This window comes from Podarcis vaucheri (assembly GCF_965113315.1).
Source record: "Podarcis vaucheri genome assembly, chromosome: 9".
Taxonomy (NCBI): Eukaryota; Metazoa; Chordata; class Lepidosauria; order Squamata; family Lacertidae; genus Podarcis; species Podarcis vaucheri.
Genome location: NC_138767.1, coordinates 41,666,663 through 41,719,743, shown reverse-complemented (window position 1 = coordinate 41,719,743; position 53,081 = coordinate 41,666,663). Strand labels below are relative to the sequence as shown.

General features: G+C 41.3%; 3 protein-coding genes and 3 long non-coding RNA genes across 6 annotated transcripts; 4 read left to right on the top strand and 2 right to left on the bottom strand.

Moving 5' to 3' along the window:
- The first annotated feature begins 5,050 nt into the window (after positions 1-5,050).
- On the top strand, positions 5,051-12,515 carry FGA (fibrinogen alpha chain). The gene is made up of 6 exons (XM_082237639.1): positions 5,051-5,204; positions 6,977-7,105; positions 7,788-7,971; positions 9,623-9,768; positions 10,270-11,266; positions 11,665-12,515. The coding sequence occupies exons 1-6, from the start codon at positions 5,154-5,156 to the stop codon at positions 12,366-12,368; spliced, it is 2,211 nt and encodes a 736-aa protein (XP_082093765.1). The 5' UTR covers positions 5,051-5,153; the 3' UTR covers positions 12,369-12,515.
- A 1,279-nt stretch (positions 12,516-13,794) lies between these two features.
- LOC309540732 lies at positions 13,795-17,112 on the top strand. Its single transcript, XR_014223439.1, has 2 exons — positions 13,795-13,896; positions 15,914-17,112. It is a non-coding gene; the product is annotated as an uncharacterized lncRNA (long non-coding RNA).
- Positions 16,874-25,989, bottom strand: FGB (fibrinogen beta chain). Its single transcript, XM_082237699.1, has 9 exons — positions 25,834-25,989; positions 25,593-25,613; positions 23,975-24,181; positions 22,680-22,863; positions 21,224-21,451; positions 20,312-20,425; positions 19,241-19,363; positions 18,108-18,393; positions 16,874-17,268 (listed from the first exon to the last, which is right to left on the bottom strand). The coding sequence occupies exons 1-9, from the start codon at positions 25,936-25,938 to the stop codon at positions 17,040-17,042; spliced, it is 1,497 nt and encodes a 498-aa protein (XP_082093825.1). The 5' UTR covers positions 25,939-25,989; the 3' UTR covers positions 16,874-17,039.
- LOC309540716 lies at positions 24,188-25,453 on the top strand. Its single transcript, XR_014223422.1, has 2 exons — positions 24,188-24,511; positions 25,308-25,453. It is a non-coding gene; the product is annotated as an uncharacterized lncRNA (long non-coding RNA).
- A 5,086-nt stretch (positions 25,990-31,075) lies between the features above and the next one.
- Positions 31,076-46,858, top strand: PLRG1 (pleiotropic regulator 1). The gene is made up of 15 exons (XM_082237693.1): positions 31,076-31,222; positions 35,927-36,033; positions 37,044-37,186; positions 38,162-38,215; positions 39,407-39,500; positions 40,322-40,412; positions 40,606-40,707; positions 41,068-41,160; positions 41,469-41,618; positions 41,710-41,811; positions 42,703-42,805; positions 43,381-43,489; positions 43,679-43,818; positions 44,890-45,083; positions 46,330-46,858. Exons 1-15 carry the CDS (start codon positions 31,214-31,216, stop codon positions 46,387-46,389), a joined length of 1,551 nt encoding a protein of 516 aa, XP_082093819.1. The 5' UTR covers positions 31,076-31,213; the 3' UTR covers positions 46,390-46,858.
- Positions 46,630-52,575, bottom strand: LOC309540727. The gene is made up of 2 exons (XR_014223434.1): positions 49,202-52,575; positions 46,630-48,376 (listed from the first exon to the last, which is right to left on the bottom strand). It is a non-coding gene; the product is annotated as an uncharacterized lncRNA (long non-coding RNA).
- Positions 52,576-53,081: the final 506 nt, after the last annotated feature.

Here is a 53,081-nt window from a genome sequence, read left to right as displayed (position 1 = left end):
TCGCGGGGATTCGAACCACCAACCTGATTGGCAAGCCCTAGGCTCTGTGGTTTAATCCACAGAGCCACCCGCATCCCTTCATCAGCACCCCATATTGTTCAATAAGAAACAGTACCATACAAAGCCCAATCTATTACATATAGATGACTGCCCTTTATTTAATGTCACCTATGTTTTATTTGAGATGGACCACGGATGCAAATTGATTTTGCGAATAAAAGCACCAAATTACCAGATTTGGCAATTTCATAATCAAACTCATTTCATTGAATCCCTTATTGTTAGGTAAAGGTGTTTGTGTAGTAAATGATACCCCATCCATTCACATTTAAAACAAATTATTCTTCCTTTGTTATTTATTCATATTCCAGAAATTACTTCAGTTTATTTTAAGGGAATAGGAACAGTGCTTTACGAACCACACTGTTTTAATTAGGAATAAAATAGACTTGCACCAAACACTTTGTGGCTGAAATTAACCACTAGTATAACAACAACAGCAACAATTTATTATTTATACCCCGCCCATCTGGCTGAGTTTCCCAGCCACTCTGGGCAGCTCCCAATCAAGTGTTAAAAACAATACAGCATTAAATATTAAAAACTTCCCTAGATCTGACAGATATACAGAACTGGCTCACTAAAGCTCATTCTTCAAGAAGCATCAACATAATAAGGCTAAGACTCAAGCTGCCACTATTTAAGGCAAAATTAAATTGAGATAGTCAGCTATGATACCTTGATACCAGTTGCATCCGTGTTACTTCTAGTTTGCTTTGGCACAAACATCACACTACCTTCCCAGATATGTTGCTAAATCTATTATATGGAAATATGGTGTTAAAATAAGAAGAGTTTGCATTGCTCTGAATATAGCGTGGACAGGCGGAGTCCCCCAAACCTTGGGCAGCCCCCGTGTGGAATAACGACTCAAGACAATGTGCTATGGGATTAAAATTGGCCACAACTTGATTATGTTTCAGATGTGGGTAGACCTTGGCTCAGGCATTGGACGTTTATCCCTCCCAGTCCCCCACCAGGGATCTGGGGAACATCAGGGTTATCCAGTGGGGGGGGTGATGGGCTGGTTCTGGAGAACACATGTTCAAGCAGAGAGCGCCCACACCCATTACGCCGCTGTCGCAGGGGAGAGCAATAACAACCTCTAGACGTACGGCCAAAGCCTCCCCTCAAACAACCCCTTTAACGGGGAACCCTGGTATCACCGCTGCAAGGAGGAGGGGGCGTGGGTCACCGCTGCACGCCCTCCCCCATTTAGGGAAGATAGACTAGAGGATTCTGCCCAAGGCCTGATACTGCCAAAGTTGTGACGTTTTGCTACGGGAAAGGCAAACCTGCCAATGCAGGAGAATTCCTTTCCGGCCCTTCAACAGCGACCTTGATGTAGCAGCCCCCGCGTTCCTGTAGAGAAAAGGTTAACCTGCAAAAGAAGTCTTAACTGAGGGTGGGTAGGGTGGGAGAAGTTCTGGAGCCAACTGATGATTCCCAGGTAAGATCCCCCCTATTGTGTGGGCAGGTGTTCCCTCCCCCTACCTGGCCTGATCACCTGGGCAACGCCTCTCCAGGCGGGATTGGGCAACTGGCTGAGGTAGGCGGAGACCTCCAGGTATCCCACCTGGGGAAGGCCAAGCCAAGCCTGTGGTAATGGTGCTGCATAGGGTCCAGGGGGCTGCACACGGCCATACAAAGAGCGCCCCTCATTTAATGTGGGAGGCAGTCATTGTGATATAAAATTAACTATACATCAGGTATCACACCAGATAAGGATAGTTGGAATTAATGGGTTGGATCCATATCTGCCATTCTGCAAATAGAAGGGGTGTTGAGAGACAGCACTGAGATCTAGAAGAGGCTCTTGCTGGAGGAAGAAGGTGATGTTGGGTGATTTTGCCAGTTCCTCCTCCTCCTAGCAGTGCTACTTCCCACACTATTCTGGAGGGTCCCACAACTTTATACATCTGTTGTGCTGATTTGAACAAATCCAACTCAATCCTCGACAGACGTAGAAAAGCGGAAAACTGATGATAGCCCATGAACGGGATATAGTCAAGAAAGGTTACACAGAAATATCAGGTATTAGTTGCAACACAAATGTTATGCAAATTGTTATGTACTGAGTTGAATAGGATATTTCACAAATCTCTATCCACTTTTTGGGTAATGCATTTCCTTTTTGTATGTAATGTATAACAGGCAGCCTTAGATCAGGCAGGCCTTTCGTCTTATATTCATAAGAATTCTGTTGGAGTAGATGGGGTGACAGAGGTAACTACTGCCAAATGTGGTGGATGTGCCTGAAAAGTGTAATCATTTCGGGACCCGGTGGTTTGTGAAATATGCAAGATTTTACCCACTAACACATTACAAGATCCCGGAAGCTGCCTTATTGAACTTATATATGAACAAAAACAGGATTTGACTGATAAACCTTTACTTTGATACTGACTCTTTACAGCAGACCTGGTTATTGCCATCATGTTCTTTCTGCTTGTAGGCTTCTCGGAGCAATCAGGTGACTCCACTGTGGGAAATAAGATGCTACTTTAGATGGATTTTTGGTCTGTTCTATCATGCTCCTAAGATCCTTCCAAGGACATGCAAAACCTGTTAAAACATTTTGAATAGCTTGTCTACCATGTATATTTAAATATGCATTGCCTTCCTAACATGATAAATTGAAACTAGAAGATTGAACCAATAGAGCAGAGCTTCCTAAACTGCTCCATGACCATCAGTTTCATTCCAGAGACCTGTAAGGTCTCAGTGGACTTGTGGTTAACCATGGGAGATGGCACATCCAACACACTTAATATTCATTATGACATTTAATTATACAGTGGCACCTCTGGTTACGTACTTAATTCGTTCTGGAGGTCCGTTCTTAACCTGAAACTGTTCTTAACCTGAAGCACCACTTTAGCTAATGGGGCCTCCCGCTGCTGCTGCGCTGCCACCGCGCAATTTATGTTCTCATCCTGCAGCAAAGTTCTTAACCCAATGTAATATTTCTGGGTTAGCAGAGTCTGTAACCTGAAGTGTATGTAACCTGAAGCGTATGTAACCCAAGGTACCACTGTATGTTTATTGCTACTGTATTTTACTGTATTACAATTTGAATTCTACAGATTTACAATTGCTACAGTAAGAGGGCCCTCAGCAATTTTCAGGTGGAAATGACTGCAATAGACCATTAAAACATTGGAAAGATTGGCAGTTGCATGATAAAATTGTTTTATGAAATAAAAGAAACAGACCATAGCCACTCTTTTAAAGGAAGCCACTTTCCAGAAGCGTGTCACTTCTATCAATAAAAAGTTAGAAATTGGAATCTTGTACAAAAAATACCAAAGCCCTTGAAAAATAATCTTCCTGATTCATAGTAATCTTTTCTTTTTTCTTTTTTGCACCAAGCACATTGACAAAAATATCATTGGGAAAGACTGAAGTCCCACTGATGTTACGACCACCATGACACTTGAATGTGTGGCTCATTCAAATAGCCATCTGTCCATAGTCTTGTAACTCTGCAACTCTCCCATTATCATGCTTTATCTTTGGACTGAGCCTATCATTCATTTACTGATAGCGTTTTCAAAATGTGTCCCATATCAAAAGCATGCAGCCTCGGTCCTACACAGATTGGGCATAATTGAGCAAATGTTAGTCACAACTAAGAGCAGCAGTTTGATGCAAATTCTTACTGTGTAATTGGTGGGGTACACCTCTCTCAGAAGGGGCATGATCTGTCCTTGGGGGGATCTACTGCAAGGCCTGCAGTCCACATTTTGGAGTCATAGTTAAGCTGAGAAATGACAAGTTAGGCTGGCTCTGTCTTGCAGCAGGCACAACGTGGGTGGGGAAAAGAAGGTAAAGACAGCGCATGTTCCCAGTGGTGAGCACTCTGAGGCATCACCCTGGTGAAGGGACGTTTACCCAAGACAGTTCCGCAAAGCTTCCCAACTTGAAAGAAACAGGGATAGGAGCCAACCTTGGGCAACTGGAGATTAACTGATCCTAAAATCTGATGGTTTGGGACTCATAATAAATCAACAACCTCCTCAGCACCAGCCATAAAGATAGCTAATGCTCTGGCCTAGGGTGAGGTCACCTGATGGAGGCAGATAGCAGAATGAGGAATCCTCATTCTAGCCTCAGAGGCAAGTACGCCACCCCATCCTCTTTGGAAAGTAGGAGATTAGGTTATTCCATTAACTGTTTCATCAGCCTCTGTTTTGTGGGAGGAATTTAAGTGCATTCTCTAAATTTAGTTTTGCACAATTAAAGCAAGTTATAGTTTCTAGTACAAAAAATCAACTTTAAAAATAATCAGACTTTTTGCAGTTTGGAAAGTGATGGGGAAATTCATAGAAAAGTGTGGGGTGAACAAAGGAAGACATATAAAAGCCTCACAAGCAAATCAGGATGAAATCAGCACAAATTATACTTATCATATAACTGCCCCACAAACAAAACAAATGCTCAGTAAAGACCAGATATAATCTATTTGTGTGTCTGTAAGCTTTGTACAAGCAAATGAGGATGAATGCTCAATGAACAGGTAATCTGGAGGAGCCAATTGCTTAAAGGAAGTTGCAGCCCTTTATTTAAATCCATCCATGTTTTCATTCCTAGTGTTGGAAATGAGGCATTTCCCCCACTGCTGGCTCTTTCTTCTGGATCCAAACAATAATAGCACAGCACAAAATGGCCATTGTAACCATGTGTTTCCTGTAATGTACTAAGCAGTGACACTCCATCAATGTTAGAAAATGCCAGCTCTAGATCGTTGACATTTGTCAGCGCTTTGTTCTCCCCTATGTGTTCTATCTATCAATGATTCATTTCAAACTTTAGGTCCTCCTTTCCTGGAATAGGGTTGGATTATCCACCCATGTCTGTGTTCCGTGTTTGCTGGAATTGTGCAAACGGACTTCTAGCAAACAAACCAAGGAATTTGTGCAACAGACCCCTGGGTCAGCAAACTCAGATGTTGCACTGTGACTCTGCAAACAAAAGGGAAACTAATCATTAATTGTGGGGGGAGATGGATAGTTTAAATTCAAGGTTTAAATTCAACCAAAAATACCTAAGTGGAACACATCCCTTTCTGTCAGATCCACAGCTTTCTGAAGATGTTGCAGTTGAGAGTCTTCTGTGCCCTGCTGTGCTTCAGCATCACTTGGGTATGAGTTCATTTTATCTGATTCTCCTGTTAGCTTACCAGCTATGTTGCTTTTTGTTCTATTGGTCACTTGCTTGCTTAGAAAGTAATATATTTCAGCCCAAATAAACCTCTTACTACCAGATGAACAGTGAAATGGAAGTGAAATCTGGGGGTTTCTCCTTTCAAATGCTTGAATTCGGGAGGGGCAATTCTTGGGTGCATCATCTGGCTGCATCTCCATCTATACAATCTGTACTTGTTTCTATATGTATATATACAAGAAAAAAAGTAACGTGTAACTGGTTGCATATAAAAGTGGCCCCAGATAAGGGAATATGCTTTCTCAACCAGCTCCAGAGATTGCATTTCAGTGGGACCCTGATGAGGGTTTTGATGTGGATGCACATCCAGCTAGGTCTCTGCATTGTCATCTGTATGTGTTAGCCTATCTCTGTGCATGCATCTTCCTTGCTGGACTGGGGCAAATGAGTGCTTTATAGGCATGTGTTCATAATAGGAGCCTTTTTAATATATATTATCTTTGAATTCTTCGTATGAAACCTAGTCAATGAAAGTTGTCATTGTATACAACAACAAAACTTAACTGAGCTCTCAGTTATATTACAAAAAAGACCCCAAAATTAATTAAATTATGGTGTGATAACTCCCCAAACCAAAGCAAACCCAAGGATAAATGCATTACCTTCATATGAACTCTAGCAGCGTTTCAGCATTTCATGAAATTTGTAACTGTATAAAGCAGAAATCATTCTGACAATCTATACTGCTGAGTTGCTGTTTTTAAGATTGAGTCTACAATTAAGTCACAATAAAACTGAATGAATCACACGAGGGCATGGCAGCTCTCAAAACTGAAACAGAATGCTTCAAGCAAAGATTATTGTGATGTATGAGCCTAACCAAACCAAACGTTTCCTATGGAACAGATTCAGAAAAGCCTCTCTCTAGCTTCTAAGCTAAGAACCCAAGTCAACGGAACACCCATATACAGTATAGCCTATTAAATTATGATTGATCCAATCCATTTGCTATTTTAGCCAGCTGTATTGATGAAAGAGGCATACAAAACTTTGTGTCAAAACATACTGGTTTTAACTGAGGAGGACTGCAGCCTACATGAGTGATAAATTCCTCTTTAGTTACTATACCTTTCATATACCTCAATTGTAACAGCAGTTACTTACTAATATTTGCTTGGTGATTTACTTGGCTTATTACTTTCCAGTTGCTTGGTACTTGACAGCGTATCAATTGCATGAAGTTGTCCTTTGCGCCAGAAACACACTTCCAGCAAATTCACTCATGACTCACAGCAGTTTTGCTTGCCATTATATTCCACCTATATAGCAACATTTACTTTTAAAGACAGAGCTTGAAAATAAACGACATTGTTTCTCTTCTGTGATGCTAGTGAAACAAGTGCAAGAGTTTCTAGCTACTAGACTTCATTATTAGGGACATCTGGGTATATTTTGGGTTGTTTTGGTAACTCAGTGAATTATTATTAAAGAGAGAGTGTGGTGTAGTGGTTAGAATGTCAGACTAGGACCTGGGAGACCAGGGTTCAAATTTCCATTCCGCCATGAAGGGTGACCTTGGGCCAGTTGCCAATTCTCAGCCTAACCTATCTCAGGGTTGTTGTGATGATAATATGGAGAGGGTGAGAACCATGTATGCCACTTTGGGAAGGAAACAGAAAGAGATGCATAACAATAAATTAGATTAAACAAGTTATAATATTGTTTTGATGTTTTTCCTCTCCTGTGACAGGCAGCAGAAGGTGATGCCTCCTTTACAGAGCTCGGAGGAGGAGTACGGGGCCCAAGAATAGTGGAGCATAAAGCCCAGTCTGACTGCAAATCTGAAAAGAATTGGCCAGTATGCTCTGATGACGAATGGGTAAGAGCGAACAAGCCTGAAGCACATTCATCACACTTTTTGCTGTGTACAAAATCACGGTCATGGCACAATAGACCCTAATGACATAGATGTACAATGATACAACAGCATGCCTGCAATTCAGAAATTGCTACAAAGGGTTTCTTCAAATTTCTACATTAACTGAAAATCAAGGATGAAAAACTATGTATTGTTTAGTAATTAAAAAGCTTTCATTGATTATTAATAAAGTCAATTCAGACTATACATATAACCCACTGAATTCAGACAGACATCACAGCAGGAGCAAACATGTACAGAATCTAGCTGTTGAGCACCCTGTGTGCTAGATTTTAGGCACACAAATCTTAGAAAAAATACACAGCACTGGGTTTCCTAAAAATATATTCACATGTGACAAAGTTGCTATTAATACAGAACAATGTTATTATTGCTAGGAAGTCAAATTAAACCAGCTTCTCCATGTAGCATTTCTGCATAAACAATATGGCATGACAAGCAAACATGGTTGAAACTGGGCATGTGATTATAATTAAATCTCATGTGATAATTAAATTACATGTGATTATAATTAAATCTCTATTAGCAGTAATAATAAAATAATGAACCTTGAGGACCAAATAAGTGACATGGCAGATGTTTCATCTGTAATTTTATTTTATTTGCTATTTCCTCATTTCAGGGCACTAAATGTCCTTCAGGATGCCGGATGCAGGGACTGATAGACGAAACAGACCAGGATTTTGCTGACAGGATAAACAAAATTAAGAAACTGCTTGCGGATAATCAAAACAGCTACAAGACATCAAACATTATTAAACAGGAAATCAATGGCTATCTGGATAGAAATTTGGCCAGTGAGCAACGTGAGTATCATCCACACAAGTGTATGGTCATCTGACTTCTCTAACAATTGCCAAATACAAACAATTGCTTGTTGCATCCTTATTATATAAGATCAAGTGGACTCAAGTAACAGTCACAGAATCATAGAAGGGATCTCAAGGGTCATTTACTCCAGCCCCTGCAGTGCAAGAATCTCAACTAGCTCATACATGACAGACTAGAATTGTAGGTGTTATAATTACCCATCAAGAGCAACAAAAACTTTCACAACACACTTGCTTTGTATGATTCCACTGTCAAAATAATCTCCTTTCACAAGGCTACTTCCATGCATAATCATACAAAGAGGGGAGCAGGATCACACCAGCTGGCGGCACCCCTGTGCCCCTGCACTCAGAGCCAAAGCTCTGTAGAAGGGCACCCACTTCTAGGTGCATGTGCCTACTGGGTCTATATCATGAGAAAGGCTGAAGGCATAGGATTCTTGAACACACGGTGTCAACCTGCATATCCACTGTGACATCAGTTACAGCAGGCCTTTAACAACTGTCTGAGACAATTGGGAGAGAAGCACCCTTAGCCAAAGCCTAATCAGCAGCCTCCCAATTTACAATTATCACATCATCTTCATTAATTACTTTGCTTTTAACCAGGCATGGCTATCTGTTTTGGCGTCAAGAACCACATGGACCCATGGCCAATCCTCCAAGTTGAAACATTATGGCAAATGTGGGCTTGGTCCAGATCTCCCTTCTGAAAGCAGACCATGTGATATACTTTCAAATAATGTTCTAAAATAATTCTGAGGATTTATCAGAGACCGTTTCAACAGTGAAAGCTTCAAGGATGAATATGCACTTATTGTCTTAGTATCTACAGTGTAACGACAACAAAAAATGCTTTATTCCTAGATGTGTTGTTGAAGCTGAACTTAACTAGAGATGTTGTGGGTTGAACTGGGGCCTTTTGCATGTAAAGGATGTGCCCTCCCAGTAAGTTGGGCCCCCGATATTCTTCCTGAATATTTATGGCCTAGATATGAGCAGAATTCATGGCTCATTATTACTTTCTTCCAACATTTCTTTAACAAATTCAGATCTAACATGAATGGAATACACAGAAAGGGGGAAATAAAAAAAGCTAGGATTCAAATGGCTACAAAAGAGAGTGCCAGTTCATGCAGCGAGGTTTTTCAGCACCTCTCTCTAAGAGGTGAATTTTGTGGGTTCCAGTGCAGAACTGAAGGTTGGAAGATTAAGTAATAGGGATGCATAATTCAGGCATACATGGATGCATGCGTCCTTGAGCCTAGCAAAAGAGTTGACAGTACCCAAGTGCTTTTATCTATAAATGGCACCCACAGGGCACCTTGATCTATGCTGGGATCATGACAGGGGTGGGTGTGTCTTCAGGAGTGTTTTTCAATGGGAAAGCAGCATGAGGAGGGAAGGTAAACCCTCCCTCACAGATACTGCTGTCCCGATCTAGAGAAAAAGACAGTATCATCAAGGGTCATTAAGGTTTGGCCCTACAAGAGCCATTTGCTAATTTCCTCCTACCTAGTGTCCTTATACAGTATAATGTGTTGTTATTATCATTGTAATTCAATTTGTACCTTGAAATAGCTATTGCGGGGGAAAGACTAAGCTATTGCGGCTTCTTTTGCTTCAGAAATTGATGATAACTATGGCCAAATATCTGACGATCTGAGAAGGAGACTTGTGACGCTGAAGCAGAGAGTCGCTGACCAAGTTAGCCGGATTAAAGTGCTGCAGAACACCATCCGGAACCAAGTTGTAGAGATGAAGCGCTTAGAGGTAGGCTGCAACCATTTTTAAACAAAAATAAAATAAATTCTTGTTCTGGGCTGAATTCCACCCACTCGCCCTTTCTCAAGGGCATCCATCTTCTGTGAAAGTACAGTACAAGAGGCATTCTTCTCAACTTCTGGTGGAATTGGACAAATTCTAATTCTTTTCTGTTGAGCAATGCCCTACTGGTATAGATGGGGGTTTGGCTTCTTTATTTTACAACAAAACCTTTTGGGGTCACTTCAAGCAGTGATGAAACTGCCATCAGCAATAGCCCAGAGGCATTCCTCCTTTACAAACAAAATAGCCCAATAAATACTTAAGGATACAACAGCTTCGGCAGACTTAGGAATCAAAGCATGCACATTCATACTGAGGTTGTGGTTTTGTATTTTATACATTGCATTTTGTCTTAATACTTAATACCATAACACTCTAAACATTTGCCAGACTGACACACTTCTCTTCTTCTCCCATTTGTATTTTCACCTTTCCATCTCTGCCTAGGTGGACATTGATATTAAGGTGCGTTCCTGCAAAGGGTCCTGCTCTCGAGCTGTCAGCTACAATGTGGACACCGATAGCTATGACAAGATACAGAAGCTGCTTTTACAGGCCAGTTCCATCAACTTGCAGCCGGCATATCAAGCTGCTCCCTTGAGGGTACTGAAAATGAGACCCCTGAAGGATTCCACTGTCCCTAGCCATTTTAAAACGGCTCCTCTGTCGGAACAAGAAGCAGGCATCATTAATCGTATCAAACTGGTTGAAGTCGTATTGGAAGATTCAGAGGCTGCTGGACAACCACATACTAGCAAGTCAGTCACTCCTGGTTTTGGAGGGGATACCTCTGGCAGAGGCGATACCTCTAGTAGTTTGAAAATAGTCGGGCCTTCTGAGTCTCGTCTCTCCCGTACATGCGTCAAAACCATCACTAGAAAAGTGATCAGAGGTCCTGAAGGTCCCAGAGAAGAGGTTGTGGAAGAGTATAAAACATCTGATGGTTTAGACTGTTTCCATTCTAAAGATTTAGCCAGAGAAGCAGGAGGCACCACCCACACGAGAGTGACCACTGGGACTGGTGGAAGTGGCTCATCTGACTTTTCTACCCTGCCTCTGAATGCAAAAGAGTTTTTCACCTCAGGTTCTGGTGGCAGAATCCATAGCACAGGGACTGGCAGCCACACATCAACCTTTGAAGGACACGACGTATTCTCTGACCTTGGCGAGGGAGAAACCGACGACTTCTCCATCTTTGACCAGCCCTCCCCCGACTTCCATTCTCATACAAGTCGCAGCACATCCCATTCCAGGTCGGTTGTGTCCAGCAGCAGCAGCAGTTCTAGCGGCTTCAACAAAGGGGGCTCCACTTTTGAAACCAAGTCAATAAAAATCCCATCAGTTGAGCTGCAACATGACGAGAGTGGAGAAGACAGACCTGATTTTCATGCACGCAGCTTGAGTGCAGGAGGAGTGAAGCAGGGAGAAAGCTACACCGGGACAGGTACCCACCCACTGCATGGAAAATAATTATTGAGGGAGCAGCAGTGAAGTGTGCAACCAAACTGACACACAGGTTAAGCGAGTGCAATCCATGCCATTGTTTAAATAATAAGAGCAATGTGTCTGTTGGTTGCCATTTTGGAAAGGTGGGGGACATGGTTTCTCGCCATGAGTAATTGGAGAACAAGGCAGTTGTGTACCTAACGTCATGGGTAATGAAAATGTGCATGTAAGCAATCAGTTTGGGGTGGGGGGGGAGAGTACAAGGATTCGTTCCACTGCAGCCCCAAATTAAGTGTAGCCAGTTGACTTGAGCATGATTACTGTTTGGATTCCTGTGACCTTGTAATAAAGCTTAACCGAAAACTTCTGTCAACCAGATCAACTTTGTTTTTTTAGACTGTGAGGATATCCACCAGAAACACACTTCTGGTGCCCAAAGTGGCATTTTCAGAATCAAGCCAGCAGGAACCACTAAGGTTTTTTCAGTTTATTGCGACCAAGAGACTACTTTGGGAGGATGGCTTCTGATCCAACAGAGATTGGATGGGGCGCTGAATTTTAACCGGACCTGGGAAGACTACAAGAATGGTTTTGGCAGCGTGGATGGGAAAAGAGAGTTCTGGTTGGGCAATGAAAATCTCCATCTCCTGACCCAGAGGGACACTGTCCTTCGAGTCGAAGTAGAGGACTGGGAGGGCAATAAAGGTTATGCAGAATATAACATACACATAAGCTCTGAAGAAGAAGGCTATAGGCTCAGTGTCTCTGATTATGAGGGGACAGCAGGTGATGCTCTTATCAGGGGTTCAGAGGAAGATGGGGTTGAATACACCACTCACAATAACATGAAATTTAGTACTTTTGATAGAGACAACGACCAATGGGAGGAGAACTGTGCTGAGATATATGGAGGTGGCTGGTGGTACAATAATTGCCAAGCTGCTAATCTCAATGGAATTTACTACTCAGGAGGTCAGTATGACCCAAGGAACAACGCTCCCTATGAGATTGAAAATGGGGTGGTCTGGGTGCCCTTCAAGCCCTCTGATTACTCTCTCAAAGTTGTTAGATTGAAAATTCGGCCTATAGAGACACTCTAGATATCAAAGCAGCAACAACAAGAACTTCCAAAATTATATATACCTCAACATTATGTAGTGTATGTCTGATTGTGTGTGCGTTTTTTTTTATTATCCAAAACAACTGAATGCAACTGCCTATAAAATAAATGGGTTCACTCAAAAATACATTTCTGGTGTGTTTAAGTTATTTACAAACAACAGCACAAATAAATATTATAAAATGTCTGTTGGGGATGTCTTCCTCAGTTAAGCCATTTGTATCTTTAAAGTTCTATAACAAATGTAGTATTAAACAACGCACATTACACACTGAGATCAAATTCAGAACCATTCCTTTGAAAAACCAGTGCTGGCTGAGCAAAGAAAGATAATCTCCAGTATTTAAGTCAGAAATGGAGAACCTTTTTTCAGCCTGAGGATTTCATTCCCTCATTGCCAACTTTCCAAGGTCCTCGCATGCCAGTGGTGGGTGGGCCCAAAACAAAAGTGGGCATGGTCAAAGCAAGCAAGGACAAAGTAGGCACACATATTGGGGTGACCCTATTATTCAAGAGACTGAGGCAGCAGCCTCAGTCAGCAGATGCTCATGAGTGCACTCTGCACCCGCTTAGCTAGCCTGCTTCCCTCAGGTGTTGTTGAAGATGCTGTCCCATCATCAGTATTGAAGGATGCCAGTCTGGTTGGCTTTTGAAAATGGAATGGGGTGGAGGGGCACCATCTTGTCCTTTGCCTCAAGCAGCAAAGTGTCTTCATCAATACAACAATCAATAAAACCAGTGTGTGCACAGGCATATCTGTAAATTCCCCCTTTCTCACACAGCTTTTTTCAAGCTTAGTTGCTGGAGAGGTGGTGGTCTTAATGGAGATCACAGCTGAGGAGGGGAGGGTTAACCATCTCCATAAATATTGCCCCCACTCCACTCTCCATGCAACAACAACAACAATAAATTTATTATTTATACCCCACCCATCTGGCTGAGTTTCCCCAACCACTCTGGGCGGCTCCCAATCAAGTGTTTAAAACAGTACAGCGTTAAATATTAAAAACTTCCCTGAACAGGGCTGCCTTAAGATGTCTTCTGAATGTCAGGTAGTTGTTTATCTCTTTGACATCTGATGGGAGGGTGTTCCACAGGGCGGGCACCACTACTGAGAAGGCCCTCTGTCTGGTTCCCTGTAGCCTCACTTCTCACAATGAGGGAACCACCAGAAGGCCCTTGGCGCTGGATCTCAGTGTCCGGGCTGAACAATGGGGGTGGAGACGCTCCTTCAGGTATACAGGACCGAGGCCATTTAGGGCTTTAAAGGTCAGCACCAACACTTTGAATCATGCTCAGAAACATACTGGGAGCTAATGCAGATCTCTCAGAACCGGTGTTATGTGGTCTCGGCAGCCACTCCCAGTCACCAGTCTAGCTGCCACATTCTGGATTAATTGCAGTTTCCGGGTCTCCTTCAAAGGTAGCCCCACATAGAGCACGTTGCAGTAGTTCAAGCGGGAGATAACTAGAGCATGCACCACTCTGGCAAGACAGTCCGCGGGCAGGTAGGGTCTTAGCCTGCATACCAGGTGGAGCTGGTAGACAGCTGCCCTGGACACAGAGTTAACATGCGCCTCCATGGACAGCTGTGAGTGCAGAATGACTCCCAGGCTGCGCACCTGGTCCTTCAGTGGCACAGTTACCCCATTCAGGACCAGGGAATCCCCCACACCCACCCGCTCCCTGTCCCCCCAAAACAGTACTTCTATCTTGTCAGGATTCAACCTCAATCTGTTAGCCGCCATCCATCCTCCAACCGCCTGAAAACAACAATTTGCCATTTGCCATGCATTGCCCTGTCAGTTATTTTACTAATAACAGAATAACTTTCAAAGGTGGATTTGTTTTGGACTATATAAATTATAAATTAGTTCGGTGAAAGCAAGGCTGAGGCGATCAAAACAGAATTAAAAGCAGCTGTAGAACAAATGGGGTTGATCCCTGGTCTCTAAATGTTGGAAGAGAAGCCTTTTAAGGAACAAACTAGATGTTACTTTAATTGCTCCGTCACCAGCCATGTCTGGTTTTTATTATTTACCACCAGCCATGGAGGCCCCTGGTTTTTATTGGGACTGCAGCATGTGGGGATGCATAACCCTCCCCTGAAAAATTCACCCAATGCACTGCAAATAGCATTAGTAAAAAGGCTCCCATTAGTGATATCCCATGCTTGCTAGCCAGACAATTATAGGAGCATCTATGTTGATCCACCAATACACTTAAATAGAAAAAACTTCTCCGGGATCTCTTATCAGTTAAAAATGAAGGTGGGAGAATCAAATAGCTCAATACTCCCCGACATCAGAAACTCTCTGTATTTAGAAAGTTAACATGTGAGGGGAAATATGCAGGGTGTGTGAGAGAGAGAATGGGGAGGTCTCTGCATGTGTATGATCTCTGTGAGAGAGGTGCACTTGAGCAGAGAGAGCGAGGAAAAATGCTTATGTGAAGTGGGTGTCTGGTCTGTGTGTGGCGAGTGCTTTTGCATACTGTGTGTGTAAGCGAGGAAGTGTGGCGTGGTCACCTTGCATATTTTTTCTGGTACTGGGGAATGATCCTTGATGTTGTTAAATGGCAACAGCATCTGGGTATATATGGATGTGAAATCAATATTGTGTGATCCCCCTGTTCACACAGGGCAGCAGGAGGATGTGGCTGACTTCTCAAGATAAGCATGAGGCTTCCGGGATGGCATGGTGGGAACAACAATGATGACTCTTTCTCTCTAATTTTGTGTTATGCCATCCTCCGATGGCAGCCATTTTGTATTCTGCCATGCCTTCCATGGCAGCCATTTTGTGTTATGCCACACCCCATGGCAGTTATTTTGTGATTGACATCCATAGCACTTGCTCAATATTCAAAATGTGCCGCTGTACCAAAAAAGCTGGTGACCTCTCTCTTAGTACAACTACCGGTGACAAGGATAAACACGTCTGCAAGTTCTTAGCCTGGGGTAGCCAATGTGGCACCCTTCAGGTGTTGTTTGACTACAATTCCCAACATCCCTGACCATTGGCTATTTGGAGGGCCCCACATAGCTAGAGGGCAAGGACATACTGAACCGGGGGCTATGAACTAAAAAGACTCTTGTTCTGTAGTCAACAAGAGAAAGCAATGATATCCCAGTATCAATTGTTTCTTGTTAGTTGCATTGCATAATTATAGCCACAGCCCTGTTTTGTCAGGAAAGGCAGACTTCTGCAGGGAAATGTATAACCGGACAAATGTTAACTGTTTGGTGACAATACACTTCAGCGAGGTCACATTCAAAATGTCCTGATGTGCATTAGACATTTTTAGTGCAAACTATGCAAGAGTGGTTCTGGTCTCAGGTGACTGGAAGGAAGTTGGGTAAAAAGAAGCTTGAAGAAAAAAGAATAAAATTATAGAAAAGCCACTTATTGGAATTATTTTTATTACTATCATTTATTAAATTTATATACTGCCCTTCATCAAGAGACCACAGGGCAGTTTACACACCCGTGTTCAGAGACAGCATACCTCTGTCGCCAAACACAGAAACATAATAGGATCTCTGCTGGATCAGGCCAGTGGCCCATCTAGCCCCGTATCCTGTTATCAGAGTGGTCATCAGATGCCTATGAGACGTCTGCAAGCAGGGAGACCCAGCTGAAGAAGCATCAAGGTGAGTTAAGCACCCATTTATTTAATTAATTAACACAGCAGCTCAGTTTGCTTCCCAGAAGCCTCTGGCTGGCCACTTCTGGGGAAAGAATGCTGGACTCAAGGGAACACTGAACAAATCCAGAAGGACCTCTTACGTTGTGAAGCTTTTCCCACAGAATTTGAGACAAGAACTCATTTCCTCACTCTGAATCTACTTTTGAATGGGCAGGTTGTGGAATTCCCTCCACACAAAGATGCGGCTGGCTTCTTTACGGTACAGCTTTTGTCGCAGCTCATTACCCTGGCCTTTGACAGCTGTGAGGTGTGATTTAAATTGTATAATACTTAAAATTGTATTAGATTTTTCATGTAAATTCTTTTATCTGATTTTAAACCGTGTGACGGTATTGCAACTTGCCCTGGGACCTTAAGGTCAAGGGTGTGTGTAAGAAATCCTGTAATAAAGAAATGAAGTTAGTGGAGCAGAAAATGTCAATACTATAGAGGAAGTATGAGGTATTCAAAAGGTTTTTGTGTTGCCTATCTGTCATAAATGTATCACATAATGTTTTCAAACTATTTCAGTGAGGTTAATCCAAGCCAGGAGCCCCTGGAACTACCACCCCTGCAAGGTGGAGGGTTTCTTACTTGGCTTAGGGAAGCTTATTCAAAGGTTCTGGCAGTGTCCCCGAGCTCTCCTGCAAATTCCCAAAGCTCGGCACCTTGCTCACCTTCAGGGAAGGGAAATAAATGGAGAGTGGGTTTTCTTCCCCTCTCCCTTTATTTATTTCCCTCCCATCCCCATCTGCACAAAGCTGTGATCACATAAGTAAAATAAGTGTAAGATGCGACTTGCCTGTATAACACTTCTGCTTTTATTCACAGTGCATTTAACCAACATAAACATGGCAGAGTGTGTGTATTTGCCGGTTAATGTTTTAATGCAGTTAGGCTCAAATATATAATGAAACAGATATGAGCACAAAAAAATTGCCACTGTTTATTTAAATAACAATCACTATTCTTGGATGATTGGTCTAATCTTCATGCTGGCTTTCTTCAGTGAATGCCAGGACCCTTTCCAATTCATCCATACCATGCCATCATCTGTTCCGTGTTTTGCCATTTCTGAGGTATAATGCCCACCCCAGTAGTATCTGCCATTTGGATTGGCGGAATGGCAACGATTGTACCACCAACCACCACCGTCTTCTTTGGAACACTGTTTCTTTGGGTCTGGATTTGGCCTGCGGGGTGAAATATACAAAGGGTGTATTTTACATGCACCAATAAAAAAACAAATGCATAATCTTCAAAACCAACATATATTAATTTATGTTATTAACTGTTTTCAGTTCTGAATTTTAAAGTGCCCTGGTGAAGGGTGGGTAATACATTTAAATTAATAATAGTAATGATAATTACAACCATAATAAATGTACTTGTGCACCCAGTAATAGCTGTACTTTCCTTGGACAAAGTAATCTCTATTAATCAACCAGGAGATCATCCCATAGTTCTCCGAATGATGACTTATATAAATTACAGTGGTACCTTGGGTTAAGAACTTAATTCATTCTGGAGGTCTGTTCTTAACCTGAAACTGTTCTTAACCTGAAGCACCACTTTAGCTAATGGGGCCTCCTGCTGCCGCTGTGCTGCCGGAGCATGATTTCTGTTCTCATCCTGAAGCAAAGTTCTTAACCCGAGGGACTATTTCTGGGTTAGCGGAGTCTGTAACCTGAAGCGTATGTAACCTGAAGCGTATGTAACCCAAGGTAGCACTGTATATAGCTTATAACTCTTAACACTAGGGTACTTTTTATAATCTGTTCCAGCCTGACAGCATGATCCTATACATGTCTAATCAAAAGTAGCTCTCCCTGAATTAGAAACACCCCCCCCCCAAAAAAAAGCCTGACAGGTGTATCTGTGTGCCCATCAGCCATGGTAATAAACTATGCCAGCCTAACAGGTTGCAGCCGTTCAACATTAGGAGTTGCAAAGGAAGCAAGTCATCTCTGGTCATACCCAAATGTGTGTGCCAGAGTACAGTAGCAAACCAAGTGCAAATGCATACACATACCAGCCATCATTGTCTCTGTCGAAAGTGCTGAAGAACATGCTATTGTGGATTGTCATTGTTCGGTTTTCGCCATACAGCTGTGACGCTCCTTCTAACAAGGCGTTTCCAGCTGTGCCCCTGTAGTTACTAACTGAGAGCTGATACTTGTTTGCTTCCCCCTGAATGCTGAATCCTCCATAGTGTGCTTTAACCTTATCACCATTCCAGTCTTCCAGTTCGATTAAAAGCTCAGTGGGTCCCATTTTGGTAAGCTGGCTGATTTTGTCATTTCCGAGCCAATATTCACCTGTGGTATAATGAAAACACATTGGCTAAAGCAATCTTCAGAAGGGGTTTTAAGGAATTTATTCTTTGTCCTAAATCTGTAAAACCTGAACCAAACCAGGCAGTTCCAAGAATTATGAGAACACCTAGCTGGACAGTGAGTTAAAACCATATCATTTTTTTTTAACAACAGAAACAACGAAATCTTGCTTATCCCTGCTCTTCTAATCTCCCCAATGCAACCAACAGTCTTTTATTGATTTATGTAAGAGGAAAGTTCAGAGACTGTTAAGACAACTACAGAAAACACTTCTTGACACTGTTTTGCTGTGCAAACTTTATGCATCGATACAAAAAGGAAGCAAAGGTAGTCAAAAGTGGCAGGCATTAAGGCGGCAGTGTTTATCAAACCTGGGTCTCCAGTTGTTGTTGGACTACAACTCCCATCATCCCTGACCACTGGTCCTGCTAGCTAGGGATGATGGAAGTTGTAGTCCAATAACAGCTGGAGACTCAACTTTGAGAAATGTTGTAATGATGAAGGCATTCATTAACACAGCCACTTGATCCATGTGGCTGCAAGTACAGAGGAAGATGCATTATATCGAGTGGAACTATTGACCCACTTTGCTCAGTGCTGTCTACACTGACTGGCAGCATCTGTCCAGGGTTTTTGGCAGGGGACTCCCCCAACCCTACCCAGAGAAGCTGGAGAATGAACTTGAAACCTTCCACATACAAAGCAGATGGTCTACCACTAAGAAATGATGCAACTCCCAAGTTGCAGTATGTCCTCTCACATTCTTCACCAGCCAAAGCAGCTGATAATAGTTCATTAATAAGAAGCTGCTCAGAGTCAAGATTCTTACCAGGGGTGTCACAATAGTTCTTTCCACCACTGGATGCAACATTTCCAAACCCTTTTTTATAGGAATCCCATGTTCTTCCAAAGTTAACACTGCCATCTTGGCGGTTTTGAATAAGAAGCCAGCCTGGAAAATGTAAAAGGATGCAAAAATCACCAGTCATTAACCAAAACAAAGGAAAGAAGAAGAAGAAATATGCTGGCACAGGTCATTTTTGTGTATCATCAATATGGCCTCAGTAATTTCTGTCTCAGTGTGTCTGAATGTACTCATATATAGAGGACTTCAGTAAAATAAATAGCTGCACATTTGTCTAAAGAACATGCACAGTCTATTTGGACATTCTCATATCATTTCAATAGCAGAACTTGTCAGTGGATCCTTGCTTGTGTAACAGAACGATACCTGCTAGAAATAATGAGATTTTAGCAACTGATTTCTCATGGGGTCAGATGCCCACTCTCTGGATTATAACCTGAGATTTTTACCTTGCCCATCTCGAGATGGGCAGGATATTTAATACCAAAATATGCAACTATGCTCTAAAAATATATCATCACATCAAGGGTGGCACATGAGATTTCAAAGTGCTAAACTTTGATGTGATAGTATCCATAACACATAGGCTACTGGGGGTGGGACAGGGAATCTTCTCAGAATTGAATTCCGGCCGTAGTTTGAGAGAATGTGCATCATGCTTAACTACCAAATACTTAATTTCAAAGTTAAGTTGACAGGCTGTAACTGTTTTCTTGTTAACGCAAAAGCTGCAGGTGCAATACAGTTGGTGCAAATTTCTTTGCCACTCTTTCGGTTCGCTTTACTTAACACAGTAGCAGCTTCAAATGGGCAGCTTCAGTGAGTCTTCTCCCTGAATAGCCTCCCCTCTCTCCTTGCCACTGTCACTTGGATTTGTTCTCTTCCTCTGGGACCAATCCACACCACTGCCTCCTTCACCTTGCTCTTATCTCTGTTTGCATCCTGGAAGGGGCAGATGATCAGGCAGGAACAGCACAGGTGGGGAGGGGCAAGGGGTCCTGTGAGGAACTCCTGTGAGGCACTGGCCCAACTCACCTCCATTGTCTGTTTTCATGTCGCAATAAACTCTGTATGGTTTGAAAAAAGGATCCGGTTGGACGAGATACATCTCAGATGTTTCACCTCCTTTTCGAATTATGTCTTCGCACTCTGTAATCAGAAAGCCATGATATATATTGCTGAGCAAGCTACAAAAATCTTTCCCTCCCCCAATAGCTTGGTATTAGTAGAACCAATTACATACAGGCATAAAATTGTTTACTGCCTCCCACTTACTTTCTAAAGGATGAATTAAATCGAGAGGATGAAAGGAAGGAAAGAATACTGTACTTGTACTATCCCACTCACATCCCTTTGTGTTTAGGGTCCACACCCAATACTTTTGGGGATCCTACTGATGTGAAAAGTCTTTCCTCCACCCGTTTTGTTAAAATACAAGGTTCCCTCAGTAGAATGAGGTAATAAGAGATTTTCATTAGCTTAAGCCAGCATGTCAGTGAACCAATTACCACAAGGGCCATCAACCATTTGGGAAGAAAGGAGAGGAGAACAGCAGGCAAGTTGGCCTTAGGCCAAGAATGTGGAACCTGATGCTCTCCAGACATTGCTGGACTACAACTTCCATCATCCCTGACCATGCTGGTCAGGGATGGTGGGATCTGAGAATCCAACAACAACTGGAGGACCACACATTCCCTGTCACTGTCATAGATCTTGGGATGAAGTTACAGAGCTGCTGTAGCCAGACCATCACCAGCCACAATGGACACAGAAGCTGTAGCTGGGGGTCAGATTGCCCTGCTCATTATTTGGTGGTCACAAGAGATGCCTCATTGGAGATGACAGTGTGGTGTATGGGTCTCTGTGAATGTGCCGGTGGCACCCTCAAGGCTGCCTGTGCATCTGTCAAACTGCGGAGCAAGACAAGTCAGGGAAGAGAGAGATTACCTTTGCCCGACACCACAGGTATATTGCATGAAACTGTACAGGGAGCGCGACAGTCTTGCAACTGAGAAGTGACAGTTTTTTGCAGCTCTTGTATTTTCTTTTGCAAACTATCCACAACTGAACGAAGAAGTCGCAGGTTAGTTGGGATGTTGTTGTCTAGGTTATCTTTGATGAAAGTGTAGTGTTCCTCAACCTCCTTGTTGTATTGAGAAATTACATTCTGGTTATCTGAAAAAAACCAAATTCATGTATACGTTTTTTAAAAAAACTGCTAACAGAATAAAAGAGCATTTATTGTGTCAGTACATAGACCATAGTAGACTTTTTTCACCCAATAGGCTAGTAATCCGACACTGACTCCCACTGCCCTCGCATTCCTCTGCTGCATCCTTTGTGTATTTCTTTAGATTGGAAGCACCTTGAGGCAGAGCACTGACCTCTCATTCTTTGTAAAACAGCATCAGTGTTAATAACAAATCCTACTCAAAGTAGACCCACTGAAGTTAATGGACATGACTAATTTAGGTTCATTAATTTCAATGGATCTACTCTGAGTGGGACTTAAAGGTAAAAGGACCCCTGACAGTTAAGTCCAGTCACAGATGACTCTGGGGTTGCGGCGCTCATCTTGCTTTATTGGCCAAGGGAGCCGGCGGACAGCTTCCGGGTCATGTGGCCAGCATGACTAAGCCGCTTCTGGTGAACCAGAGCAGTACATGGAAACGCTGTTTACCTTCCCGACGGAGCGGTACCTATTTATCTGCTTGCACTTTGACGTGCTTTCGAACTGCTAGGTAGGTAGGTAGGAGTAGGACTTAGCCGCATATATATGGAGGGTACAATAGAAATAATAAATACTAATATGTTATAAGCCATGATCAAGATTTGACTTCTGCTTTATCTCCCGGACAAGCACTTCAGATGTTTGTAGATGACATCTGCCTATCTGGTCCAGCATGCAAGTCAGGAATTATTACCCTGATTGGAGATTAATGGCTGGCTGATATGATCAAAATGCCATACTGCTAAATGTGTCATTTTCACACATGGCTCGTACATTCCAATCCCAAAACAAGTCTATTCAAAATAGACAGCAGTGTTTACGTTTAAGAGGGAAGCTTTTAATGTTTAATAGGTTATTGTATTTTAGTGTTCTGTTGGAAGCTGCCCAGAGTGGCATTATTATTATTATTAGCTATTTTTATGTCTGATTTTAATGTCTCTGCTTTTTTCTATTTTTGTTGTGTAAGTCACCTTGAGACACCCAATTACAAAAATACAACTAATACACAAAGGTAGGAACTAAAAGATTTTTAAGTGTGGTCACGAATGTGCCCTCTGGTGGTCTTTATTATCATTCATCCTTCTCAAGAAGCCTTTCAGGATACCCAGAGCGAGGCAGTTTTGCCTATGTATTTATTTGCAGCACGTGATAAATGACAATAGCAGGGTTTACCTAGTACTTGTTTCTGTTTCTTTGCTAGCCTCTCATCCAGCAGATGGGTATAAGAATATATAGTTGAAGTGGACTGCTCTAGCTTCTGTACTTTGTCTGTTAGATCCTGCACAGTTGGCTTCACTGTCCTTTCCTGTTTCAGCAGCGCAGTCCGCAGCTCACATCCAGTTGGGCATAAGACTCCCTTTAAAAAGTGCACACACACAAACACAATGCAGCTGAAGGCAGTAGGTTAGAGTTAACATGACATTAAGTACTTTTTTTTTAATTCAATGTGCATGCTTTTTAAAAAATTTATGCAAGTAGCGATGCCATCCCATAGTGCTTGGGTGTGCATGGAGTTCTGAATGGGTAAAAAAGAGAGAGAGACATAATTGGCCCTGTCTATCTGATTGCTTAATTCATGCATGACCATGAGTGATATGGAATTGAATCACAAGAAGGGTAAAGGTAAAGTTAAAGGTAAAGGGACCCCTGACCATTAGGTCCAGTCGTGGCCGACTCTGAGGTTGCAGCACTCATTTCGCTTTATTGGCTGAGGGAGCCGACGTACAGCTTCTAGGTCATGTGGCCAGCATAAATAAGCCGCTTCTGGCGAACCACAGCAGCGCACAGAAACGCCATTTACCTTCCCACCGGAGCGGTACCTATTTATCTACTTGCACTTTGACATGCTTTTGAACTGCTAGGTTGGCAGGAGCAGGGACTGAGCAACGGGAGCTCACCCTGTTGCGGGGATTCGAACCGCCGACCTACTGATCGGCTAGTCCTAGGCTCTGTGGTTTAACCCACAGCACCACCCGCGTCCCTTCAAGAAGGTTACCTCCACAGAATTTCAAGCATATACGGATTGTGCATACATAGTAGGTGCTAACAAATCAATTAATTGGCTAGCCACACATTTGTAGCTGGCTTTGTCATAACAGATGGCTGGTAATTGGGAGAGATAAAGAATAGTATGTCTGTGTTATGATGTGTAAACAAGATGAGTTCTTAAACCATTAAAATAGCTATTGTTTAAAAGCAGCTGCCATATAAATACCTGATGGCCACACAGATGTTTCACTACAGACCCGGCAAAGTGGCTCTGATGCAAGCTCCCCAGCAGTGCATGTTTGTAATTTTTGAAATATCAGGATTACAGCCCAAAGCAAACCAACAAGAAATGGACTGATAAGCACATATACTTTCCCACCAAAGTGCTTCCAAGAGGTAGCCTTATCAAACAGGATGAAACCTACTACTTGCTCTTAAGAATTATTGTCCCACCACAGTAGTAATGCACATAAGCCTACCAGCTCTTCCGACATATGTTTGCAGCCTCCATGGTCAGGGAATGCAACCTGCTCTCTTTTTCGGCCAGCCGCAGGTGGTTTGGTTGGACGAGCCCGATATCTAAAGCCACTACTGGGAGGAAGAGGAGCTGGACGGAGAGTTGGATATGGCTCCCGTTTTTTGTTCAGTGGCCTGTGACCTCGTGCATCTACTCCCTCGCCGTCAACCTGTTCACCGACAGCAGTGGGAGGATAAATAATCCTGTTACTGTTATAATCTGCTAACAATTTACATTATAAAAAGAATACATCATGCATCTACCAAAGTATTTATTCCTCCACAGTTTTGTTCATTTTCCAGCTGCTCTCTCCTGTATAGTTTGGGGTGGGGCCGGGGCTGCGTATTTTTAAGGTTTTTACAGATGTTCTTAATGGCTTAAAATGTTTTCATCTATTTTACTTATTTTTCTTTAACCTGTACTGTTTTGCTGCTTGGTCGTGTTCCATCTGGGCTCCTTTGGCAGGAATGGCAGGATGGAAATTGAATAAATAAAGCTGGTAGGTTCACATGTAACGCTAAGTCATAGTTAAAACAAACTAAGGTTTGTAAGCCAACAACAAGCCATGGTTTTAGATTGTGGTTTGTTGGCAGTGAATAAAGCACAGTTAAGCACTGGGCAGGGTTTATGTGTAATACTAAGTCCTGGTTTAATAAACCATGGGTTGGTATTATGAACAAACCAGGCCTACTCTAGTATTTTGGACTGGAGCAGGGGGCACAGGGGTCATCAAGGAAGCTCAGAATAAAACTGTATGCAGAAATCTGTGGTTGGAGGCAAGTAAATTCTTCAATATATTTGACATTCTTTTGAAACCCATTAGGGGATGGGGAAATCACTTAGCATGTGATCTGGAGAATAACAGCAGATAGAGAAATGCCTGCCTATTTATTCTTTGCTTGCAAATGCATCCTTCCCTGCATATTTTTAAACTAAAAAAAACTGCATTGAAATGTGCAGTTTGGTCCTAACAATTATGAGTTTTTGTGCTTAAAAATACATAAATATGCATAAGGAATAGGGCTAATGTTCCTTAGATATTCCTAACCTAACATCCCAATGAAATGAACAAAACCTGAGAAAGAATAAATCCAAAAGCAATGGAAGGCAAAAATCAATTTTAAGATAAAATGAGATAATATATTACAATACAAATAATTACCCATTGAACTTCATTCAAAAGATTAACTGAATTCACAAAAGGTGACAGTGTTCCCATAGACAAAGTTCATGTGCTATTGAATTGTCATGTTAGAGAAATTTTCTTCCCCCTGATGGTATCATGTCCTTTTCAGTATCTTACGTGGAAACAGTCAAACTATACCTGAATAATCCCATGAGGACCAGCAGGCTTTCCTCACCCCACCTGCCAGCTTTATTTCAAGAAATGAATGATAAATGCCTCTGGAATGGCAATATTAAATAAATTCTTAAATTGGAGGTAAGTGCATTTTTTTCACACACACACAATTATTTGACAGCAAATTATAAGCAAATATATAAGTTTCTGGAACGGAATCCATAATTGTAACCATTATGTGGTTTGTTTTTCTTTAATTAAGAAGAAAACTCGGTCTTACCGGAGCTGCGGTTGTGGTTACCTATATAAAGGAAAAGGGAAGAAAGAAGGGAAAAGGATCAGCATTAATTACACATAACTCAAGAATTCAACCCTTCTTTCTTACATGTTTAATTTGCAAATTATTATTTCCTTAATGCAAATAAAATGGTATTCGGTTTTGCCTCTATTTTCTGAAATCTAAACCAAAAATGCGAACACATGATTATTATTATTTTTTAAAAAAACCTTTATATTCTAACCTCCTCTTCGTCATCATAGTCAACAGCAGCCTGGGATTTAACGACGACGACAACAGAAAGGAGAAACAGCAACAGTAGTTTCATGATTTTGGATTGTGTGAGCATCTTAGCAGCTTTCCTCCCCTCTGTAAAATCAGAGAAAGCAAGTCAGTGATCATATATAAATGAATCAACCTGAAGTATCTTAGCCGGTTAATGATAGGTCTGCCGTCCCACACACTGTTAATATTTAACCTAAATGTTCAGTTTGTGCCTGGACAAAGTCTCCAGTTGAGCAACATCTTCTGCTATGTACCATCTTCAATGGAGGACAAATAGGTGTCATTTAAATATAGCCCTGTTCATTCGCGGAAATTAAAAATGTTGTAGTCGTAAGAAATTGGGTAAAGAAAACAGACTAGCAATGTTTGCAACTGTAATCAGGGTCTTGATAGTCTTGTTCCTTCGTCTCCTTTTCGCTCTTCAGGTCTCAGCAACCCTGACCCAAAGCTATGTATAACTACATTGTCTCAGATCTAAAGAAAGTTAAATGTCATCCTTTAAGTCCCGTTGAAATCAATAGGGAGAGTTATTTGTTGTGACTATGCCCAATTAATTCCTATGTAGTTGGTCTTTCCTTTACTCACGTGTAGTTTCAAGTCTGTTACTGTAATTTTACATACCCTGTGGTTTTTCATACTTTGAAATGCTAACCTGGTCTTCAAATGGCATTGCATGCTGCCCATCCTAAGCCACATCTCCATTTTAAAAAGTGCAATTTATCCTTCAACCTTAAGTCTCACTGTGCAACAGATCAGCAGCTTTGAATGCTTACACAATGAGAAGAGCTTGTGCAAATCTTTAAGCCAACACAAATCTTTAATCTCCAGCCAACACAGGAGATACGTGTGTGACTTATTTCCTTTTTTCCTGACACGGCTCTACTTGGAGAATGGCCATAGCTCAATGGTATAGCATCGGCCTTGCATGGTGAAGATCCTAGTATCTCCAGGAAAGGGTGGGAAATACTCCTGCCTTAAACCTTGGAGAGCCATTGCCAGGCAGCGCAGATGAGCCAGATGTACTGATGGTCTGACTCTGTATGTGGTAGCTTCTATGTAAGTTATGCCAGCTTCAGGAAGTCTGATCCTGGGGGCCAACAAACATACAGAGATGGTCTCTGTCCTACCAGTGGACATACTTTGGGGCCTAATATTGACTACTATTAGTGAAAGAACTGCCAGCGGTAACTCTAAGCCCACAGAAATATCCATGAGCATAGTCGTACCTTGGAAGTCGAACGGAATCCGTTCCGAAGCCCGTTCAATTTCCAAAGCATTCGGAAACCAAGGCGCGGCTTCTGATTGGCTGCAGAAAGCCCCTGCAGCCAACCAGAAGCTGTGTCGGACATTCAGGTTCCAAAGAACAAACTGGAATACTCACTTCTTGGTTTGTGGCGTTCTGGAGCCAAAACGTTTGACTCACAAGGCGTTCAGGATCCAAGGTACAACTGTAGTTGCTAGAATACCAGTTGATAGAATAACAGCTGTGGGGAACTTCAGAAGAGTGCTCTTGAGCTCAAATCCTGTTTGCAAGCTTCCCAAAGGCATCTAGTTGGCCTGTGTGAGAACAAAATGCTGGACTAGATGGGTCATTGGTCTGATCCAGCAAGCTCTTCTTATGTCATAATGTCATGTAAATACCGCTTCCCAGAACAGCAGTTGGAGCACACAGGATAAAAACAGAAGTGTGTATATAGCCAAAAACTTGACTATCTGGAGATATTTAACACTATTTAGCAAATGTATAGACATACAAAATTGTGCTATTCTTGGAACTCTCACTGAGAGTTCAGTGGGACTTACTCCCAGGACCAGAGTTGTTGAAGCTCAGACTTTGGGACACCCATTCCTGAACATATTTATCTATTATTTATTGGCTTGTCTCAGCCTAGGAGTATGTGGAAATGGAGCAGTGAATACAAATGTCCCACAAATCCACCTAACCCAGCTCCCACTAAGGCAAATAAAAACCACCACCATTAACTCTGGCTATAGCCATTAAAAGCCATAACAAATAAAGATGTCTCCCAGCACTTCTTGAAAATGATTATGTTCAAGCCTTGAATATCCATGGGATGGAAATTACACCATTTTAGGGCAACACCAAGAACCTCTCTTTGCATGTCCTTGTTGTTCAAATATGGCAAATAGGTGACACAGTATGTTCATTTCCTTGAATTGTTATGAAGTACGTTGCTTTTTCTTTTTTTGATGAGGCAGAAAACAACCATCTTAGCAATTACTGGAAGGTACAGTAATTCATTCTACTGAGAGAGAATGTGTAGCAGATTCTTCTAGCTCAAGAGGTGGAGGTAAAGAGTTTTTCTTAAAACAAGAAAATGTTGGCTGACATTTTCCTTTTCCTAGGCTTTCCTCTTATTTACCTATATATTTGGACAGTGGAGAACAGAGACCCTAAACTGCATCGTTTGCCTTGTTGGTTTGTTCAGTCATGGTGCAATGCCCTGCTTTGACTGATAAGCCAAGGCCACTAGTTAGTGACTCTCAGATCAAATGATATGTCTGTGTGCAGCTCTGCAGAATTCTATGAGTAGGCCACAGATAAGCCACTGTGTTTGTGCAAGAGGGGGCTCTTTACTGGTTGTTAACTTATTTAGAAATGTCCTTTCCCCCCAAGCAGGGTTGCAAACCTACTCTGTCTTTTAAAACAGCAGTGCAAACATGAAATCTCTCTCTGACCCTCTCAAATTGTAGTCTGAAGGCAACAAATATTTGTAGTAGTTTCTCGTAAGTGAGAATACATCATGACAATATGCTGGAAGCAAGCAAGCACACACACACACACACACACACACACACATAAAGATTAATGTGTGGGATGCTTCCTGTTTATTTTCATCAGCTGAGTTAACCCGGTTGTGAAATTTAGCATGGAACTTGAACGAAACAATTAAAAAAAGCTCTGAAAGCTCTCCAGAAAAGTGGGACTCATCAAACAAATAAACAAACAATTTAAAAGACTTCTGTCCATATCCAAAATAGTTAGCTTTAAAAATATTTGGAAGAAACTATAATCTGATACGATCTGGGATTTGTTTGTTTTTTGAAACTTCTTGGAAGGAATTTGAATCTTGGCTATCTCTAGCTCTAAGGACAAGCAAGGATCTTTTTTAGAAACAGTGCAGCTGCATTTCTACACATACTGGTACATGCCTGGCAGCATGCATGTTTGCTCAGAAGTAAACCACATTGAGTACATTGTGGCTTACTCACAGATAAGTATGTATAATATCAGAGCCAAGCAAATCTTGCCAGATTTCTAATGTTAAGAATCTTTTTCTTGAGGTCAATGAAAAGCTAACTCATGCACTCTTCTGTTCAGAATCTGTAACTACACTTAGTGCCCTCTGAGGTACAAAACATAACTGAAGCCATCCGATTAAACTTGTCCACAGATGTAGTGGAACTCAGCTTTACAATAATTATTACACAATGCTGTACACAGGCACACACAAACATTCCAAAGCCACTTTTGAAATTCATTATATTCAGTGTATCTTGGCGGTATGGGTGCTGCCTTGAGCACAATATTCCCATTTTTATTTTCACAAATTTGCTTTAAGCATTATTCAGTAGCAGCGTCAGAAAAAACTTGGTGGGAAAGAATAGAGTTGCCACCATTTCTGCAGAGCAAGCAGCAATGCTAACAAGGTATGACCTCTCAGAACTTAATTTATTTACTACACAAAGGTAGAAACAAATGATTTAAAAAAGCAAAAATAAGTAAAAATCCACAAACAATAAATTACTGCAGTGACCCAGGGAAAATTAAAATATGTTACTATACCAGAAGTGAATGCAGCCCTCAATATGAAAAAGGTTCCTCACCCATGATATAAATAATGGTGGCATTTGAACTGCTGTAGTGCATTACGGTAGTTTCAGCACAGGGATAGTCATACCTCGGATTATATACGCTTCAGGTTACATACGCTTCAGGCTACAGACTCCGCTAACCCAGAAATAGTGCTTCAGGTTAAGAACTTTGCTTCAGGATGGGAACAGAAATTGTGCTCTGGCGGCACAGCGGCAGCAGGAGGCCCCATTAGCTAAAATGGTGCTTCAGGTTAAGAACAGTTTCAGGTTAAGAATGGACCTCCAGAACGAATTAAGTTCTTAACCTGAGGTACCACTGTATAGCATTCATAGGAAGCTGTGTTATGCCACGTCAGACCATTGGTTCACCTGGGTCAGTACCATCTGCACTGACTGGCAACTGCTTTCCACGGGTTTTATCCATCTATCCAATGAGTACCTTTTGCATGCTAAGGATGTGATAACTGCTGAACCACAGCTCTTCCTGGTTACTTCCCAACACCGCCACAGTTTAATGCCTTTGGAAAACTATCCAGCATCACTGATGTACATGGTTTGGAGCAGCCTTATTCCCACTAAGTTTAAAGGGATTATTCCAAAGGACTGAAGCTTCAGTTCATCAGGTAACACAGGAAAATCCAATCTGATACCTTACCCTGGCACTCCAGTCATGTTCTGCAGCCTTACTCAAACGGAATTGATTCCAAAATATGTTTCAGATGAGTAAATAATAACGATAAAATGTGTGTTTGAGTGGGAGGGGGGGTGTTATTCTTGTTTTTATTACGTATTTTGTCTTTTTCATTTTGTCTTTTTATTTTACTCTGTATTTTACTTTGTATTTTACTCTGAAATCTATGGATAAAGGGCGATATACAAATTTAATTAAATAATAATAATAATAATAATAATAATAATAATAATAATAATAATGTTAGCAATGGTCCTATGGCTCTGTGGCTTCAGTTTCAGAGCATTTTTGTTCACAAACCTCCGAGCTCCTGATTATAAAATCACTGAAAGGCGTGACGTCCCGTAGGTGTTTCTATGAGAATGGCTAATGGGAAGAGAAACAGAAACATGGGGGTTTGAAGCGCATCCTTCTCACGCGCTTCCCTGCAAGTCCTACGGGGACTCGCTCTCTAGCCAGGCGCATATGGCATACGGCAAGGGCATGAGGCTGCCGCCACACCGACTTGAGCCATCAATTCATCTCTCTCCGGTTCTCAGCCCCCTTTGCCACGTGCGGGGTTCCCGTTTCGAGCGGGCAGCCCTCCAGTGACGCCATCAAGCGAGCGCCCGGCACTGGGTGGAACCGAAGAGGTTCCGCCCTAAACGCTACCCCGCGCAGGCGCGGCAGAGGGAACAGCGCGTCAGTTCCGGCGCGGCGAAGGCAAAGCACCGGAAGTGGCGCCTTCTTGCTAACGGGCCTGCGTCCGGCGTCGGTTTTGCCGCGGTTTTCGCTGAATGACCAGGTGGTTGTAACTGAGGAGGCTGGCACCATGGTGGAGGTAAGAGGGCGGGGGGGGGGGACTGCCGAGGCTCGTGGCGCGACGAGTTGAGGGCCGTTTCGCTCCTTCGCGCCGCTTTTTTTTTGGGGGGGGGGGCTCAGCTGCGCGAAAATTAGACCCTTTGGAATCAGCTGGATGAGGCAGTTGCTTGTCTTCGGTTTGGGTCTGCCTTCCTCCAACGCCGGCTGTGCCTTAGAAAGGGTCGAACCGGAGCTTGTGTGTGCCGGCGAGAGTGAGGAGCTTGGAGAGTTGCGTTCAAAAGCCTTCCCGATGTTGGCTTGGAGGAGGGTTTTCACACATTCAGGGTGTCTTGCAGGCAGTCATATAGTAAGCGTGAAACGTGAAGGTAGTCATGGAAAAGATCGATAACGAGTGTTGACTTGCGGAAATGGCCAAAATTTAACTGGGAAGGTCAGAAATCGAGACGACAAGAATGGGAAAAGTTTATAGTTTATTTACAAGACCCCTGTAAGCAGGTTAAAACACTGGCAAAACTGTAATCACACTTGTCAAGTAACAGAAAGTGTGGATAATTTAGAAGGACAAAAATTTGGGTAGATATTGATACACAGTTGTAAATATAATCATTAGGACCCATGGAAGGGATGGGGGAAGTCAGGAGATTCAGAGTAATCTCAGTACTGTATTTGGATTTGGAATTGTTTTTTGTTACATGTTGTACCTTTTAAAAATCAAATATATATTTTTAATAAAAAAATGAGTGTTGAGTAGACTTAATCACACTTCAGAAATAACACTTCATGGATTCCATCAGTACACGAAGTAGCCCCTCATTCTGGCATTTGAACATGTCTTCTGAGTAAGAAAAAATTGTTCATTTGAAGAGTGTATGCCTTGTATGCAGAAGGCCTCCCAGTCAGTCACAGACCTAAAAAGCATCTTTGGTAACAGGACTAGGAAACCAGAAATGTCTGAGACCATGGAGAGTTACATCCATAATAAGCAGTGCTGACAGTACAGGCTATATGCATAGTGTTAGTGTTTTTCCATTTCCTCGGATACTGAGTTTCTTTCCCCCCCTCAAAGGTGTTTTTTTACACCCAAAAATAAATAACACTTGGTGAACTTTTGTTTGCTTACTCGTGAAAAGTGACAGGAAAACTGCATTTTCTTTTTAAAACTAGGGCAGTAACGTTGGGAAATCCTTGTGCCTGGTCTGAGCTTTATTGATGTGCTGTGCTTACAGGCTCATAATCTTTTTTAAAAAGCTGCAATTATTCCCAGATCTACAGTGGTGCCCCGCAAGACGAATGCCTCGCAAGACGGAAAACTCGCTAGACGAAAGAGTTTTCCGTTTTGGAGGTGCGTCACAAAACGAATCTCCTATGGGCTTGCTTCGCAAGATGAAAATGTCTTGCGAGTTCCTGCGGGTTTTTTTTCCTCCCCCCCTTTTTCTAAGCGCCAAGCCGCTTATCAGCTGATCCAATAATCCGCTAATCCGTCAATGGGCTTGCTTCGCAAGACGAAAAAACCGCTAGACGAAGAGAATCTTTTCGTCTTGCGAGGCACCACTGTATTTCCTTGTAAAATAAGCTGTCTGTAAGGCACACACATACTGCCCAAGTGCTGTTCTTTTTTTATTCCTCAAATACCTGACTGAAAACACAGGTAAGGCAATAAGAAGTGGAACACTGTTGTATCCATCTTGCCTGTACACATGCGTAGAGGGATGCTGCTATTACATGCTGGGTTATGCTTGTATGGGGCCCATGTGAGATAATTATCCCATGATAAACCATGTTTGTGGATGAATTAACTGAACAAAGAGTTCTAGAATATTTAGCTTTTCTGCATTTTGCTACCACTCAAACAAAAGTATTCACTGAAGAGCAGGGGAAGAAGTTTGTGTGATATCTAAGTTACTATTTATCCAGATCACCGCCAGCTTCTAGGTTTCAGAGCCTTCTTTCCAAGTACTAAAGGTACTGGTCTGGTCTTATTCGCATGTCAAGTTAAGCCAAACTGTGGCTTAGGATGCCAATTAAGTGGCCCTGCATTAATACAGGAATGCTAGTCTCCATCTTGCAACAGTGCAGCCAGAGGTCTTAACTTTACATGGGTGCAAAAGCTGTGGGTGTAGTACTGTGCAGGGTCTTGCACAAATTGGGTTTGATGGCAGAGGGACAGTGCACCTGACAGCTGTCCATTTATGTCAGATTTGGTATCTCATTTTGCAGCCCTGAAAAGTTTGAAAGTTTGTCTTGAAGCACAAACTCTAACCAATACAGAGCCTTGTAGGATAAACAGTATAATGCACCTTTCACCAAAGTGGCAAGAATATGAATGACACGTCTCACAGACATGCAGCCTCTACATCCACAATTTCTCTGTGTGTTAGAACATGGGAGTCATTCCCAAACAACATGGGCCAGCAAAGAGATTTGGGGAGCATAAAGTGCATACAGAACATTAGTGTTAAGGGAGAAGAGAGAATGGAGGATAGGATAAGTAAATGCAAGTGACCATTTTCCTAGCTGGAGAGTAAAATCAGGTTGGCAAAATTGCTGTTAAGATGTTTAAAAGAGGCAGAGATTTTATTTATGGTGTAATGGAGTATGGAAGCAAAACAGTTTCATCTGCATGGTGAACGGCTATTGAAGTAATGACTGCATGATACTAAATAACATTCTTTGTTATTAAAAGTAGTTGGGGTTTCATGTGTGAACCCAAATACTTCCATGCATCCATATATGATTTTGGGCGTGAATGGGTTTAGTAGGTGCTTTTGTTAAGGAATAACTGACTGGAACAAATGTGTACACCCCAATTCCACTGCATTCGAGCATGCATCAGTTCCTTGGTCTTTTATTCATCATTTGTTAGTTATAGCTGCTTTGTCACATAAACAAGGTAGGAAATTTCAGCACCACCAATGTAATTGACATTGGCTTCCCAGTGTAGGATAATAGTAAAAAGCAGTTTAATGTGGCCTTTGTATTAACATTAGCATGCTAGCCTGATCAACCAAGCAAGTAATAGTTGATTGGAGCCAACAAAAAATGAGAAACAGTTCTCTGACTGGACGTGCAGAAAGCTAATGGATCATGTTTAATGTTCTGTAAATAATGTCCTCACTCTGTTTGTTTTTATCCAGTTTTACAATGACAATAAATTTAGGGGAACTCTGGCCTCTAAATGTATATGAAAGGTGACTTGCCAGAAAGGAAGTGCAGAGCTTTTATGTTTGGATTTACACCCAGTTCACCCTAGGATGGAAAACAGACTTTTGACCAAAGCATTAGTCTAATGTCTTTGATCTTGACACTCCGGAAAGGAAGAAAGTTAACTTAATACTTCATTTGGAAAGTTCAGTCATAGTTTTTAGCACTTAGCAGATTCTGTTGCAGAGTAAACAGGTACTTATTAGGATGGGGGCAAGAGCTATGTTCCCTTTTCTCATTTGTTTTTGGTACTTTGCCTTCTTTTTGAATGGGGGTAGGGAAAATGAGCTACACTTGTTCTAAAGGAGAACAAAATAAAGTCAAGCTAGCCATGTATGCATAAGTACTGTTAGTCTAATACCCTTTATTGGACTCAATTAGAACATCACAATACTAGTGAAAGTAACATTTATGGGTTATATTTTTCTAAGTACACATACTACTGCAAACTATTTTTAAAAACATTTTACATTTTAGTCGCTGTTGTACTTCTGTTTATTTCTAGGACACATTTCTTTTATATACTGTAAATTAAAACAAAACTAGAATTGCATAACAATGTTAACAAGCAGCTAAAAATACATACCAAAGAAGTTCACCAAAACAAAGTATTTAGTAAACATTATTATTTAGTAAAGATGTATCAAGTACATACATACTTACCGTAGTAGATAGTTAAACACAGTGAATTGTATCCAACTCAATTATGCTCAAAATAGTCCCATTGAAATTTTAATGCTACAAATACAATGCTCAGGTCGATCGCGATCTACTGGTAGATCCCTGCGAGGTTTTGCTAGATCGCGGTCAATCTCTGGTCCCCTTTCCTTAGCGTCTCTAAAACTGACTCCTGCCCCGCACCCTCGTCCTGCCCTCCATTATTGTTTGATCTCTGGAAGGTAAGACGGAGCTTTCTTTGTGTTGCTGTTTTCTTTCATAGTGATCTTTTTGTGAATGACTTTACCCCTTTTCCCCTTGTCTTTAACCCCCCCAAAAAATGGAAGTCCCCCCCAAAAGCTATATTTTTAACCCATAAAAACTTTGAGCTGAACCCCCCCCCCCAAAAAAAACGGGGGTAGATCACCGCCAGTTTTTAATTCTGAAAGTAGATCACAGTTTCTTGAGAGTTGGCCACCCTTGCTTTAGGGGAAGGAAAGGTCTCTCATGTCATCATGCTGAACTTCAGACCTGAAAGAAGTATTTTGTGTTTTCTTCTGTCTACTCCCAAACTTGGCAAGTTATGAAGACTCTTACCATTTGCCTCTTCTGACTTGGGAGGGAGAAGGCTGATTTCTCATATAGTGTTTATGTTTGAATCAGATAGAAGGGTATGAGATTTCTGTCTACTCTAGAGATCAGGAGAAATGAGAACCTTTCTTGAGTTATCTGACATGTGCAAAGGACTTGAGGAATAGACGTGGGTGGGTGGGTGGGTGGGTGTCAGTGCTCGTCAATGTTTGTTGAGCATTTTTAATGAAATAGGTGTTGCTAAAGATGTGTCTGAAACTTTTCTTCCCTTTAGGAAGTACAAAAGCACTCTGTGCATACCCTTGTTTTCCGATCTTTGAAAAGAACTCATGACATGTTTGTGGCTGACAATGCAAAACCAGTATCATTGGATGATAGGAGGTAAGGAGGATTGCCAGTAAACTATTGGTACTTTTGAAGCTACGAACCAGTCTAGAATCTTAATCCATTACTCAGCAACCCTATTCCATAGTATCACAGTTTCTATTTTGAAATGAACTAGTTCTTGAGGGCTTAGAATCAACATTGGATTGTGTTTACAGTGATGGAGGAGGAAGTTAAAACTCGGCTGTGTACCCAACTAATCCTGTGTTTATATCACCAGCTGAATTTATGCTGAAGTTTCAAAAAAGATTTGGTGGGATATGCATAGTCAGAAATGCACCGTCAAAAAACAACAACAAAAACAGAATGGGGCAGATTTGCTTAAAATTTGTATACTGTATGCCAGTTCAGGTGTACAGATGCAAACTTAGAAACTGAACTGCGTCCTCCTGGCAGTGGAACAGATGTCATTGGTGCAGAACTATCCCCCTTCTGCAGCCTTCTGGAACCCCTAAAACCTGTTCTGGAAGTTTGTGGACCCTCTGTAGCACATCTGGGCAGTGTGTGGAAGCTGTAGGGGGTAGGAGAGGAAGGGATGTTATGTCTCAGAAGCATGGCACTGTATTAAGTACAATACAGTACTTAATCTCACTATAGTACAGTACAATCTCACTATAGTGGGAATAACTGTGACCAGGTGATCTGTGTGCCTGTTCAGCCTGTAGTCCAGGTACTAACTGTTGAAGGGGGAGGCCCTAGCTCTCCGTTTTTAGATTTATTTATCCTTAACCTGGATTTTGACTGGGCAGCCAATTAAATAGAGGGCTTTCCTTTATAAACTAGAGCCTATGAACACCTAGGGTGTAGTAAAATCTAGAAAATTGTAACATTCCTGTTTGCTGGAATATTTATCTAAATACTTAGCATACTGCATCCCAGTATAACTCCACAAGAACATCAGAACTGTTATCAGAACTCCTAATTGTATATCTTACTTAAAGCATGAGTTTGTTATGATAATACAGTGCATCAAAAATATACATGTACTAAAGTGTTTTCTCACGCAGCCACAAAGTAAAGATGGCCGTTAAACTTCGTACAGAGTACGGTTCTGTGCTTCACATGCCTGTATTGAAAGAAAATGCTCGAGAGAAGGGTGCCCATGGTGTGATTGATTCTTATGGACATAAGCAGTATCTTCAGAATCAAGGTATGGCTACAGTTATAATTGTATAAACCTGAGTATAGACATTTGGGCCGCACTTGCAGTGAAAGAATTTTGCTGCACTTTCAGTTACAATGTGGTTACACAAATGAGGACCCTGGATTATTATTTTTTTCTCTTTATTTCCTTTTCTTCTGTCATGGACCCAAGGCAGCATACATGTGGTTGACAAAGACTTGGCATGTGCAAGTGCATATTAAATATTTATAGAACAACACGTCAGAAGACTTTGAAGTTTTTCTTCTTCTTTCACATAGAAAGTCTTTGTGTATCTGACAGTGGCATTGGCACATGGCCTGATCTGTGACTTGCCATGATGTAGCAGCTGGTGATCTTTATCCTAAGTATAGCTTGCTAGTGCAGAACATGTTATCATTAATTATATTTATATCTGACTGTGTTTATTAATGGTTCATTGATATAGTAAGCAAGACATTTAATAATACTCAAATAAACAAAAATGGAAATAAATGCCACTGTGCCAGAAGAATGAGTGGGAAAATGTGAATTCCTAAGTTTCTTGTTAAGTGTATAAGCAGCGCATAATTCATGTGCTTGCAAGGTAAACAGTACTAGCAGTTCTTGTTATGTGCAAATTATAATGAAAATTGTACAAAGGTGTGTTTAGGAATTCAAGTAATTATCTGTTTACTATAATATTTATTAAAGTAATAATCAACAAATCTCTTGAGAGCCAGTGTGCTGTAGTGGTGTAGTGGTTAAGAGCGGTAGTCACGTAATCTGGGAAACCGGGTTCGTGTCTCCACTCCTCCACATGCAGCTGCTGGGTGACCTTGGGCCAGTCACACTTCTGTGAAATCTCTCAGCCTCACTCACCTCACAGAGTGTTTGTTGTGGGGGAGGAAGGGAAAGGAGAATGTTAGCCGCTTTGAGACTCCTGAAGGGGAGTGAAAGGCGGGATATCAAATCCAAACTCTTCTTCTTCTTCTTGCTCTTTAGGCGATGATGATGAATATTTGATAACAGGGACACATCCATATCCCCCTGGACCTGGTAAGATTTTGAACAAACTATTTGGGTGAAATTGAGTGCAATTTTAGTATATACTGTATTTTTCGTTCTGTAAGACACACCAGACCACAAGACGCACCTAGTTTTTGGAGGAGGAAAACAAGAAAAAAAATATTCTGAATCTCAGAAGCCAGAACAGCAAGAGGGATCGCTGTGCAGTGAAAGCAGCAATCCCTTTTGCTGTTCTGGCTTCTGGGATAGCTGTGCAGCTTGCATTCGCTCCATAAGATGCACACACATTTCCCCTTACTTTTTAGGAGGGAAAAAGTGAGTCTTATAGAGCAAAAAATACGGTATATTTTCCCCAGGAAGATGCCACTAATGATGCAGTGCTTGATAGTCACTGTCTCTTAACGAAGCTAGAGGATACAATACCAAAAATAATTGGATGCAACTTATACATGCAAGTCACACAAGTAATGTTTACTGAAGTGTGGTTTGCACCTACCTAATGAGTTCTTACATGTTATAGTGGAAGTGCACTGGGCAAATTTTGAAATCGTTAAGTATCTTTCATTATTCCATCACTTCTTGAAATGAAGGAGATGCACTTGCTCTTAGACATTTGGTTATTAAATCTTTGGATATTGGCTAAGAGATAGGATGGTCCTGGAAAATTGGTGAATGTGTTCCCCCCATTTTTCGGGGGGGGGGGGCCTCCGGGCCTTAACATATCTAGCTGCGCTGCTGTTTAGTGAAAATTAACAGGGAGTATTTCTCTCATGGAACACTTTGAACCTAAGAATTTCATAATTTAAACTCAAATTATATATATATATATATACACACACCCCCACACACATTGGAGCTTAAGTTGTTGTTAAAGTATCTAAAGTGTCCAAAAGAGCATTACAAGTTGTCCAGTATACTTAGGTATCCAGAGTATCACGAGTTATATTTTTTTTACCTGCATTATAGAGAACTATAGTTTCAACCTGCTCCAAAGCGAGAAAATGGACTCTTTGAATTTTAAAAGTCAGTTTAGCCCTGTTAAAATCAGGTAAAATTAAATCAACTGAAATCCTTAGATCTGTAGAATTAAATACATATGATCAATAATGACTAGGTTTTGAGGGATGGCTTTTGTCAGCAAGAATAGATTGATCAGGATTTAGTTGGTAACAAAAAGTAATTAAGATTTGTCTTAACTGTGTGTATTTTCTCTTTTAAAAGGAGTGGCTTTGACTGCAGACACTAAAATTCAGAGGATGCCTAGTGAATCAGCAGCTCAGTCATTAGCTGTGGCGTTGCCACCTTCTCAGTCCAAGTAATTACATTCCGTTAAAAGTAAAATTATTCTGTGTTTTAACCGATGATTAACTGTTTTTAACTGATGATTTTAGCTGATGAAGTTTTCATGGAAAATGCAGTGTAAAGAACAGCTATTTAAATCTGTATTAATGGAAACAGAATAATGTGTTCAGTCTGAAACTGAGCTTTTGGATTTTTTCATTGATATAGCTTCATTTGTTTTTCTATATTGCTGAAATTTAAGAACTGAATGTTGTCTGATGAGATGGATTGGAATTACTGTGGGAGCCTTTTCCTTGTACAATTGATCAGCATTTTTTTGTTAGTTCTGATTACCTCTCTGTGGAGGTGAGATGAAAAAGGGAGCTTTGGATTAGGGAGTGATGTGAAGACAACGGCATATGTTTTCCATTTTTGAGTGAAGTCTTTGTGGGACCTTCTGGTAAAAGCTAGTTTGCAAGGATTTGAGCAGTGAGCCACAAAGTCCTGGTTCAGATTTCACCTGTACCCACTAACCATGCAGTTTACTAATCATGTTTACTTATAATGAGTCCCGTTCAATTCAGAAGGACTTCCTAGTAAGCGTGCTTAGGTTTGCAACCTAAATGGCTGCCTCTTCAAAACCTCAGCCCTTCATCTGCAGTATGGAAGCAATAATTCTGACCAACCTTACAGGACTGTTTTAAGGACACTTTTTGTATTTTTTACATTTACACGCACAAGATTTTGTCAGTTACTTGAAAAGAAGCAACTGAAAAAACAAGCATCTGCTAACACTTTGTAGGATAATGTATCTTCACTTTCTCTGCCTCACATCCACTCCCCCTGCCTTTCCAGAATGGAATCAAATCGAACTGCTTCTAGCGTTGGTGATATATACAGACATGCTGGAATTCCTGAGCGCTCACAGCCTCCAGGTTTGACTCTGGTAAGCCCCGTTAATTGAAAGCCTCTGATGGAGATGCAGTAAATTTACCAAATTGGATTCTTAACAGTGACTTTGTCGGGAATAGGGTTGTGACAGAATGACACTGCATAACCATATAAGGATAGCAGAAACTTATTGGGGCGGGATGGAATATTTGTTGAGTGTAGTTTTGAAATGTCTGTTCCTTTTATAGGCTATGATGGAAGCTGGTGGGAACAAAAATTCTGCATTAATGGCAAAGAAAGCTCCGACAATGCCAAAACCACAATGGCACCCCCCATGGAAGCTGTACAGAGTAAGTAGGAAATAAGTTGCAAGGATGAATCTCAGGATAAATTGATTGCTAAGCACTGGCAGGCTCAAACTTTAGGTTCAAGCACCCCCACTTCTGCTCTAGGGCAGTCTAGAGCATGGGTCAGCAAAATAAGGCCAGATCAGGCCCAATTGCCCTCTGGATCTGGGACGGTCTTGGAATCGCCACTTGGATTGCCATTTCCCCCCGGGCGCCATTTCCCCCACACCGCGACGGCACCTTCTCCCTGCCCTGTGGAGGAAGGGAGCTGGGCTTTGATTGGTGCGAGCCAATCCAAAGCCTCGCCACCCGCACAATCCATCTTATTTTATAACAGTCCATCTCATTTTGTAACAATTACAGGTTATCAGTGGACACTTAGGTTGGGTGAGATGTATTGCAGTAGAACCAGGAAATCAGTGGTTTGTTACTGGCTCTGCTGACCGAACTATAAAGGTAAGAGATAGCAAAGAACTGAAAAATCACTGTGTGCTGCCATTGGTGCTATTTTAGGTGCTGTTAAGTGTTTCATGACCAGCATAATTTATTGCCCATCTTTCTTTCTGTTACCTAGAATTTTAGTTGCACCAGTGTACCGGAACTGGAATTAAATAAAAAACTGAATTTTCAGACTTTATAATTCTGTTTAGAGATTAATTTTGTACCCTGCTTAGGTCTTTGAGATGTTGGACTCAATTAAATAAACAGTCTTTGATGTCTTAACTTTTGCAAGATCATCAAAACATTTGTTTCTCTTGCTTCAGATCTGGGACCTTGCTAGCGGCAAATTGAAACTATCTTTGACGGGGCATATTAGTACAGTTCGGGGTGTAATTGTGAGTGGACGGAGTCCATACCTTTTCTCTTGTGGAGAAGATAAACAGGTGAAATGCTGGGACCTTGAATATAATAAGGTAAGTGAAGCACATTGGCAGCAGCTGAAATCTTATTAGTAATTTAATTCATGGAGCATCCTGTTTTAACTGAAATATGTTTGATTTGTAGGTTATTAGGCATTACCATGGCCACCTGAGTGCTGTGTATGGCTTGGATTTGCATCCAACAATAGACGTGCTTGTAACATGTAGCAGAGATTCAACTGCACGTGTAAGTAAAACAGATAGATCTGTGATGTATTAGATCTGTCTCTTCTTATGTAAGATAATGCTTAAACAGGTTTCCTGTCTCTTGCCAATTTGGATTCCATTTCAAAAGGTACAAATCCTACTCACCCTCCCTGGTTTAGGGTATGTGATTTGGTCAGATTTAAATCACGCAATGAAGACTGAAACTTGGCCTTTGAGCAGGAATGTATGGCACTCCCTGTATCTTACATGGACATAGTCTCTGTTTAGGCAAAGTGGGGTATACCACCATATGTGATATATGCTGTGAATATATGTGTGCATACCTGCTTGTCAATAATGTGTTGCTACAGGAAAATACAATTCTGTGTTCTTCTGTCTTATTCCCATTAAAAATAAATACAAATAATGTCACAATGTAGGGAAAATGTCACATGTGTGAATCAGCTCTTCAAGGCATATATGCCTCCTGCCTGCCTGCAGTTTAGTGAACATTTAATACTTGGCCGACAGCTTCAGTTTCCATCCTAGTTTATGTGTTTCATTATCTTCAGGGGCATTAGGATGGGTTGTAACAGATACCTTTGTATGAGTTAAATTTTTGAAGGCTTCCTGTGGCCTAAGAGTTACTGCTTTGGCTAGTTCAGTGTGGTATCTGCCACAGCGGAATACACAAATTGTGAAATGATTTAGGGCAGTAATTCTTAAATGCTGGGCTCAAGTTCACAAGAAGATGAGGGAAGTTTGATGATGAAAGGCCAGGCTGCTAACAAGTAATACTGGAACTAATAGGTGAGCAGAGGAAGAGTTGGCCTTCCACATCAGGAGAGACCTGAGTGATACATGCTTTTGTCATTGGTTTTGATGGTGGATGGTGCATTTATCTGTTCTAATTTGCTTCTAACCTCCCTAGATTTGGGATGTGAGGACAAAAGCGAGTGTGCATACATTGGCAGGACACACAAATGCTGTGGCGACAGTGAAGTGTCAAGCAGCAGAACCACAGATCATCACAGGTATGGTGGAAGTTGTTTACCAAATGCATACAGCATATCCAGCAATTCACTGTTACAGTCAGCTGGAGTATAGGGGAGGAAAACTGCCGTTCCAATTCCCAGAATCCCTTTGGCAACATATTGAGAACCAGAAGGCAACTGATTTGCAGCGATGTTGTGATTTGAAGATGGTAGAATATGTAGCCCATTTTGCTGCTTGATTTTTACTGGAAATTAGCAGTGGGAGTTTTTACAATGTGTTGGTGGTAATCCACTAACCAATAGGAATCTATTTACTTACAAACGTGTATACAGCAGATAGAAGGCCTTTTCAGAAAAGAAGTACCTTGGCTCTTTGAAAGTTTGACTATTGGATAATCCTAAGTCCCCCCAAGACATTGAAATGCAATTTAAGGTAACATTGATGCATTTGATGATGCCTTCTCTGCAGGGATTCTCAGAAGTAGAGTTGTAATTGTGAAACTTGGAAGTATAACAAAATTGGAGCATGTGATTCTTTAACATACAGGCAGTTCAGATACTTATCCTACCCACATGCCTTTCTACAATCTATTGTTATTATTTTGTATTTACAGGAAGTCATGATACCACTATACGACTCTGGGACTTAGTGGGAGGAAAAACACGGGTCACTTTAACCAATCACAAGAAATCAGTAAGAGCAGTAGTACTGCACCCAAGACAGTAAGATTTTTTCAGGTTTTTTCCTGTCCTGTTAATGTAATGTAATACATATAATAATATTATATTATAACTACTATAACTGCAACAATGTATATTATTGAAGAAAGTGGTAAATTAAATTGTTAATCAGATATAGTAGTCTTTGGTTAACTGAACTTCCAATACTTGCTAACATACACCTTGTTACAGGTACACCTTTGCATCTGGGTCTCCGGATAACATCAAACAGTGGAAATTCCCTGATGGAAACTTTATCCAGAATCTTTCTGGTCATAGTGCTATTATCAATACACTAGCTGTGAATTCAGATGGAGTTCTGGTTTCTGGAGGTAAATGAGAATTTTAGAAGTAGCTTGAACAGGAACAATTCCCCCCCCCCCCATATTATTTACTGTAACATGCTGTCTGCAGGGCTGACTTATGCAGACAGTTCTGAAACATTGAATAGCTCAGAGGTCACCAGTCCATTTTGATTGACTCCACAAATGTATTGAAAGAGCTTTGGGTCCCAGACTATTCAAAATACTGTTTTTAATTAGAGCAAAGCTTTCCAAATTGTATTTCAACACATTAGTGTGTTGGCGTCGCACGAATGCTCCCTGCTTCTCTTGGGGCTAGAAAGGGGTTAGTTAAACCACTGGTTTGCTAGTAAAACTGAATTACTGTGTCGTGAAATGATGCATGTCTAAAAAATGTGTCACCAAGAAAATTAGTTTGGAAAGCTTTGGTTTAGAGCAGGCACCCCCAACCTTCGGTCCTCCATATGTTTTGGCCTACAACTCCCATGATCCCTAGCTAACAGGACCAGTGGTCAGGGATGATGGGAATTGTAGTCCAAAACATCTGGAGGGCCGAAGGTTGGGGATGCCTGGTTTAGAGCCATAAATGAACTTGGTCCAAGTATGTTGAGGGTAGTAATTGGAAGAATTCTTGTTCCAAATCCCAACTTTATCTGACATTTGATGGAGATGAGGTGCAGGGCCTTCTAAATGGTGGCGCCTGTGTTTTACTATAGACTGCAGATGGCAAGCACAATCTTAAGAAACATCCCCCATTTATCTTACATAAGACGAAATGCCTCTTCTAAACTGATGCCAGCTATGACATCTGCATGCATCATCTGAAAGCACAGTATACTTGCTTCAGAACTACTTGCAAACCAACACAAGTTTAACTAATTGATGAACTGATATGCTGTCATTCTATGAATCTTTCCTGGGAGAATAAGCTCCATTGAACTCAGTGGGGTTTGCTTCTGAGTAAATGTGTATAGGATTGTGCTGATAGTACTGTTGCGATTACATAGAGTAAGTGGGGGGGGGGTATAATAAAAACATTAAAATGAATTTGGGCTGTATATTGAATTGTAAAGCATGTGTAACACTGATTTTGTTTTTCAGCTGACAATGGTACAATGCATCTTTGGGACTGGAGAACTGGGTATAACTTCCAGAGAGTACATGCGGCTGTACAGCCTGGATCATTGGACAGCGAATCTGGAATATTTGCATGTGCATTTGATCAGTCTGAAAGTAGGCTGCTTACTGCTGAAGCTGATAAAACCATTAAAGTCTACAGAGAAGATGATACTGCGGTATGGAGAATCATATTCTTTTTCGCCACATATTTTATATATAAAACTAGGTTTTAAGATACTCTTAGGACAGAGATTCTGGAAGCATTATCCCTAAACGCTGCTTACTGCTAGAGTGATTACACATTAGCTCGGGCAGCCGGCCTACTTCAGCAGCAAACGCATCTCAGGGGATGGGAAAATGTAATAAAAAAGCAGTCACTACAAATAGAGGGCAGTTAGGTTGCTTGCCTGTAACTTTCTAACAACAATGGAATAAAATAATTTCTAATTCCATTTTCAGCCTGAACAGGGTAGATTTTTAAAATTTGTTAAAAAGAAGAAAGTACTATGCATTTATTCAGAGCAGAAAATGCTTGATACTAGTTTCACAAGATTACAAAAGGACGTATAGATTTGGAGATGGCTGCTGCATTTTAAAAGCAGACAAGTATTTCCTTAGCCACACTGATTATCTGTGACACTTAGAGCACAATCCTATGCATAGAAAAAAGTTCCACTGAATTCTTGTTACATGTGTGTAGGTTTGCAGCCTATTATCTGTTGTGCAGAGTTCTGCTTCATTACTTGCTCCAACTTAAGACTATCGTGGCAGCAGCCTTCTGTCCATTATTATTTCCCTGTAGATCAAACTAGGCTTGTTTTACAGGGGAGAAAATCACTCTTGAATTTTTTATTGGGAACCTTTGATCAAAGGAAACTGTGAAATATTTTCTGTTGCTTTATTTTCTACTTTTAAACAAAAGCTTGTCACTGCATATCTTGATTGTATGGTGCATTTGAGCCACTTAAATAATTATAGTAGATCCAGTAAACAAATCTACTTGTGTCGTCATCTCCACACATTTGATGCATTGATCTATATTACACTCCAGCTGTGAAATGGGATTAGTGGCTTATCTTACCAGGGCTTTTAATTGATAAATTCTAATGCTTGTGTGCAGAAGTTGAAAGAAACACACAGTGGTTTCCAGTTCTGCTGCCTCCTCTGCCACCGGATACCACCCATAATAAATATTTATTGATATGGTTATGTATATTGAACCAAACTGATAACTTTTACCCTCCTGTCGATGGCAATATTTTTATATTGTTCTCTTAACTTCAGCTGGATCAGTAAACTTAGTTCATCAAGAGTGTGATTTCATAGTAAAATTCAATGACACTGATCTTATTAAACATACTGACTTTAACACAAGCCGGAATTCCAATATGTGTTTTTTTTTTCTTTTAAAAATATTTCTAGACTGAAGAAACTCATCCTGTCAGCTGGAAACCAGAAATCATCAAGCGAAAACGATTTTAATGAGAATCCACCTGAATAGCTGTGCCATAATCCTGACTCTGACTACAAAGCCTGAACTCTCCTCAAGTCATTGCTTTGTTTAGTTTGCAGTTTTTATATTATATATGGCTTCCCTCTAGGATATTATCCTCTCTGATCCCAGGAAATCAGCTGCAGATGTTACGCACATCTGAAGAAGTGAAAGTTTCTTTTAATAAAATGGTAATGTGCTGGTGATCATAGTCACCCAGTGTGTGCATGTCATTCTATGTGGGCAGAAGGTGGTGTGAATCCCACCTGCTCTTTTCTTGTATCCCTCTTCTTTCCCCCGAGGAAAAAAAACAAAACTCCTGTTTGGTACTTGATCCTACGGCACCAAATAGTAAAACTGTTGGGGGGGGGGGGAGCCATTGTAAAAGTGATTTATGTCCTTAATACAATGTGCTACTTCATTGAGCTGTAATGCAATAAAATATAAATTTCTTTTCCAGTTTGTTCTTGGGCGTTAACAACTAAAATGCAGAACTGTGCTCTTGTATGTTGTACGTGTGGTTCTGTTTCAGAGCAATGGTTTTGACCATCTCGTGTCAGAATCCTACTTAAAAATTTAATGAAACAACCTCTTTAAAATGCTTTCTGATGAGTGTCTATTATTTGATTCTCTGTAAAACTTTTAAAACACAAGTCTTTTTAACACTCTACAGACGAGGTAGAAGAGCATCTCTGAAATGACACAAGCTTTTTGGCTGAGATCAAAAGAGTCTTCTGAGTGAGTGGAAATGCTTCCACTTGCAATTTTGCTTTCTGACTAGGGCCGGGTGATATATCAATATATGGTCCAAAACCAATTTGAAGCTCACATCGTGATAATTGTTTCATAATATTTGAGCAGGCAATATATCGCGAAGCATAATGTGTGTAAGGGCTAAGTGATACCTGGCTTTCACCATCGCGATAACTCACCAGCTAAAGGTTGCAGTGTACCACAATGTCTGAAATAAGGATGGAATTATACAGAGGTGAACAGGACAATGTCCAGGCAACTGCTGCTACTTAAGAGGTCTAAAATGTATAAATGACAGTATTATCAATCACCACAAAGTCAGTTTCATCAGCAGGCAAGCCAAAATGCATCCCAATAGGACTTTTGGTTTGGGGCTTGGCTACCAAATGGTGGCATGTAGGACAATCCAAAGTACATCAATGAGTCATAATGAATACAAATCTGGGACTGCCAGATTGCCAGCAGGCCTCCTAGGTGGCAAAAGTGGCAGCAGCCAGGAGGTGGCAGAATTAACAACAGCGGGGAAGGGGCAGAAGCAGCGGCAGCCTGGCACAATAATCTGCAGCCTGCAAAGCCTCGCCACAGCAGTAGGCAACAGCAGCCTGTGAGGTCTTGTAGTGGGGGCAATAGTGGCCTGCAAGGCCTTGTAGTGGCAAAAGCGGCAATGGCCTGCAAGGTCTTGTCATGGCAGTGACAGTGACAGTGCCTTGTGAGGCCTTGCAGTGGTGGCAGGAGACAGTGGCAGAAGCAGAGGTGGTGTGCAAGGCCTCACTGAGGCAGGCTGCCAGCTTCTGCCACTTACTCCCGCTACCCTCAGGAGGACTTGCAGGCTGCCACTACTACTTGCCACTGTGGCGAGGCCTCGCAAGCCCCACTGTTTGTGTGGCTATGGGGCCTCGCAGGGTGCCACTACTATTGCCGTCACCATTGCCAGCATATTGCAATATTCTGTTACTGCCGCAACCCCCCCCCCCCCGGCTAGGTCTCCACCACGAGGATTTGCAGGCCACTGTCTGGCACTTCTGCTGCCAAATCCTGTCACCACTGTGAGGCCTCACAGGCCAATGCTGTTACTGCTGCCACTCTTTGGTAGCCAAGCCCAAAACCAAAAGTCCTGTTAGGATGTCTTTTGGCTTGCCTGCTGCTGAAAGTGACCATGAGGTGATTGATAATATAATTTATCAGTTTTAGCCCCTAAGTAGTAGCAGTTGCCAGGACATTGTCCTCTTCATCTCTGCGTAGTTCATAGCTGTCAAGTGTCCCTTATTTGAAGGGACAGTCCCTTATTCCAGCGCCATGTCCCGCTGCTGTCCCTTATTGATGGATGTCCCTTAAATGTCCCTTAAATGATGTCCCTTAAATTTCAAAGGAAGCAGCTCCTCTCCCTCCCTCCCTCCCTGCCGGCCAGGGAGGAGGGAGGCTCCAACTGTGTTGCTTGGCTGTGTTGCTCACCCAATAAGAAGTCCAAGAACGACTGGGGAGTGGAGCTTGCATGCCTTGTGTGTGGCTAGTTAATGCAAGCTGAGGGGTTTTTTGAATGCTGGATGCCATTTTGTTGCACGTGCTGCTGCAAACTTTGCAGTGCAAAGCCAGGCCGGGGAGCCATCTTAAGTTGAGGCTGCATAGGCCTTGTGGTGCATGTGATTCAGATTCTATTCAGTTGAACCTCTGGTTACAAAGTTGGTTGGGCAGTGTTCTCAAAGCTACCAGCATGAGTTTGACCAGACTGCAGGAGGACAGGAAAACTGGAGTGCCTGGAACAGGTGAGGCTGCAGGTCCCTTATTTTGGCTGCTGGTCCCTTATTTTCAAATCTGTAAGTTGACAGCTATGGCGTAGTTCCTTATTTCAGATACTGTGATATATTGGTATATCGCCATGTTTAGCTGGTGATATATCCCCATATTGAAAACCAGTTATCGCCCAGCCCTATTTCTGACTGCAGTTCTGCACGCATCATTGAGTCCTGCTTTGGGGTTCTTGTGACCTTTGCGCACAGCTTTTCAGAGGATGGAAGGGGCTGCATTGGAACAAATTGCTAGAAAAACCACTGTGTGCCAACATAACACTTCGGGTTTTGCCTTCAACTTGGAGAGCCCTCCTAAGGTATGATTTAGGTGCTTTGTTCTAGTCTTGCACACTTTTTTGTAATGGGTTGGATATCTTCACTTACACTGTTCCAATTGCATTTACAGGATTATATATGACACGTATTTGTGTACATAGAAATTTAATATTGCCAGTGAAATACTTGGTTTCTAATATTGGTTGTTATCAACTGAAGTCCCATAAAACCACAAGCTAGTGTTAACTTACACATGAATTGTCTATTTTGGAAAAAATGTTCTATTACAGTTAGGTATTGCAAGTGTGTGTTAATGTAATTATGATGCAATTTAAACAAAAGTTTGACCTCGTGAAATAGCGTTTAATTTTCTCCCCATAATCTTCACAGTGGTGTAAGTGCCAACTCCCTGGGTTAATACAATTAAGGATGTTTAATGCCAAATAGACATATTTATGGTGTGGTGTGCAAGTTTCATTAAAACATATTAAACAGCTCCATGGCTGCACCATAAGATCAGCCAGGGACCTAATTTGAAAAACTGCTCAATTGGTTAGCTCCATTTGGATTCTCCTGTATGTGCACGATAACATCTGCTCATGGAAGAGCTATAGTACATTTCTCATCAGAGCATTATGTCAGGAAAAAAACAGAATAAAAATATATTCTACTGCTTGTGGAAACGTGCAGTATGCTCTAAGTTCCCGGTTTCATCATACAGTATGTGCACAACCTGTAGCAAAGATTTGCAGAATAGTGCTAATGGCTATGCACATGGTTTCTCATATACTTTATGAAACAATTTCTTGTAATATGTTGAGCAATCTGATACCTAGTTTTTAACTAAAATTGGTTGTATTCCAGTTGGAAAGACTAGAGCATTCAACTAATTGCTGCTTGGCTGTTGTACTTTGTTGAACAAGTCAGTATATGGTAGTGTTTCAGAAAGTAACCACCTTTTACACACTGTTGGGACTCTGCTCCAGAAACAAGAGCCTGATCTGATCCTTGGATCTCAGGCAAAATCTTTGTGCTTGGTTTTCCTAAAAGGCTCACTAAACAAGCCCCAGCATTTTGTTAGTCTGCAACTGATCAACAAACACCACGGGTGAACGGAGATTAAAAGAAGATAGAAAAGTGCAGACCAGGAACTCAGTCTTGATGGTGAGCAGCCAATTAGTTCCTTGGGCAAATGTCAACATTTGCCAATACTTTGTAAACAGCTTTAATTATGAAACCTGTCAGATGTGAAAGATCAGGTGCACCATCATGGCACGTTTTAATAAAACAATCTGATAACGTTTGTCAGGATCAGATTGTGAGTCATAACAACAAAGGCCTAGTATCAGAGAAATCTGCTCTGCCAGCACAGCAATTTATAGAATCAGCCAATTGTGTTTTGGAGGCTGGAGTAGAATTCTGGGCCATAGAAATTTGGAGTGATAGCAGTACCCAATATTTCAGTGGGCTTTCTCTTGAGTACTGTTTGGTTGGCTGCAGCAGATCGTAACAGAGCTCCCGTCGCAACAATTAGTGATGTCCCGTTGGCATATAATAGAAGAGCTGTTACCATTTATGAACTCAGCCTATAATACTTCAGAAAGAATAGGAGGTATAAAAATCTTGGGCAGCTTTGCTGTTCCATAAATTGTTCTTTGTCCTTCAGATTGAAAACGTGTTTTTTTAAACCAAGCCAGTATTAAAACAAGCTTCATATGGTCAAGATTACTGACTCCAGGGGTACATTCAATATTACAAGTCTGCACACATTTCATTAAGTTTTAGAAGCAGAAAAGCTTTTGCCCCTTGCAACATGACAAATAGGAAACTGCAAATAATATTCCTGCGTATTTTAATAATATTATAAATGTCAGCAGTTGCTTTCACAAGGAACTGAGTGGCTCAAATATAGGCCTGAGGGAGGAAATGCAAAGAGCAGGTGTTGGAGAACAATGCTTACTTATTTGAACTTTTAATTAGTATTTTCAACAATCTTATTTACATTCACACTGTGGAAGGTGGTGATTAGAACAGTGATTTCCCCAGACAATAGTTTGGCACCACAGCCAGGAGAGCCATTATCGCTGCCAGCTAAGGATGCCTCTAGAAACACCTATGGATGCAATCCTAAACACACCTAAGAAAATAAACTCCGTTAGATACAGCAGAAAATTTAAGTAAACATGAATAGGATAGCACTATATGGCAAAGGGACTGCTAAGCCAGCAACAAATTTGGTGCAATGACAAAATAAATAATTCTTAGATGCCAAGATCCAAATTTGGGGCAAGTACTCTGGTATCCCAGCAGAGATTTAAAATCACAATATGCAGCAAAGTAAAGTATGAAAATATAGGTTATTAGACCTTTAAAATATACTCTTTAAAGTGAGTTCCAAAAATGTTCCCTTAAAAGTTTGTTTCTAAAGTTTCCCTCTTCCTCCAGCATGGGGGGGGGGGACCCACACTTTTGGTATGTTAAAAAATGGTTTACTTACAAACTCTTCAAAGGTCAGATTCATGTGCTTCAGAAAAGTTGCACAGGCAGTAAACTTAGTTCAGTTACAAAGTGGCAAAAGCTGCTAAATTATTGGTCTAGGAACCTGAGCGGCTTGTAAAAGCCGTGCAGCTAGAGGCAGCAACTCAGAGCTCACACACTGGATCCACATGTAGACTGAGGGTGAACAATAGACTTGATTACCTGTTTCCAGAATTCTAGATTAAGTCTGGCAGGACTCTGTGGTATTAACCCCTTCATGCAATTAATTAGATTTAAGAATGTTGGTTAGATGAAGCTGGTTATCCCATAGAAATAAGTGTTGGCACAGAACAATGCTGTTGGCTCTAATAATTTTTCTTGCCTGTTTTTGTGCTTAGCAGTTTCTGTCAGATAACAAATCTGGAATGCATTTTGTATGTTTTGCTCTTTTGTTAACTGATACAAGTGTGGAAATTTAGAAAGCTCCATGTTACTTCAGAGTCAGAGCTTGTTAAGTGTATTTCAAATTGGAATCAGAACTCCTATAATTTCCTCTTATCTGGTAGCATGTACTGTTCTAAGTGGGTAAAATTTCCTTTCCTACCAACATGACTTAAAAGGGTTTTGTTTTTGATATTGTACATAACTATAAGAAAGGAAAACAATTTCTTGTAACATAATTGCAAGTTTTATGTGACTGATTAGGATCATAAAGCTTCAAAACAGGATTCTGGTATATGAAAACATGCAGTGCGGATTAGAGTGGGGATGTTATCATTTGTTAATGGAAGATTGGGCAACAAAACTAAATATTTTGCGTGTTAAGTAAAATATGAATATTGTGTATTCTCTGCAACTTAATCACAAATAAAAATTTAATTACTGAAGCATGCGTGTGTTTCTCTTCAGAACTCAATCCAATTAATTTATTATGTTCATGTGCAGACCTATGTCATGGTTACATGTAAATAATGCAGGAAATGAGTTCACTCTCCGGAATATGCATTTTTTTCCAGAAGGGGAAATGGGTTTTATGTTTCTTAAATAGATGCAAATATAGAAAGAGCCTTGGATCCATTCAACATATTTTGCATGTCAAAAAGGGTCTTGGAGAAATAAAAGTTGAAACAGCGGCAACTGTACGGCTTGGAAAACATACTTTGCAGACTTCTGCAACTTGTGATAATGGCTTAGGGTCTGCTGTTTAGATTCATCTACCTGAAACTCGTCCATGTCCCTGAACAAATACAGATTAGAACTGGATTGGCTGAGATTTCTCAGTGGTGGCATCTTGTTTAAAGAACAGCAGGGGTGGGGAACCATTTTGGCCCAGTGTGCCAGATTTTTATCATGTTGGCAGGCAACCTTTGACAAGGTGTGTGGAAACA

Coding starts and splice junctions, on each gene's coding strand:
- FGA (XM_082237639.1), top strand. CDS start 5,154: ATGTTGCAGTTGAGAGTCTTCTGTGCCCTGCTGTGCTTCAGCATCACT. Junction 5,205..6,976: donor TGTGCTTCAGCATCACTTGG/GTATGAGTTCAT, acceptor CTCCTGTGACAG/GCAGCAGAAGGTGATGCCTC. Junction 11,267..11,664: donor AGAAAGCTACACCGGGACAG/GTACCCACCCAC, acceptor TTGTTTTTTTAG/ACTGTGAGGATATCCACCAG.
- FGB (XM_082237699.1), bottom strand. CDS start 25,938: ATGCTCACACAATCCAAAATCATGAAACTACTGTTGCTGTTTCTCCTT. Junction 19,364..20,311: donor CATGAAAACAGACAATGGAG/GTGAGTTGGGCC, acceptor TACATTTTCCAG/GCTGGCTTCTTATTCAAAAC. Junction 18,394..19,240: donor GAACTATTGTGACACCCCTG/GTAAGAATCTTG, acceptor ATTATACCACAG/GTGAATATTGGCTCGGAAAT.
- PLRG1 (XM_082237693.1), top strand. Junction 36,034..37,043: donor GTATCATTGGATGATAGGAG/GTAAGGAGGATT, acceptor TTTCTCACGCAG/CCACAAAGTAAAGATGGCCG. Junction 42,806..43,380: donor AGAACCACAGATCATCACAG/GTATGGTGGAAG, acceptor TTGTATTTACAG/GAAGTCATGATACCACTATA.